Raw genomic sequence first — 60,948 nt, 5'->3', positions numbered from 1 at the left:
GTTTTTACAACTCTGTCTATCTATCTATCTATCTATCTATCTGTCTGTCTGTCTGTCTGTCTGTCTGTCTGTCTGTCTGTCTGTCTATCTATCTATCTATCTATATATATATATATATATATATATATATATATATATATATATATATATATATATATATCTGTCTATCTATCTATCTATCTATCTATCTATCTATCTGTCTATCTGTCTATCTATCTATCTATCTATCTATCTATCTATCTATCTATCACAAAAATGATAAGAAGTATACTGTAATGATTTGTGGTGTCGTTTCTCAATAATGAATCCCTGTCTCTAAATTTTGACTTTGTGAAACCTTTGTAGAAAGGAATACAACACCATTTAGGTCCAACCTGAAAGGAAAGAGTTAACAACGTCTGCACAGAGTGAGAGAGAGTGAGAGAAAAAGTGAGTTGGGGAGAGCGAGAGAGCTAGGTGACCTTGTTACCGGTCGGGTTGAGTTGGACAGGCTGGTAGGAGGTTCGTGTCTATGGGGAAGGACAGACAGATGCTCGCTCTTTTTCCCTGGGTGAGACATCTCGCCCGGCATAGGCAGCAGACAATCTGGCCCAAGCAGCTGTAACCCTAATGATCACTGGTGGCGCAGCACCTGACCAGCTTAACGCTCGCCCAGCCAGTCTCCTCTTTGACCTACAGCAGCTCCAAACTCTGTTAAAAAAAAAAAAAGAACACACACACACACACACAAACAGATGAGAGAGCTGTGGAAAGTGACAGCAGCTTAAACTAAGGCCTTCTGCTCCATGGCAGGAGGAGAGAGAAAAAGAAAGAAAGAGACAGTTGGTCCCCCAATCCTCTTTATGATATGCTGCATATTTAAGTGCTTCCACAATCCTCTTCACCAGGATAAAAATTAAAAAGAGAGAGCATTGAGACGCTCCAGCAGTGATCTTGCATCTGTGCAGAAAACATGCAAGAATTTGTTAAAGCACACTCACAGGAAAGAAACATGGTACTAACCATGAATATACCATTCCTTATTGCGCAAGTATGCACGTTTGTATATTTAGTACACATTTAGAACACATCTTTGACAAAGATAGGTACAGTGGTATTTTCTAATTAATGCATGACTGGTGTGACATTGGGTCACTCAATCTCTCACCATAACAACAAGGTTCTCTTATAATAAAATTGTTTTCTTAGCTTTTTTAACATTTCAAAATATATATTTTATTCTTTTATTATTGACTTATAATCCAGTTTGGCTTTTATTATTAAATAAGTGGAGAGAGGAATCAGGTCTGGACTAAGCCTTGTCAGCTTTACCTGGCAGTTAATGGGTCAGCTTAGTTTTTCATCAATGTTCACCTTGTCATAGATCCCAGAGAATCCCTTGACCCCTTGATGTGTAATGCTTTTTATCCTAATGTTATCTACTATAAATGAACATAGTGTATATAATATAGTTATAAATAAAGTTCTAAATTAAAAAAAAAAAAAAAAACAGAATTAGCCACACATACATATAACATTTACAGTGTGGATGGCATGACAGAAGTTGCTCAGAAGAAACTGAAGCTCAAGTCGGTTGCTATTTCAAAAGGGGGTGCTAGTTACCTTCGATCAGCTTGGCTTTTGGTAGAGAGACACAGAGGACACCGAGGAGTAGCTCTCATAGAGAAAATAAAAAGTATTTGCCATATCTTTCTGAATGATCTTCATTCTCCAATGTCTTTTTACAATTTTACAGCAAAAAACTTACAAATTTTGTACACTGAAAAGCTGAACCATTAATCATGCACTTGTTTTACAGCTTGGATTAATTCATCGCTTTGCTTGTTTATTTCCTTTTACATGTAATCTATTTTAGTTTCTGTACATTAGTACGTGACTGTCTCCATGTTTTTATACTCATGATATTCAAGCATAATAGACAAGCAGAGTTTATATATATATAATATATATATATATGTATTGTATATTGTACATGAATCAATGGTAGGTATTTCTTTTTCTATTAATATTTATTCCTCATTGCAATTTTCCACACATTACATAAAAATGTGAATCAAGAACAGGCTGCCCAAGTTAACATCTTGACTCCTGTTCTGCGTTCACATCTGCTCTAGATAGCACATGTGACAAAGACATAACGCAGTCATTCAGTTAGTCACTCATCCTTCCAGCACAGCAGCAGCACACGGTTTTCTTGGGCTTTATTTACCCCGAGACAGGCCAGCCTCTATCAGCCATACCAAACAGCACTGTGTATTGTTGTCGGCCAATGTCAATCTGTCCCCTATGACAACAGTGGTGTTTACATAATATCCTTCCCTTTTTGCAGATTGTGCAGGCTATTGGAACATATGGGCACCTACTCAAAAATTGAAATCTTTAACATTAAGCTTAGCATGTTTCAAACATGGGTATGGGAAGAGTGGGTGGAAAAATATCTGTGAAAAAAATGTAGTTAAAAGAGCTTCGGTGTTACATGTGTGCTTAGTTGTTAAAAAAAAAAAAATAGATTTTAAGATTGTTCAGTAGAGAGGCACTCAACTCGAGGGCCTCAATTTAAATGGTAATAACACTGAGCCAGATGCAATTATCTCTTGCTTATTCTCAATTATTCACAGGCCAAGCTGTATTATTCATTACCTTGATAGCTCTTTATGGTTAAAGCACCAACATACATAAATTGGCACATGAGGATTGTATAGTCAGGAGCACAGCCATCACATCTACATTAAGCGGAACGATGCAAACAAAAAGGATTTGATCATGTAAATGATAGATGAGTGACACTCTACTACCTAGCTATATCAATGTAAACACTGTATATAGCAACTGTGTGTGTATGTGTGTCTGAGAGGGGGAGAGAGAGAGAGAGAGAGAGAGAGAGAGAGAGGATCCAGTTCAACTGACTGTGAGGATAACAGGCTCCAGTTTAACTGGCATGCTTTTCATCAGCAGCACCCTCAGCCCACATCCCACGTCACTCACCCGTCCTGCACATTACCAAATTAGTCTCAGTATCAGCTGTTATCTGGCCCTGCAAAGGCTGCCAGGCCTGGGCTGCTCTCTCCTCCTTCAACTCCATCCGCCATCCGCTCTATGATGAAGAGTCCCAGGCAAGCACAGGACCCTTGCTTGAGCCTCCACAGACTACGGTTCTGATTTTTAAGGCCTTTCTTCCTTTTAAGGCCCTGAGCTTTCCTATGACACACACACACACACACACACACACACACACATATATATATATATATATATATATATATATATATATATATATATATATATATATATATATATATATATATATACTGTATACTACATATAATTATATGCATAGAGAGCCAAAAAAAGTTTCAGTTCTGTGTTTTGATGTGAAACAAGAACATGCATGGGAAAAAAAAACCTGTCAGTATTCTTTTTTTTGCCTCATCCTCAACTGATAACAGATGTGTCCGCTTGACCCTGAGAGCATTAAGCGATGGGACTGAATACAGTTTTAGCTCTGGCAGCCGCCTGAGCACACAGCACAGGCGGAAGAGGAGAGAGAAGCAGGCCCATGAGCGCGAGAAGCAAAGGAGCATGACTCATGCATAGCCTTCGAGTGACGTCGCGACTAAGCAACTTCTCCAACTTCGCTGAACGTGTGGTTCATACTTCTGAAGTTAGTTCATAATTGAGTAGCAGAGCATGATTTTGGGGGGTTAATGGGAGCACAGCAGGCCTCGTTCACCCTCCACAGGACAGAGAGCAGAGCCAGGGCGCAAGGCAAGCGCCCAGCACGGGCATGGAGGAGACAGCAGGATGAAGCCAAAGAGTGCAGCCCACAAGCTGTGCCAACCTGAACCGAGTGCTGACATCCAAACATAAATAACGTCTCCTTGGCACTGTGAGTCCACGAGCGCTCACTTATGCTTGCCAAGGTTTTCTCTCTTTTTTTCCTCTTCTCCATACAGTGTACCTTCCCTCCTCCAAAGTCCTTCGCATAAACGTACAGAAAATGCTACATCTCAGTCAGCATGCTGTGGGAGGGAGCACGAAAGATGACAAATAATTTAATAATAAGCACTCTTGAATCTCCAACAGCAGCTTGTGTAGCCTAGCACGTTTTTACTGAGAGCTCGTCTAAGGAGAATTCACATTTGTAGAAAGTTTGAAGCAGTTTTTCTCCATTTGTCTGGTTTTTATCACACGTCTCCAAATGCCACTGCCTCTCATTAGTAACACAATGGTTAATCCCGATAAGGCAAAGAAGAGCAATAAATTTATAAACGCCCTGTCAGCATTTGTCAGGTATTAATGCTCCTGTTTTGCCCAATTATTCATGGGAATGGACATTAAAACTCGCTTCCCAACTGTTTAGGAGAAGAAAATGATTCATGTTGAATTTTTCAGAGAATTGTTGTTAAATTATTAAAACTCACCTTTATCATATTCCATAAATTTACTGTTTTATGTTGTTTTGTTCATATTACAACATATTTTATATTTTATTTGTTTATAACTAGAAAAAAATATCAAAGTATCAAGACAACATCTATGATACAGGTGTCAACTAGTCGTTTTACCTTTTGAACATTTACTTTTTAATGTTCAATAAAAACTTCAATACTTTTATAATGCACCAACATCAAAACCTTATGTGAGCCATAAGGAATGATTTTAGCATCATCAAACAAAAGCGATAATAAAATTATACAAATTATTCCAAAAATCCCTCTTGTGTGACCAAAACATCATTGACTCTGAAAGACCTCTGAAGCTGTTGTATTTGGCAACAAGGTTCAGATCATTTAAATCCTGTAAGTTGCAAGGTGTGACCTCTGTGGATTGGAATTGTTTGTTCAGCACATCCCACAGAAACTCGATCAGATTGAGATACTGTAGAAATGGGAAAGTCTCTCAGAGCCTTATGCTTGCCCATTTTTTCTGCTTCACACACAACAACTTCAAGAACAAAATGTTCACTTGCTGCCCATGTGAACAGTAAATAATGATGTTAATAAACCATGTTTGTTTCACTCCTTGGATGTTGATGGTTTGATCCCCACCTCCGTCCTGTGAGTGTAGAATTTGCATGTTCTTGCTTTGAGGGTTTTCTCTGTGTACACTGGATTCGTCCAAAGGCATGTGTTATAGAATGATTGGCATGTCTGAATCATCCATAAATTAGCGTGTTTGTGTATATACTGTACATACTATTCTGTATAAACTGGATATACTAATCTGATGGATTTGTACAGTGACACAGTTTTTGTAGTTTTGTACACCACAATGTATTTGAAATAAACAGTGGTGGAAGTGTAGACTTTCAGCTTTAATTCATGGGGTTGAACAAAAGTATTGCATAAATAATTTAAAAATAATTGGACAATTGACTGATAGTCAGTTGGTTGAAAGGTCTGGAGTTGATTCCATGTCAGGTTATGAATTTGCATTTGGTTCATTGGTTCATTCCAAAGAGGTGTCGGTGCAAGTGAAGGAGACCATCATTAGGCTGAAAAACAAAACCTGACAGATATCAGAAACAACAGAAGTGGCCAAATCAACAATCTGGAATGTTCATAAGTATATGAAATTTACTGGTGATTTCAACACCAAAAGGCTTGTAAAGTGGATGCTTACAGAATTAATTTCTTTAAAGTATAGAAGAAGAAGCCTTTCATTTGTCACGTTACATACATTACAGCGCAGTGATATTCTTTCTTCCGATATCCCAACTTTAGAGGTTGGGGTCAGAGCACAGGGACAGCCATGATACAGTGGCGCTGGAGCAGTGAGGGTTAAGGGCCTTCCTCAAGGCCCCAACACTGGAAGCTTGGCTGTGCTGGGGGGGCTTGAATGTTGATTCCCTGATCAACAACCCAGAGCCTTAACCGCTTGCTCCACAGCTGCCCACTGCGTTGTTGCTGAAGACAAACCCAATCATAACATCTCACCAAGTCAAGAAGACTCTTGAGGATTAAGCATCCCAAAACATACCAAGAAAGTAACCCAAGAGCTTCTAAAGGCAGAGAAAGGATTTAAATGGCCGAGTCAGTCACCTGACCTTAAGCCAACTGAGCATGCTTTTCGCTGAAGACAAAACTGAAGGCAGAAAGACCCACAGACAAGTAGCATGTGGATGCGGTTGTAATAGACGTGTTTAGAAATACAAATTCATAAAAGACCCACCATTATTTAATAATTATAAAAAAAAGTAAAAAAAAAAAAAAAAAAAAGAAAATACATATATATTAAAAAAATACATATATATTAAAAAAATACATATATATTTGGAATTAACTACTTTCATCTACCATCTCAACAATGTTTTGAAACACAGAATTTAGAAACCTAAGCTATGATTAAAGAGTTTGTGCCTGTTGGTGTGTATTTTGGTTGTATGATTAAGCAACCAATGTTAATTAATGCAATTAATGTAATGTATGACTGTTGCATTTAAACATTCAAGTCAAGTCAAGACAAACCAGGCCCTTTTTGTCCATGCAGCCAAATACTTAAAAGAAAGTAACTAGATTAATGGCCTGATCTGGCAAAAAGGATGCTGTTTCTTAAGTTTCATTCACGCTGATGATGGAGCCTTTAACCTGGGACAACGGGCAGAGAAAAAAGAAAGAGACAGAATCTCCTATTGCCATAGCAACACTGCACTTTCTCTGCCAAGAAGTTGACCCACTCCTTCTTGGAGGCAGCTAAAGTGTGCCAAACAGGCTCCTCCACCATCACCACCATCTCTCTCTTACAGCTTCTGCTTTCATTACGGCCCTATTTTACTCTAATACCCCAGGATCAATGTAGCAGATGGGGTGCACAAATTTTTGATGTGGACACAACGGTATAATTCTCTTTTTTTTTTTTACTTAAATAAAAAGAAAAAGATGACACAGCGATAATATGTGTTCTGCAGCTTCTTCACATTTGTTTAGATCTGTTTGGTGAGAAGCCAAGCTTTTCAGGAATGATGAATTTCACATAAATGGCATAGAGTTTTTGCCCTGCCATGCACCCCTTGCACTCTTTTCGCTATCCTTAAAAGCAGGCTGATATCCCAGCTAACATTTCTAATGCAGCGCAGAAAGCTTTTGTCCTGAGCTATCTAACCTGCCACTGCTAGGACAGCATGCCACAGGAAGTGATGCGTTAAAGGAACAAGCTCCTATCTTGTTAGCTAATGCAATAGCCGGCAGCCACAGACTTACCATTAGCACCGGTGGGAATTTGTCAGTTGATAAACCGTGACAGATGGAGTGACCCTCTCTTTCACGGATGGAGACGGTGGATGTAAATAGGCACAGTCTGGCTCAGCTTACACAAATGCCCTCCATGAGACAACCATTATGTGATCCAAGTTGTGTCCTCATTCTGTAACCAGATATAAGATAGAACAACACGTACAATAAAATTACATCAAGTTTAACAAAATCATGTGACAAAATGCCAGGTATTCATTTACTATCAATATTTACACAAGACTTTTCACAAATGATAAATAATAACACTAACAGTATTATTTCACATTTGTTAATTGCACTATTGCTGCCAGATGTCTTTGCTGAAGCCGTTTTTAGCAACGACACTACAATGCCACTTTTTATATACTTGCTGTATTTAATATTAATTTCTTCTCCATCTGCATCTTTCACATTGCAAGATATCATGTAAGTAATATAATTTTATTTCTCTTATACCACAGCAAGTACACACATCGTGCTTTCTAACAGTGTTGTTGAACATCCGTGAAACTAATTTGTTCCTGTTACTAATTTGATTCCTGTGATTACCTTTCATTTTCTCATGTCTCTTTTTCCTTTGTCCTGAAGTTGGACAAATTTACTGAACAAAGCACAAAGCCGTATGACTTTGACTATGTCACGTCTTAAAACCTGCCATTGCAAAGCTCTGAAACTAGTGACTCCTCCCAAATGCTAAATAGACAATTCCTAAACAAAGTTCTTTTTAAAGACAAGTTTTAGGTGGTTTTATTCTCTTAAATTAAGGAATGTCTGCTTGTGTGAATTATCTGTTACTATAGAAACAATTATACAATATATTATATAGTAATATATACCTTTGCCTTGCAGCTAGCATTACTGTCAGAGCCATACTGAAAAAAGAGTCCAATCAATATTCAGCTGGGCTTATTATATTCTTATACATTTCAATATATTTAAAAAGTAAATTACTTCAGTATATACATGTAGTTCAGTATTAATTAGTATCGGTTGGGAAAATTAAGTGAAAATTTTGAGTAATAACATCAACAAAAGCTAATTAGAGTGTTGGAAATTGGCAAACCTGGCATCCAGTGAATGTAACCAATAAGATGAATGAAATGAACAATAGTAAGTTTTCTATTTGAAATTCTCTTCATCACAACACACTCGTCTCACTCTACATACATCTACACCACTTTTCTGCTGATAACCCTAATATGTGTAGCTACTTTTTCATTAACATTGACCTCATCATTGAAGCTCTGCCAGCCCTCGGCTGGTTTATTTGCACTAATACCAGTGACCGGAATGACAGCAGCATGCTGATCAAAATGTGATACTCTCATTTTCATTCTCCATCTCTCTTCTTTAAATGCTTCTTTTCTTTAGATGTCATGTGCTAATTGCTAATCAGTATTACGTACAGCCCAAGTGTAACTCATCCATGCTTGTGTCAGACTTAATGAGCTTCCTTTTGTCATTTAGTGCTACATCTATCAGTGCTTTTAATGGATGTTTACAAAACTATCGCTGGACTAAAGGACGAGTTCCAGTTGTATCCATCCTAAATATCCCTCTGAGACAATCAGTAATGCCATAATGGAGGTGTAAAATGTACACACATTTCAGTTGGTTCCTGGCTTTAGATTTATGTATTAAAGCATCATCTAGAGAGCAGATTTAGTCATCCTGTTTGGTGCTCAAGAGCAAAATGGCATTTTGTAGTATGGTATGGCCAGCATGGCCAGAACCGTGGCAGGTGTACTTCCTGTGAGTTTGTTTTTTTAATTAGAAACAAATTAGGTTAGAGTGTTTTTTGGGGGCTGTGCACTAAGGGCCAATGCTCTCTGCACCTCCAGGCACTCACACGAATTCTACCCACCGCCATGCTGTCAGCCTAATGGAGAAACCCACCAGCACGGCTGCTCGGCCTGAGAAATAAAAGGGGAAAAAAGGAGCTGCACCTGGATAAATTCATACAACTATTTTTTCATAATTAAAGTTAGCTCTATTTGTTTGCGGATACAAAGAGATGGATTGAATGAAAGACAGCCTGCATTCATACAAAAGAAGGTGGGCCCTATTGGTTTGGATGTTCTTCCTCCTTTTTTTGTGCAGGCCTAATTGAACGCTGATGGATTTACATTAATTTCCTGCCCACACCTGCTTCCTTTATTTTGTTTCAAGATAGCACAGCGGAGCGGAGCGGCTCCACGCCATTATGACTAATGGACGCTTCGAACATGCAGGCTTCTGAGGGATGGGGAGATCGTCACCATAGAGAATGCTACCCCACTACACACACACACACACACTCACACACACACACACTTGTCTCAGTAGCCAGCAGTAGCCCAGCAACACTTGGGAATTTCAGCCATGTGGCAATGTTTTCTACCTGGAGCAGAAACGTGGCAGTGAAATGTCCTGCTGGCTGTTTCACTAAGGTGTTGGTGTATATGACATTGCAACTTGTCATAGAAGTCACACAGGTTTGGATGTTAATCACATGAGGACTTTCTGGAACATTGATAGTGCGCATTAATAGGACTATTAAACAGTATCATTATTTGTAGTTATGTAAACTTTCTAGATAGATAGATAGATAGATAGATAGATAGATAGATAGATAGATAGATAGATAGATAGATAGATAGATAGATAGATAGATAGATAGATAGATAGATAGATAGATAAGCTTGAATTGGTTCGAGTATTTTATTAAAGCTCTACAGTAGGATCTTAAGTCCTCAGAATAAATTCCCCTCATTACAGACACCACACATATTTACACAGACACACAGTGCAGAGACATCAGCAAAACAAAGTGCAGAAATATCACATCACACCATTAGCTGATGCTTTCACATTCACACTAAGTATGTGTGTGTGTGTGTGTGTGTGTGTGTGGCAGATGAGGTTATGGTTTTAGAGTAAAGGAATATTCCCAAATGCAAAAACATTAATATGTGCACAGTTAAGCAGAAAATCTAAGCAAAGCATTTAGTGTATTTCTGCAATTGTTTGCATCTTTAATAGGGATAGTCTCAAGGCTACGTTTGAAGAAGACTAAAGACAGCATTCGAGTTTTAGCCCACGGTTACGGATCAAACCAGTTTATACATGTCAGCCCTGATTTTTGGCATTAAAAATATCTTGTAAGCATATGGCATAAATAATGACTCCTTAATTCCAGTGGGCTGCAATAATGTGGGAGGTGTGAGGGGCTACTTTATTAGGTCAGGGCAGCTCCCAGCAGTTGGAGTTTAATTGCAGACACTGAAGGAGAATGAGACCTATCATTGATGATCATAATTGTATTTGGTCTCTGTGGGATCATTCACCCCCTCCACACTTGCCACATGTTTGTATTTAAAGTGGTTGGTGTTCATGTCAAACACCACAGAGGTTACCTTTTGGGATTAAGATACTTGGCTCATTAATTATCTCCTCATTTTTTTGTGCTGATAGGATTAACTGAACATAAATGGGACAATCTGCATGTGTATAGTGTCTACAGTACGTGCCTATGAAAGCTTGATAAACAGAAGAAAACAGTAACAATGAATTATAATAACAGTACATGAATAAACATACATTAATACCTGCATTAATACTTAAATATGAACTAATGATGAGTTAAGGAGAGCTATAAAGAGCTAACCTTAAGTCTTATGAATCCATACACGAATAATAGGCACTTTAAATAGATGCTATTTCATGAGAGTTATGCTAATGTATTAATTAACACTATGTAGATAAGACTAAAGCACTGTCTAGAACACTGGTTTTAAATGTTCATTTATTTCATGATTGTTTGTGTACTTTTACTGTAAAGATATATAGATCTTTAGATAGATAGATAGATAGATAGATAGATAGATAGATAGATAGATAGATAGATAGATAGATAGATAAAATAACAGCATAACATGTTGAAATTCACCATCATATTCTACCTAATACCATAGTAGCACTCGTATATCATAGCAACACAATCCATCTTTACAATTGTGTGAACTCTTCACTCATCCTGGCATAATCGTACCTCCTTGAGCTTTTTAGGTATGGACCAGTGGTTAAGATTAACAGGCTATGGAAGAGACAAACCAACGGCAGTGGAATCGGCACAGGAGGCAAATAATCCTGTCTTTCTAAATCATTCACTAGGCCAAATACTGGAACAAAGAGCGCTACTGTGTAGCTTGTGAATTACGCTGTGGACATTACTCACTACAGACTGCTTACTGTTAGTGTGTGTTAAACATACGCTTCGTGTGAAAAATATTTAATCAGATGAATCATCCTTGCAAGATCAATGCGTAGATACAGTTCACCGTTAAAGCATGCACGATAACAGCTTTACATCACCAATCCCAAATGTTTGGATATTATGTAGTGGGTGAAATATCTATGCACATCAAAAACCACTTCCTAAGATCCACATACCTTTAATACCTACAAGCTCCAACATTTCACTGCTGATTCCCTGAGGCTCGGCACCATCCAGGTTTTCATGTCTCTCAGCGTGCCACAGGGGAGGTGTGACCTCACAGCAGCAGGACCAGCTTTTCTCCACAGGTCCCTAGGCTGACCTCTGACCCCTGCAGCTACGTCCCTGCGGCGAGAGAAGCGGCGAGGAGTCACGGAAAAGGCAGGTGGCAGCAGCGGCTGTGTCTTTAACCAGATGGCAGGCTGAGATTAGTCATGTCTGCCCTGCATGTTGGGAAGACGAGTGTACCCAAATCAAATCTGTCACTTCTCTTAATGCTAAGCATGCTGCTGGGCAAGCTGAGTGATTCAGATGGACTGATTAGAAATTATTTGCTTTTAATTTCATTTCCTTACGCGTGACGTTTTCGCAATTTGGGAGTTAACCACTGTATTGTGCAAACAAAAAAAATTATATTATTCATGTAATGATGCAAAAAGTACCTATCTCTGATTTTCACTACAAGATGAAATGTTTCACAAGACCAATAATAAAACATTTTCTTACATGTTTGACAAACTAGTAACAATGTGAGCATGTCCATGATTCCGGATGATCGGACATGTAAATATCTCAGCACAACTGGTCTAGGTTATTTGATATCCTCAATGTGTTCATCCATATTTAATCAAAACCCTGCTATGAAGCAATAACTGTATGCTGTGGCAGCCTTCATTCTCCTCTAATGCAGCTGCTGCTTCCGAAAAGCGTTGGGATGATGGGGAGACAGACAAAAGCGGGCGGCCGTGGGTGCAGATGTTGCTGCTGGAAGTCTCATGGCGCAGGTCGCTCAGGCCCCGTGGCTATGCGCAGGCCCCAGCTGGGGCACGGAAACCAAGCACAATCATCTGCTCATCTCCAGAGGCCCTGCACAGGTACCCACTCCACCGTCAGGCAAGAGGAGATGGAGGGATGAAAGGCAGAGCAGAGGCTGCTCCACAGATGTCACCTGCTGGGGTTCAGTGGCCCTAGCCAGCAAATGTCATGTTTGGCAGCTGGTCCGCTGCTTTCTCCCCCACCAGTTGTTGGCAGCGAGGCTCCTAAAGGAAAGATGCGAAAGATGCCTGCACCAGGGGCGCCCTAATGGGACGACATTAAAGAGAATTGCTGGCTCCTGTCTGTCATAGTACATTAACCTTGTCGTGCTTCCTGCTCCCTCCAGGGTGCTCTCTCTCACTTTCTCTCTCGTCCACCGGCTGTAAAGTGTGTCTCACATGCCCTAGCAATCTGTCCACACCCGGCAGCCTATCGGCCCTCTGGCTATGAGGTCAAAAAAGTTTACTGCTATTATGCATTTCTTTCATGTACACGGCTAAATCCCTAATACTGAATTATTACATGCAATATTCATTTGTTCAGTAAACTAAAAACAAACACCATTCATCTATTTGCTGGTAAACACTAGTGCGTTGTTATTTTTAGTTTGTGTGCTGACCAAATTTTTGTGTATATGTGTGCAATTTGTTTATTAATGCTGTTAATACTTCTCACAAATAATAACAATAATAAAGCACAGAAGTATTTTATCTGTAACAAATAACTCAGTTGTACGTAGCTAATAATTATGGGGGGAATAATGATGATGAAGAACCCTTTAGTCACACAAGCTTCTATTTTACATAGTGTTTAAATCTACTCCAGCTGTGAGACTGTTAAAATGCACACACATTCGTTTTTGCACATGTGTAACTGAAACGATTAAAATCGCAAAATTATTTACATAATCGTCAGTAATTACAATGCCGAGAGAACAACAGCAGCATTATCAGTTTTGTCCTGAACATTTTCCAGAATCTTATCGTTCTTCTGATGCTTATAATGATGATCTACACAGAAATATATAAAACTGTGAGAATTCCTTTTCACTGCACAGAGCTGGTGTGAAGCCGGTTATCTAGATAAAGCTTATGAGCACAGGGTTTTTATTCTCCTGCGGTATGTAACAATTTGTTAAAAACAGATGTGGCAGAGATTTTTTTTTTTTTCAAAGAAACTTATTTTATAGTGTTTATAATGGGAAACCTGTGCCGAAGGGGAAAATGTGCTCTTTGTTTGTGGCTTATGAACTGTGCTCCATTTCGCCTATATTCCTCAAATACCTTATGCACATTTTCTCTTTAATACAGTTCACTATTTGCATTAGCCTTATATTTGACCCCTTGCATACGTAATTGGATTTTGGTGTATGAATTTATTAGATGGTCAGTAAAATTTCAGCATCAGATCTAATTCATTCATTCATTCATTCATTCATTCATTCATCTTCTACCGCTTATCAGAACTACCTCGGGTCACGGGGAGCCTGTGCCTATCTCAGGTGTCATTGGGCATCAAGGCAGGATACACCCTGGACGGAGTCATCAGATCTAATAACAGAGGAAGATTTGTGCTTATTTCTGACAGTCAGTTGAATCGTTCTTTACTAAAAACATATATAAACTCCTTAACCCTGCATTCTCAAGTCATTGGTGTCACATGATGATTGTGTTCAGTGATTTTAAGTTCTAATAGAGATGATAGTAGTCACAATTGATATGGTACAAGTCATAATATTGGCTCCAAATGCTACTGAACGGGGCCTAAATTCAGGTTGGAATAAAGCTGTGAGTGTTGAGGATAAAGGAGACAGCAGGTAACCTGTCTGTCTGAAGAACTCTTGAATAATCCTGCGTTAATACCTGAATTAATACTTAATTAAATATGAACTAACGATGAGTTAAGGCATAAACTAATCATGAACTAATGAAGAGTTAACCTTAATGAATGAATTCATGCGTGAATAACGATCACCATAAGTACATGTTAGTACATGTGTGTTAGTTAAGGAATTAATTAACACATAAAGGTAAACATGCTTTATAAAAAAATCATTTTGAAGAGCAATGGCCCAAAGCATGAGCCCAAGAGAAAAGACACAATGACATCTAAGACTAAAACATCAGGAAATAATCTTAATCTTAATCTTTATTATCTAAGTTTTAAATGTTAATCATTAAAAGTGTCTGTTAAATGAATAACTGTGACTGTGCTTATTTCTCCCGTGTGGGTAAAGGAGCCGAGCCCCTTCTACAGTTGAGATGAAATTATCATGTTTATTATTAGTGCATCTTTCTCTGTTTGATAACAAGGATCAGTGTAAATTATAAAAGTAATCTAATCCAGCGTCATCCAGTGATGTCTGTGTACACAACCACATGTCAAATTGTCAATGTGATGCACATTTAATCAATATTTTTTCTTATAGAGCATGTTTGATTGTGCTTATCCCTATGTGTTAATTAACTAACAATCTTGTACTAACATGTACTTAATGTGTTTGTTATTCACACATGAATTCAAAAAACTGACATCGTATTTAAGGTTAGCTCTGAATTCGTTCGTGACTCATCATTAGTTATGATTATGACTGGATTGTTTATCGCATCAGCAAGCTTAATCACACCTCTTCATAATGTGTTCATTCTAACTCAACCACTGAGGATTTGGTTTGACTTCCTAACACTCTGACCTTCTGATATAACCTTTTGCCTTTTGACCATTTTGACTTTATTACCAAATTGCTCTCATCTTCTCTTGGTAACAGTTCAGGCTCTGGTTCAGCATAGTGAGCAGTCAAGTGGAATTGGGGCTAGAGACGATTGTGTCTGCTGGTATCTAAGGCTAATTGGCCTAGCATGGCTACTTTAGTGAATGCTAATTGCTCTGACACAAGAACATTGGCCCTGTGCTTCTAATGTCACTCAATCTCCAGGAGTGCCTGACAGCATTCCTTTCCAAATTTGTTCATAATTGGCTACCCACGGTGAACTGACACACACTATTAAATCTGAATCTCACCATGCAATCTTTTCTCAGGGCCGGATCTCGAAAAGCATAGCATAAATCAGAGGCAGAAATTCTACTAATCTTGAGAAAGCAATTCAAAATACTACAAATGGTACCAGGGACAGTGCCAAAAGGGATATTTTAGTTCCTTGCAGATGTGTGTTAAAGAACTGTTGTATTTAGACTCCTAAATCCTAACACATATAAAATTTTATATTAACAGACTAAGGGACACCAAATGCCCTATCAGTACATACAACAGACAACAGAGCATTGCTCTCCAGTCTAATAAACAGGTCTGAGGTGTGCGTCGACTGGACGCCTCAGGCAAAGCGTGAACAGGCCTCCCTGATGCTTTCTGCTTTCATCTTTATTATCAGCTCAGCCCTGGGCCCTCGCTTTCCTGACGTCTACCCAGAGGTGGGCTGCTGTCCCCCCGCTGGCTCTGCGTTCCGACCGGGCCTTGTCCTGCTGTTTCCTCTTCCTCTACCACCTCCCAGGGTGTGAAGCTCAGTGTGCTGCCACAGACAGAATGCGCTGCCAGGCCTGAAAACTCGCACCGTTTGATCACTGTGGAGGGAGGGAGGGGAACGAGAGCCCTCCTAGGGGTCCACACATGTTCAGAAGATGCTGAGAAGACGTGGGTGCGATAGACGGGCTATAGATAGTCGTGCTTTGACAACTCTCGACAGCTTGGAGTGTGCCATGTGTGTGCAAGAGTTTTTTTTTTGTTCTTTCTTTTCTTTTCTTTCATCATCAACTTTTTACGACGCACACTCTACTGTGGTTGCCTCATTTGCCTTTAGCTGTGCCACAATCTCAATGTCAAAATATTGTTGTAATATGTATGTTGAAATACGATTCAACAAACTTAGGTTTCCAGCATATTGAACTTTAATATGTAATAGCTTGTTTGTTGCTGCAGCTTGGATTGCAAGGTATTACATGTTGGATGTAAATTTTTTATTATATGGTACGCGTGAGAGTGATGAAAGCTTGTATTGCATGATGCTTTCTGTCAGAATTAAATCTGACCCACATACACCTCTATATGAACGGGAGCTAGAAGTCCATTTTCTCAAAGTCTAATTATTGTCTGTACATGTCTTCTGTTCCAAAATGCTTCATGACGTAAAAATCGTTTGGCTGCATATGACTGAGTTTCCAGATTAACAAATTCATTGGTAAATTTCCCAAATATATTTTCTTGATATACAGAGCGCTAATAAATAACAAAAAATCAACAAAACCCTAATATCTGAATTTAATAAAATAGTAACATTGTTGATCTACATTTATAAATTTCTGGATCCACATGGTTTTTTTGTGTTCAGGCTCTGACACATAAAGAAATTTTCCCTTTATGCATCTATTTAATTTGTACCTTTAGTCTAGATGAATTTCAGCCATATCAAAGCCATATCCACATCTAAGATAATGAATTAAAATGATCGATCATTCAGGACTGTGAATTCGACAATGCTGTGACATAAAATGTATTAACACTTGTTATATATTTGCCACTCATCCCACACATGTGCTTAACGAGAGCCATACATTACATCAACCATGACCAAAAGAGACAGAGAACAAATGGTTTCCAGCTTAAACAGCCATTTAAAAACTTTCACATTCAAAGAACTTGTCATGGATAAGTGTGTGTGTGTCTCATGGCCTATTAAGTTACTGTAACATAAATCTTTAGGCTATGTGCTGTGGGTCTGCATTGCCTGGAATGTTGGTTCTCAAGAGGGAGAGATAGAGGAGATAGTTGTGGCGCCTCTGGAGACGGCCTGCAGACCAAACGGCCCATCCTTATCTCTGGGCACAACAATGAGGTTTTGTGAAGTGTGTTAGGGCAGGACTGTGGAGAGCAGAGGCCTAGACAGGAGTAAAAGGACTGCGCACCTCAGAGCCCACCTTGGCTTCCGTCCCTGTGATTCAGCGTGCTAAATGACTCTTGTTATTGTTAGCTAGATGAGGCCGGGGGGGGGCAGAGGGAGAAGGGCATCCAAAAACAGAGGGTCCAGGTGAGCAGGGATTTAAATTCACAATCAGGATCTGCTGTAAATAAAACACTAGTTCTTGGCAGCACAGCAACAAAGTATATACAGTACATGCCTTTCTGGCTACAGGATCTTTTGGCTGTTACTGAATGGGTTTCAAATTTGTTCGATTCTTAAGTTTTCTTTTTCTGTTTGTTTCAATTTGGCACATAAAAGCCAAATTAGGGAAACGAAAGCAGTTTGTTAAATTTGTTAGTGTTACGTTTTTCCCACAGTCAGTTCAAAGATCTAAACGTAGCTGTAAGTGAAACATTGTTAACATACCTGCCAACACTGGAAAATGCTGTTGCAGCTAAGGAACCATATATGGCTTGTTATGATGGTAAAATTTATAAACTTGTAATTCTTTTAATGATTCGCTGTTGCATTTAATGAAGCATTAAGTGCAATGGCAAATAGCTTTGAGTGCCTGGGTTTATTCTAGTGGATGAGAAAAGGGCAGTGCTGTTTTTAGGTTCACCATGAATCTTTTGGTAGAGCTTTTATGGCGGTCATCTTTGGTGGGCTGAAAGTGGTGCCCTGATGCACTCCTCCTTAGGGAGTTAGTACATGCTGACACACACACACATACACACTTAAACCTCTCTCTCTGCAATATTTAAAGCACATTCCACATAAAACAAATATATTTTCCAACTGCATCAATATTCCGAGCAGGTTTATTTTATACTAATTTCTTTTCTGTTTATTATTCTCTGTGTTGTTGTCAAAAAGAAATTGAAGCCGAAACAACAGCTTCATAAGACTAATTCAAAATCAGTTGCAATCCTAGGATCATAAATTGAGAATTGATTTGGCAATTTCTTGTTCACTAATGAATGCGCATTACACTTTTTTTTTTATAATGCTAATAATTAGCCTTACGTTTTAACTTGGTTTCTAAATTCTTCAACTTGTCTCAAGATTTTGAATGTTAATTAATATTTAATAGCTAAAGCACCATCATCATCTAATTAAGATTTGCTCTATTCTGTTCATAATTCAACAGAATATATTAACTCCTTGAGAACTATTAAATCATTATTTTTTTCTGGTGTGGATACTGAGTCCGCTTTGCATACAGATGTCAATTAAACCAAGCAAGTGTCTAGAGTCCAATAAAGCAACTGTTAGGGCCAAGAGCTCTCAAAGGGTGTACTTCATGCAAGCCCACAAGACCAACTCTGAGTAAATGAAAGGCCATTGCTATGATTAACTATAACTCTTATAAATTAAATTCATAGACATAACATTGAACATTCAATACAGTGTGTGTGTGTGTGTGTGTGTGTGTGTGTGTGTGTGTGTGTATGTACGAGCAGGAAAGCAAACTAATATTCTACTGCACCTCTTTGCATCACGTGATTATGCTCTATTCTCTGCTATTGTGTTGTATAAATAGTGTGAGTAGTGTGTTCAGAATGAAAATACCAATAATGTTTATGTAACTTCATGCACTCAGCGATTGAATTTTTGCTTATGTACATTAGCGGGACAGGGGTGGGGTTATCAGGTGCTGATGTTTTCAATTTTTTTTTTAAATTAGCCTATATTTTGCTCTCGCATTATGTATATTTCACATCATCAAGTGGTAAAAGGTTTAGTTTAGTGCTCCATTTGAGACACTAGATTCCATATCGCATAAGGCAATTGCATAGTGTACAGTACAGTATATCATCTGGGATACAATACAAGCTATTTGACAATTTTACAAGAGATTTGGGTTCTGTAATTTAACCATTACTTTAGGCCTTCATGATCTTCTCTTGGAATGATTTTAAAGACACAGTCAATCTTACGTAGTCTGAGAATACATGTAGAAAATGATAGAATCATTTATAGTGTTAAAAGCAGTAGTCCAACAGTTCCATGGCTGCTTCACATGGCTTCTACAGTTAGAGACTGTGGGCAAGCTGAGGGCTCTACAGATGAATGTTGAAACAGATGATGGCTGGTGCCAGCTATGTAAACAGCACAGAGCTCTGGGCCTGGTGCAGATACAACCCTGCCCACAGAGTCACAGAGTCTAGACTCCAGATGTGTTCGTACAGACACACACATACACATATATAGCCACGGTCCAAGTCATCTCAGACTGAGATGAAGAAACTTTAGTGGACAATTCAAATCTGTTTTAAAGCCCTTGAGGGATAAAGAAGTGAAGCTGATGGTTCTGAAATTCTTCTGACAGATCGAGACTGTGCTAACGTGCAATTTCTACCAGTTGTGAACTAAAAAATGCTAAAGAATAACTCCTCAATTGATGTTAATTGTGCACTACAGAATCCTTAATTGTTGTTTTGATGCTCATCAGATCAAGTCAATTATATGTCATTACATGGCTGTTCTTATTACCAAAGAAAGCAACAAACACAGCGAAGCTGCATTTGTAAAGCTGACTTCTTTACAAATGCATGGATAAGATCAGCTTTTGGTCTGCATTCAGCATTCAGATGGCCCGCTCTTTCTCCGAAGCCTATGAGAACAGTGTCATGCCAGCTATTCTTGTAGGTTTGTTAATTGTTTGTCACCCACCAGGTGCCATCTGTCAGGCTCCCTTTGTCCCAGAGCCATGTGTGGAGGCACTGCCACGTGCTCCCACGTCACTGACCCCATCATACCACCTCTCACGGCTCTCTCTCTCTCCATCATACTTGTTCCTTCAAGCCTCTGGGAAAGAACGGCCCTGTTTTATTGATACTTCTGAGCCTCTCATGTCACGTCTCTTTGTGGGAGCCACCTCAGGATGTAATTCTGCTATGTAATTTCTGTCAGGTCTTGGAAGGCACCATCAGTTTGGATTTTATTTTATTTTTTTAATTTTCAGTGCTTAAAGCCTGAGGTCATGTATCACCTTGCTTATCAGTATCATTATTAGAAATCATTTAAATACTCGTCCTTGACGATATGTTGCAGTGTAACAAAAGAGTACGGCACAAGCACAGGATGATTCTCTGTGGCCTCTATCTCCAGTGGGCAAGTGGGTCACCTTCATCTGGGTGTGGGGAGAGGGCTATCTGTCTCAGTATTGTGACAAATGAGAAGGAGCTCTCAGGGATGGTGCATTAGGGAGCCGTATAGGCTGAGCTGTGCGAGCGCTGCACCAGCGGAACGGGCAGCCAAGGAGTCGCGGGAAATTCTGGGTCACCTTCATTCCAGCCGTGAGCTGAAATGCATGTTACAATGAATAGGGAAAGTAATCAGACAGAGACAGCAAGTTTTATGCAAGCAAAATATCAGATAGATCCTCCAGTGTGTGTTGTAGGCAACTTTTCAACATTAAAACAAGCCCAACATAATTATGTTTAAAGTTAAATTAGCCATATAGTCCAAGTATAGCTCTAGAGTAGTGTAATGTAGAGTAGAGAGGCAGAGTGTATAGTAGTGTGGAGTGTTGTAAAATAGAGTAGTATGAGTAGTGTTTTGTAGAGTAGAGAGGAGTCGAGTAACGTATTGCAGAAAGGAGTAGTGTAGAGTAGTGCAGTGTCTTGTAGAGGAGAGAGGCATAGAGTAGTGTAGGGTAGTGTACTGCAGAGTAGACAAGCGTGGACAAGAGTATTATAGAGTATTGTAAAATAGAGGAGTAGTGTAGACTAGTGTATTGTAGAGTAGAGAGGCACTGAGTAGTGTACTTTAGAGTATTGTAAACTAGAGTAGTATGAATAGTATATTGTAGAGAGGAGTAGAGTAATGTATTGTAGAAAGGAAGAGAGTAGAGTCATGTAGAGTAGTGTATTGGAGAGTGGAGAGGTATAGAGTAGCGTGTTGCAGGGTGGCGAGGAGTAGCTTAACGTATTGTAGAAAGGAGTAGAGCAGAGTAGTGAATTGTAGATTAGAGAGGCGTAAAGTAATGTAGAGTAATGTATTGTAAAGAAGATAGGTGTAGAGCACTGTAGAAAAAAGTACAGTAGTATATTGTAAAATTCAGAGGCATAGAGTATAGTAGTGTGGAGTATTGTAAAATAGAATAGTATGAGTAGAGTAGAGTAGTGCAGAGTAGATTATTGTATAATAGTGTAGCGTAGTGAGGCGTAGAGTAGAGTAGAGTAGAGTAGATTATTGTATAATAGTGTAGCGTAGTGAGGCGTAGAGTAGAGTAGAGTAGATTATTGTATAATAGTGTAGCGTAGTGAGGCGTAGAGTAGATTATTGTATAATATTGTAGCGTAGTGAGGCGTAGAGTAGAGTAGAGTAGAGTAGATTATTGTATAATAGTGTAGCGTAGTGAGGCGTAGAGTAGAGTAGAGTAGAGTAGATTATTGTATAATAGTGTAGCGTAGTGAGGCGTAGAGTAGAGTAGAGTAGATTATTGTATAATAGTGTAGAGTAGTGAGGCGTAGAGTAGAGTAGAGTAGAGTAGATTATTGTATAATAGTGTAGCGTAGTGAGGCGTAGAGTAGAGTAGATTATTGTATAATATTGTAGCGTAGTGAGGCGTAGAGTAGAGTAGATTATTGCATAATAGTGTAGCGTAGTGAGGCGTAGAGTAGAGTAGAGTAGAGTAGATTATTGTATAATAGTGTAGCGTAGTGAGGCGTAGAGTAGAGTAGATTATTGTATAATATTGTAGCGTAGTGAGGCGTAGAGTAGAGTAGAGTAGAGTAGATTATTGTATAATAGTGTAGCGTAGTGAGGCGTAGAGTAGAGTAGATTATTGTATAATATTGTAGCGTAGTGAGGCGTAGAGTAGAGTAGAGTAGATTATTGTATAATAGTGTAGCGTAGTGAGGCGTAGAGTAGAGTAGATTATTGTATAATATTGTAGCGTAGTGAGGCGTAGAGTAGAGTAGAGTAGAGTAGATTATTGTATAATAGTGTAGCGTAGTGAGGCGTAGATTAGAGTAATGACAATGACAATTTATTTATATAGCACAGTTACTTACAACTTCTGTCGACCAATGTGCTTTCCATTAGGTAATACAAAACAGAAAAACATAAAACAAAACAAACAGAAAAATCATACAGATAACCCATCAACCATATGCTTTTGAAAATAAAAATGTCTTTAGCCAGGACTTAAAAATATTAAGAGAAGAGGCTTTTCTAATGGACAGTGGCAAGGTGTTCCAGAGCCTGGGGGCAGCAATACAAAAAGCACGATCTCCCCTGCACTTAAGCCTCGACTTTGGGGTAAACAATAGAGTAGAGTATTGTATAATAGTGTAGCGTAGTGAGGCATAGAGTAGAGTAGAGTAAATTATTGTATAATAGTGTAGCGTAGTGAGGCATAGAGTAGAGTAGAGTAGAGTAGAGTAGAGTAGTATACAACAGTAGATTATTGTATAATAGTGTAGCGTAGTGAGGTGTAGAGTAGAGTAGAGTAGAGTAGTATACAACAGTAGATTATTGTATAATAGTGTAGCGTAGTGAGGTGTAGAGTAGAGTAGAGTACAGTAGTATACAACAGTAGATTATTGTATAATAGTGTAGAGTAGTGAGGTGTAGAGTAGAGTAGAGTAGTACAACAGTACAGTAGTATACAACAGTAGATTATTGTATAATAGTGTAGCGTAGTGAGGTGTAGAGTAGAGTAGAGTAGAGTAGTATACAACAGTAGATTATTGTATAATAGTGTAGCGTAGTGAGGTGTAGAGTAGAGTAGAGTACAGTAGTATACAACAGTAGATTATTGTATAATAGTGTAGAGTAGTGAGGTGTAGAGTAGAGTAGAGTACAGTAGTATACAACAGTAGATTATTGTATAATAGTGTAGCGTAGTGAGGTGTAGAGTAGAATAGATTATTGTATAATAGTGTAGCATAGTGAGGCGTAGAGTAGAGTAGAGTAGAGTACAGTAGTATACAACAGTAGATTATTGTATAATAGTGTAGAGTAGTGAGGTGTAGAGTAGAGTAGAGTACAGTAGTATACAACAGTAGATTATTGTATAATAGTGTAGCGTAGTGAGGCGTAGAGTAGAGTAGAGTACAGTAGTATACAACAGTAGATTATTGTATAATAGTGTAGCGTAGTGAGGCGTAGAGTAGAGTAGAGTACAGTAGTATACAACAGTAGATTATTGTATAATAGTGTAGCGTAGTGAGGCGTAGAGTAGAGTAGAGTACAGTAGTATACAACAGTAGATTATTTTATAATAGTGTAGCGTAGTGAGGCGTAGAGTAGAGTAGAGTACAGTAGTATACAACAGTAGATTATTGTATAATAGTGTAGAGTAGTGAGGTGTAGAGTAGAGTAGAGTACAGTAGTATACAACAGTAGATTATTGTATAATAGTGTAGCGTAGTGAGGTGTAGAGTAGAATAGATTATTGTATAATAGTGTAGCATAGTGAGGCGTAGAGTAGAGTAGAGTACAGTAGTATACAACAGTAGATTATTGTATAATAGTGTAGAGTAGTGAGGTGTAGAGTAGAGTAGAGTACAGTAGTATACAACAGTAGATTATTGTATAATAGTGTAGAGTAGTGAGGTGTAGAGTAGAGTAGAGTAGAGTAGAGTAGAGTAGAGTAGAGTAGAGTAGAGTAGAGTAGTATACAACAGTAGATTATTATATAATAGTGTAGCGTAGTGGGGTGTAGAGTAGAGTAGAGTACAGTAGTGTAGATCACTTTATTAATCCCCAAGGGGAAATTTGGTATCACAATAGCTACAGCACAAAAGCAATAAGGACAACTAAGACTTAACACAAGTGCACAATATACTCATAAATACAAATAATAACGAATAAATGTACATATGAAAAGATCTCAAGTTATTTACAGACTGAAACTAGGGTTTCTCTAAAGATTAACTGTACAAAAAAAATTATAGATCTGTTATTGGTGTGTATAAAAAATAAATGTACAGTGGTCATAAATAAGTCATAACTACAGTGGAAGTGCATGCAGAAGATGTGCAGCGACATGCATTTGTGTACAGTAATTGGGTATACAAAATCAGTAGCTATGTCCATTGTCTCTACTGTCCAGAAGCATTGTCTCATTGCAGAGTCGCATGGTGGTGGACAAGAATGTCTTCCTGCACCTTTGTCTACAGTGACTTCCTGAAGTTTTTTTAGTTTTTATAGAAAACATGATTATATTAAGAAGTCAATCATCATGTAGAATAGAAGCCTTTATTTTTGTTACATATACATTACAACGCAGTGAAATTGTTTCTTCACATAACCCAACTCAAGGGCCCAATAATAGCAGCACTGGTGCTTGAATCCTAATCCTCCATGCAACACCCCAAAGCCTTAACTGCTTGAGCCACCACTGCTCATTAAACATCTGGTTCCAAAGGGGCTTGAACCCAGGACCTTCTGCGTGTAAAACAGACGTGATAACAACTACACTATGGGGCCTCTATTCCACTTAGGCACAAGCAGCTGTTATTACTTTTATTATCTGTTATTGCTTGATTCTGGTCCGTGTTATGGTGGATCTGCTGTCTATCACAAAAACATTAGCCAAAAGCAAGATAGGAATTCAAGCTAGTTGAGATGCCATTTACAGATTCGTACACTCCTTCACAGTTAGGAACATGAAGAATAACTGAAATAACCTGGAATAACCCCCACACACACAAGGCTCAAAGGAGCTGTGAGATGGCAACACTACTTGCTGCACTACCATGCTGGCCACTAAAAATACCATTAATACATGAAACAGATACACATTTTTACACAGATCCCCATTAAGCATGTGTGAAAATATATGCCATTTGCTAAAAAACTTTTATGAAGTTGTCTCATATGCCAGTAAATTAAACACTCCCACAAGCATTTCTATTTATTTTAAAGACTAAGATATTTGATGAGCTGAAAATCACTTGGCATCGGAAACAGGCAATATATTTCCTCATTGGTATCATTTGCTTATTGACTAGAAACCATGGCCTCCATAACCGCTGGAATTTCCAAGCTGCATATTCCTCCGTCGAACCCCAAGAAGGTGCGTCGGCGGCACACACTCTGGCCGAAGTTGACGCTTTTTTAACTGCACTGTAGTGAATGTTGCTGGAAGTGTTCAGTCTCCCTGGAGTGCTGTATTATGATATATAGCCTGTGTGCCATGAGTCATTTTGCTTTCCTCCTTCTATCTGCCTAAATAAGAAACACATTAGCTTTGGGAAGAAGGGATCACACAACATTGGAACAGTTAGAGGTGGAAAAGCAAGGAAACGCTGCGGGGGTTATATAGCACGATGTAGGATGCTGATTGTAGTGATTGTGAACTTAAATAAGGAAATACAAATGGATGAATAATTCACTTCCAGAGATTCTATATGAGAAGGTTCTGTAACATTGATTCCATGGTACTCTTTGCTTTCGTTTACATTCATCAACCTAACCAGCTTGTAATTGGTTTTAATTGCTTGGACAAAGAGAATCCTTCTCTAAAACATCACAAAGGTTCTTGAGTTTGTGGGATCAGACATCTCTCTTGTCAGAATGCAACACGTTGTTAAATTTCCCTCATTTTAACTTGGCAATGATGAATGATTTTCAGAATGCTTTCATTTTCCCCAACAGTCAGTTCAACTCTCCTGTAAGATCTGGTACAGATGCTGGCAGATCTGGACAGAACTGATTATCAACTCCAGATCTGCTATCCAGCGTTCCAGTAACACTCCTTTACAAAAACAGTGTTTGAGTGTGCCAGGGAATGTAGGCCAATAGGCACCAGAAATTAATACCAGCTCCGGGGCCCTATAAGGGTCCAAATTTTTTGCATTAGGCTCCAGCTAGACGCTCCTTACGCTGCTTCTCGGCACTGACTGGAAATGATGCTGATGGTTTTGGTCTCTCCATACTTGGACCGAAACAATGGAGTCAGAACCCATTCAGAACGTGTCTCTGAGGTTGTGTGTCTTTTCAGAGTCTTTGGTACCATCTGAAAGCTCTTAAGATAATCCACTGCCCCATGTTTGCAGTGAGCTTTGAACAATAATATTTACTTGTAGTGGGATCTTGATAGTTCAACATATAATTATCTCAAGCTTCTTTTCCCAGTACTCAAACCTTTTTTTTTTCTTTGGGAATTATTAACATATGTCCAGAGTTGGATGAGAGCAGCACTTTTGGATGTTGAGGTCTACAAGAGTCAATAACTATTAGTAAAATCCATCCCATAGTTTAAAAAATAAATCCATCACATAATTTATTATAATGAACCTCTAATACAGTTCAGGCAATATTCCACAACAAAGGTTAAAAAAAAAAATCAGTAGAGGCAGGATTGACACGCATCACTTTCTCAAGATACATCTATAAAGAATCCATGATGGGATGGATTCGAATGGAAAATTCTGAATAATAACAATAATAATGCAGGATTGGCTCTAAAATATGTTGCAGCTGTCTTCTGTCTGCTACTGCACATCCATGTAAAAGGACGATCCATTTTCACATTGGTAATTACTTTTACACCACAGAAAACTGTTCCAGTTGATTTATGGTGATATAGCACTAGGCTCGTGATAAATAGTGAGATTCACACATTAATAAGCAATAATAATGAGAGCCTTTGATACTGCCAAATGAATTTATTATATCATGTTCCATCATCTTTTGGCTTGTATTTTGTTCTTTGGCTTGTATGTTCTAAGGTATGTACATTTAAATAGCACTGTTGTACCAGTTCTAGGATCTGATTTCATGTCCAGTCATGTTTCATACAAGGATTGAGACATTACCAAATATTTGCTTACCACATGTTGCAAGGTTTGGTACGTAGAGCCATTTTCAGTAAGAATCTGAAGAATCTCCAAGAATGTTCTCTTTATCCTTTAAGCCTGCGTAACGCACAACTTTAAAAAAAAATAAAAATAAAACAGAACAGGAAGTTCCTGGAATTCATGCCATCAGAACAAATTCTGTAAATACGTCATCATTTTAGTTTCTCTTTATTTAGCCATACCACATTTATGACATTAATGAGCTCTAGTAATGGTGCAAAATTTGCTTTAGCCCCCCCCAAACCTCCACCCTCATTATTTAGTAGTATATTATCGTAAAATACCCACTAGACTTAAAATGTGACAGCTTTAATATGCCTTACAAGAGCGTCAACCAGGCTCACGTTGCAACAGCAATAATAAGGCTGGCAGGTCTATAGCTCAGATGACCAACTAGTAGGTCAAACTTTAACACTGTTGCTACAGATGTGAACAGGGGATCTAGCATGTACCAGGACTGAGTATGATTAAACATAGAAAAAAAATCACTCAATGGGTTTATTTCTTTTCTGAGGCTAATAAAGTCCTGAAGGTGTTTGACATGCAGGCCATAGCACGATGTTGGTGACAGGCAGAGCTAAACAGACTGGTGTCTGTAGCAGAGCTGTGCAATAGATCCCTGCTACTGTGGGTGGGCTTGTATGGAGTCATATGAGAGGAGGCGCTGCTATCCCTAGGCTCGACGTGTTTGGATAAGGTCGCTCAAACATGTGGAGGAATCAGCATGAGGCATCACACCTGGAGGAAAAGACAACTAAATCCAGCTCCAGTACCACGGGCCTGACTCCATCGAGTCTAGCCAGCATCTGGAATGGATATCAGCAAAAACACGGCCTCCAACCTCATTCTGCTCCCCCCTACTCTGGTAATCTGTAAATTTATGAGAGCAAAGAGAGTAGGTGGGGCGGTGGTGGTGGTGCTGGTTCTGGTGAGGGGATAAAAAGGAGATCACATGGTGAAACTTGTCAATGAAAACCACATATCCTTCTGCTGGATAGAATCATGCTCGAGTTTGTAAGCAAATCAGAATTTTGTTTGTTATGCCCAAATCGCAGCAAATCATTTTTCCATCAATTTCACAAACAAGATCACACATGTCAGAGTTTCTATAGCCAAAGACTGCATGTCTGTCCCTCTATCCCCTCTCTACCCCCTCTGTTTTGTATGGTCACATACATTATGGAGGATAAGAAGCAGCTGCTAAACTAGATCTTTTAATCCCTTTGCCATATCAAACAAATTGAAGTGTGTGTAGAACGTATGAGCTGCATAAAATATTTGACTTGTTGGCTAGTACATCTGTTACATAGACGTTACTGTGGAGAGCTTAAAAATATCATTAAGGCAGACAGTAAAGAAATACTGTACAGGCACATAAGGAAAAGAAGAAAGCAAGCAAAATGTACTTTATTATTCTGAAAACATATCAGCCAAGATGAAGCTAATTCTATAGTCAACTGCATAAGACTACACTTGGAAAAGTTTGATGTGTAATTTGTGTAGATTGACCTGTGGTGCTTATCAGCATATAACTGCCCTAATAAAGAAGCCTGAATATACTCGTAAGTAGACTTTTTTTTAACTATTAGCAAAAATGAGTAGTCATGCAACCCCCAGTGTCTGTAATGTAGCTAGTACAGAAGGTTTAGTGTTGCTACTGCCAAGAAGGGAATTTACATAGGATTCCTTGCAACCCAAATAACCAAACAATGTGGGAGCTTTTAATTTAGTGACAGATCTAATAACATATTCAAACCCAATGCACCGCTTTATGGGAAAATGCCACTTCCCTTGTTTGTCTCATGTGGTAACATTCTCAAACATGACACAGATTGCTTGCGGATAGATCACTGACACTTCTGACACATTTCAGCATTCCTGTCTAGTGTCTTTGATTCTGCAATAAACAACATCAATTAGCAATGTTAAAAATTCTTTAAACCATTATCTTTTTTTTTGACTTGTTTACTTTCTGCAGCCAGTAATTGAGACGCTGTAGTCGTACAAGTCTAGTTTAATATAGTAGAAATATTAAACATTTGTCATTCGTAATTATTCAGATCTTATCCACATTTACATGAAGGGAAATAAGAACACATATTCAGCTTCATAATTACCTGACAACCTCTAACAGATTTGGATAAACCATTGTGGTGACTGCTGCATTCACCTAGCAGTCACCACAGTGGTTTATCCAAATGATAATGTTGTCAAAGAAAAAAAAGAAAAAAAAAATGCAGACATATTAATGATCATAAAAGATCATCTTAACGTCCCACAGTTTATTTCACAGTGCTAAATTCATTCGGTCATTTCGTCTGATCTCAGCAGGACTGTGATATCCTTACGCTGCTGTTAACAAATGTGCATTTTTTTTGTGCAAGAGCTCACTCCAACATCTCAAACTTGCACACAGTGTTCTCCTTCATGCAGATTACTAACACCTTTTGCAGTTTAAAAGACATCGCTGCATGAAGATCATTTCCTGCCTAGCAAAAAAAAACAACTTTAAAAATAGAATAGTCGAACTGTGACATAAGGAAAGTCAGCAAGTGGTGTTTAAAGTCAATGCTGTACTTTTTCCCTCCACTTGATGGTGCAGCAGATGAGATTGTATGCAACTCGGAAACTGGCTGTTCACGTGCAGAATACATTCATTACGTTGAGGATTAGGAGAGTGCTGTAGAGCTGTAAGATATTTCTGAAATCTGTTAGTAAATCAATCATTTTCTTTTACATAATCTGAACTAAGCTCCACAATACATCTGCATACATGCTTGAATAAACCTACCAACATATGATTCTGTCTGTGGATAAATCATGAGCTGATCATTTCAGTGAAATGTGTAAATGCTGTGAGAGTAAACATATGAAGACTTATCTCCAGATGAGTCCAGATACTTACCTGCAATCCTCCAGCCCTGAGATCAAGCCTCCCACCAAGAGTATATTTCTGCCTCAAGCACAGTGTTACTGGGATTATCTCCAGATCCGTTGTGGCCCTGACCAGGATAAATAACCCAGTGCTTTAGGGGTTTCCTCTGGGTACTGCGGTTTCCTCCCCACTTTCTAAAAACATGCATTGTATGCTGATTGGCATGTCCAAAAAAATGTCTGTAGTGTGTGAAGGGGTGTGTTTGATTGCTGTGGGTTGATACCCTGTCCAGAATGTTACCAAGGTTGTGTTTTGAGTCTACTGGAATAGACTCCACGCTCCCTGAGACCCTGTGTAGGATAAGCGGAACAGAAAATTAATGGATGGATGTGATATTCATAAAATTCATAAAAATGTATCACTGCAAACCCTAATAGCTGTTTCAGACTCACTAGAACTTAATGTGGTGAACACAGAAAAACATGATACTAACATTGAAATTTCCCTGTTCGGTTATAATAAACATAAACATAAACAAACTTTGAATGCCGCTCATGGAATTATATTAGTAGACTGGATCTGTGTATGAATTTATGCCAACCTAGCTTTTTTTTATAATAATAAATAGCATTTGTTTGCCTTTTTTTTATTTTGTTCTTGGTTTGTAATTAATGAACTAAAAAGTTTAATTGTGAGCAAAGAAATGATCCTTTCTACAGAGATGCTCCTCCTCTTATAAGATTGCCCAGACATTTCTTGACCTGCTTGGGTAAAAATCAGCTGACTAGACAGACTGTACTGTCTCTGCACTGCCTCATGTTTCTGATTCCTTTCCTACATATTGTTTAGGTACGCTCGGGCTTTGTCTCATTTCTCAAATCTGTTCATGTACACATGCTTGAACACAGATTATGGCCAGTACCCACAACCACAGAAATATTGCGCTTGTTGATCTTTAGAATTTCAATCTGTCATTTTGAGAATAAACAGCAGGGAATCTGTATTTTCAATCCCAGAGTCACTTGGTTCCCACAGCTTTTGTGAACCCTGTGAAGCCTGTTATTAGTGTGTCACATGGCCAGACAGCCGCGACCCTTCACGACCCGAATACGGTACCTCATTATCATTTTATTCAGCAGCATATTACGCTGTATTATACAGTAGATACATAGTATATAATCTTTGCAAAAAAACAGCATTTGGTATTTAAAAAAACATATGTTACAAATGCAGATGAGCTAAATCAAACTTTCAGTACATTATCAGTTCATTTATTACTGTTTGCACTCATTAATTTTGGTATCGTTTTGCTTTTCTTTGTTTGTTCTTTATGTCATTCTTTCGGTAGCGTAATAAATATGACCAATGTCTATTAAGCAGGCATAAGATATCTCCAAATATACAGTATTTGCATGCACAAAGCTTATTTAATGGAACTACATCAAGTAGGAAGGTACCATCAGTTCCAGTTCAATGCAAAAATTTGAATAAATAAATCAATTAATTCATTCATTAATAATTAAATAAAGTGTACCAATTACACTAAATAATAAAATAACAACAAGTAACAAGCATATTCATTTTAACAAACATTTTTAGGCTTTTTTTTTTTTTTTTATTAAATTTTCTTCTTTTTCTTTCTTTCTATATATAATGTATTTTTCTACACACTTAACAAAGTGCACATAGAAACAAAGAAACTAGCTACATCCAATTATTTGATTACAACTATGTCCTAATGCCACAGTCATGTTTTGACCCTCCACTGCGACATACAAAAACTAGCAAGTGTGTTCTCTCCTTCCTGCATTCTCACACCTGTGCCCTCTCCGTTATGTTATTATCAGATCCCCACACCTGCTCCTCAGGTGAAGCACAACTGAAGCATAAACAAAGAGGTATTAATATCTATGACAGCATCTCTCACAGACTTGATGTGCAGCTGTCGCCTCAGCTGAAAAACACAGTGCTCTGACCTGTTCAAGGTCAAGTGCTAGCAGTTCATTAATACAAGGAGGTGCTAGTTAGTACGGGACTTTCACGAGTTATACATTACATCGCTCGCTCTCTACTGTGGACATCAAATTTACAAAGGAAGGTCTTTGTTGAGAGAAAAAAAAACATTTGGATCTATTTCGATTGATGATATTAGATAGAAATAAAAGACGATATAAAGCCTAATAAATACCGTCATTTGGTTTTATCTCTGGATCGTGTAAATCTTTTCTTGCCTCCAGCGTCTGCCTGGGATCCTGTCAATGGGAAAGAAAAGCAGTCATCCTGAATGGCACATTAATTTCCCCCTGCGTGATGTTGCCACTACTGGAGGAAGAGTCTCCCTGGCAGTGTCATGCCAGTAAACATGTTTACCTTGGAGCTTGCGACTAATGGACTGTTTACAAACAGGCGAGTGAGAGGGTGTTTGCCCTGCACTAATCAACACTCCATCCCCTGCCTCTAATAAGACCCGGGAGTCGTCTAACCGTGTCCTGTACCTGACTAACCTGCATTTTAACCATGTTCTGGTTATTTACATAACACTTTCACCTCAAGATAACGCTAACAAACAACAAACTGACAGGTGATGGTTCAGTTTCTACATAGCTTTCATTTCTACTGCCAGCAGCAAGAACAGTATGACCCACAACATCTGAAGTGAGATTTTCGCTATTGTATTCAAATTAGCTATGACAGTAAAACTGTGAATAATTTCTTGGATCAAAAAAAAATACATTCATTTTACTTACTTACAACAACAGACATGGCTAAGTATCAAAGAAATACTGTGAAATATTAGCACATGAAATAGTTATGGACACTTAAACTGCAACCACAATGAGCAAAAATAGTTTGGCATGTGAATGTAGCTCTCAATCTAATTGTACCTTTTCTCAATATGAATACCTCAGCTAACTAGTAATACATCTAATTAACATTAGCAAAAGAGTGCTATAAGTGTCGGTAACATGCTCACCTATTCACATAGTATTGTTTTGATAAATGGTCAATTGAAATGTGATCAGTATCAAATAATACATTCACATTGTCTATGAATTACATCATCAATGTTAATATCAGTTACTGTAAATAGATTTTTCCCTCAACAAAGTAAATTCTTATAAAGTCCTTTGCTGTTTTTTTGTTCTCAGAACCTATTCTAGACACTTCTTCCAAGTCTCACAGCATTGAAAAATCTTTCCAATGCAAGCACAAGATGGAAAAATGTTCCTTTTTTTGTGAAAACAGTCCATGTTCCATGAGGTATAACATTTCTCAGTGCCATTTGCATTTTTGATTCCCAAAATGAAAGAAAAAACATGGTTTCATCTTGAATAATAAATGTTTAAGAAGTAGCAAAGACTGTTGGTGTTTTCAGTGAGTGTGCAAAGCTAGAATAGATTAGTTTTCTTAGCTAAGCTGCAAACAAATCATGTGTGAAGCCTAGCATGTGATATAAATTAATAACCCAGCTATAGTTCATACCATTTCTCATTGATAGTAAAAGTACTTGCGTTAGGAAAATATATACATACACTATAGCACCTTTACTGGAGAGTTAAAAATTGGATTTCTTCCTGATCCCAGCAGATTCTCAGTTTCTGAAAGACTCAAACCAAGCTTATCTGGCACTAGCAACCATGTCATGATCAGATCCCACTGAGATACCTGCTGTAATATGATTGGCTTTTTGGATAAATGCATGAATGAGTGTATGTACGTGTGTTCCTAATAAATTGGCCAGTGTACTCCTGAGGTCATATGCTGGAGAGAGAGTTTATGTGTGGATCTGCTTTCCATGTGTGAGCCAGCAGAATTGTGAAAAGCTTTTAAAGCTATGATTGAATTGGATTAAATGTCTTCAGGATCAATAGAGGCCAATTACAAAATTGGCTCCATTGCTTGTCTCTGGTACTTCATGGAAGGGACATTGATGTGTTCTTTCTGCTCCTGCAATAATGTGGGACATGCAGGACAGTTTATTATTTCCAATACGAAATCCAGCCCTTACAGGACTGTGACCACAAATGCTGTGGATAATCCTGATATTTGAACTGAATCCATAAAACAATGGCAAGCAACTGCTTTTGGAGATATTAATTGAAACCATTGATCATCTCTGGTTGTGTGGTGTTTATCTGCTTCGCAAGGTCTGAATAATTTGTTGTTTGTGATGTCTAGTGCTCATGAGGCCATTACAAAGCTAGAGAAATGAATGGTTATTGCATTTTTATCTCATAACTGAGATCTTCCTATGTGCTCTGAAGATTCAGTATTAGACACCAGAACATATGAGCTCAGGTAAGGTAAACCGGGACCAGGTTATGTCTGGAGAGATATACAGTGCACTTGTTCAACCACTACTTCAAGTTCTGCTAAACTTTATGAAAATAACTCCTTACATGTATGACATTTGGCAGACACCATTATCCAACTTCTATTTTTATACAAATGAGCAATTGAGGGTTAAGGGCCTTGCTCAGGAGCCCAACAGTGGCAGCTTGGTGGACCTGGGATTCAAACACATGACTTTCCGAGCAGTAGACTGACGCCTTACCACATCATCAGTTATTACCAAAGTGTCTAAGAATTAAGGTGTATTGAAAAGTTAAATAATTTTTTAACACTAATAATCATGTACTGTACTTCTTGCTCACCTTGAATTGCTTGAAAGTTGTTCAAACTTACATTGTATTTGAGAAGAAACCTTAGGATTCAGGACAGTACAGGAAGGATTTGCTAAATCTCCTCATATGTGCTCATGATCCAGTATCATGAGCCTGAAAACATTCTACAGGGAATATTCTTCAACCCAGGAGGCATGTTTGCACAGCAGGAAGCCTTGCTGACTAACAGATTCAGAGTTCCTGGTTCAATCTTCAGCTCAGGATATGATCTGTGCAGAGTTTGGCATATACTCCCTGTGTGCAATTTGGTTTCCTCTTGGTTCTCCAAATTCCTCTCAGCTCCCCAAAACAAGCCAAAAGGTGGATAGGTTGAATTGGTTGTACGTTCGAATTAATGTGTGTGCTTTTGCTTGCAATGGACTGACATACAGAATATGTTCTTGTTGCTGAGTATCACTGGAATCCACCAGGTACCTCACCAAGATAAAGCAAATACTGAAGATGAATGAATGAATACATTTATTCCTTAACCTTCCATGCTGAGTGTAATCTGCAGTAATATTATGTGGTATAATAAGGGAGGCCAAAAATACCCAGAGCACATAGTTTTCAGGTTTACAGAAGGTTTCCCAATTTTCCAAGCTTTTAAAATATGCCATATCTTGAACCCTTCGAGCTCTTTCACACTGCAGTTTAGACTGACACAGAGCAGGTTCATATCAGAATCAGAATCAGATGAAAAATTTAAAAATTGGTAATGTGAAAGCTGTCATGTGGACCAGGAAGCATACTGCGGTACCAAACCCGAGACTACTTGTAGGAGGTGGTGTGAGTTTGGTTGCACTGGAACTGTGCTGAGATTTCTGTAAATGTGAAAGCAACACATACTCAGATCTGCACTTAATAAAATAATCTGTGAAAATACAATAATCTGTGCATATGTCTTAGATGACAACATTATTGGTTTGCAAAACACACAAGTACAGTACCATGAGATGCAGGAGAACGTTGTAGGACACAGAATAAATGAGGTACCTTACTATTCATCATAGCAAACAAAATAATAAAAGTTAAAACATAAATAAATAAATAAATAAATAAATAAATAAAATGGTGAGACACGTTGCGTTTTCCATGCATCTTTGTGATGATGTAAGATGAACACGAATGCACCAGAGATCGATAGAATCAAATGACCAATGCTGAGGGGGCACCAGGAACGTTCACACTCAGATGCGGACCACAAGAAATGTGCCCAGAGTGAAAATCACCTTATAGTGTCACCCCTTGTCATGACAGTTCTTCTAATCCTGCAAAACTCTTATGGCCATGACCAATTCCCACAAACTGGAAACTGGGTTGGTGAAGGAGATAAGGTTTTACAGAACAGGATCCTGACTGCTTGTGTGTGTGTGTGTGTGTGTGTGTGTGTGTGTGTGTGTGTGTGTGTGTGTACAAGACAGCTAAGAAGAGGTCACAGAGTTACTGGTAATCTGGGCAACATCTGTTTACCATCATTTGTGTAGACCCCATTTAGAGCAGCAGCCGCTGAGAAGACCAAGAGCCTGAGGACTGATGGACACTCCTTCTGTTCCCAGGCTTTTAAGAAGAGAAAATGTCTCTGTGTGTGTGTGTGTGTGTGTGTGTGTGTGTGTGTGTGTGTCAGAGAGAGAGAGAAAGAGAAAGATGCTTACATTTGCTTTTAGATCAAGGCTGCACTTACCTGAAGCAAGTCTGAGAGCACTTTAAACATGGCCAAGATGTAGTGAAATGTACAAAGATTAGGCTTAGTTTATTTGTATTCTTTTGTTCACCTAAAAATTGGGTGGTCTGCCACCAAAGATGCCATGTTCTAAGCTGCTTAACACATATATCTAAATAGCTGAAATTCTAATCTATCACATGTTCATACTTTGTTCTCAAATCCAAATGAGTTCAATGCATAACAGAAACAAAAGAATTGGTTATGCTGTTCCAATAATTATGAAAGAAACGGTATGTACATAAAGTGTTTTAAACCTGCAAATATTTGAATGAGTCAGAGTGTTTCTTGTACCTATGGTTCACTATTAGAGCTTGCTTAAGTTCAAATTGAGGGCAATAGGAACTTTATGAAAGCTAAGTGGGGAACTGATCCCACTGCTGTATGTCTGGAAATGTAAAGAAACCAGAACATATATATCAAATGGTGACATAATGTAAAATGTACGGAGCTTTTATAAAGATTAATATTTGATGATTGTTTTATAAATGATGGGGTTCTTCCTCACCAACCCATACTGAGAAACTGCTGCTATAAGATTTCAAGACTTCCAGTCTTCTTATACATTTACTGTATCATTCCATTACTCGTTCTTTTTATTTACTCTGTATGCAGTGTCTTGGTTTTATATTATATTGCATTTTAATATTTTTGAAAAAAAAAATTATGACCTGCTATTTCTCTGTACATTTTATAGCCCCTGGATTTTTATGCTTAAAAGTGGTTGTTTGTGTTTAAAAGCAGTGCATAACTATTCAGAATCTGGCAACCTTGGTGCTAAAATATTTAAATACACAGCAGTTAACAGCAGATTAAGGGATGCATTTTACAATTCTCAAATGAATACAATAAAGCCGTTTTATAGACTTTTATTACATGATGATTATTTTTTTAACCATTTTGCTATCTTAAAAAAATCTATTAAATTTATAGCACAAGAACTTAAGGTTCCCACCCTGGCACTAACACCAAGATTCGCTTGATTTGATTTTAGGACAAAGACAAGTAGAGACCATGAAGTGTGCAAGTATACATACTGTATCTGTATACAAGAATCAACAATACTAGCTAAATAAAAATAAAAAAGGGGTCTCTAAACTGTTTTTGTGTGTGTATATATATATATATATATATATATATATATATATATATATATATATATATATATATATATATATATATAGTAATTGTAACTGTAACATTACAGAAAAGTAAATTTACAGATGAATCTAATCCAGCTAAGTTTTGTGTGTTATTTAGACCACTGACATTTCAAAAGTAGCTGCTCTCATTGGTTGATTTAACTGAAATCTTATTTATTGTCACTATTCCATTTGTTCTTTTTTCCATTGAACAGTCAAAGTAATTATATTAGCAGAATGATATGTGCATTTTGGATGCTTGGCCATTAACATACTGTCTAATTATAGGAACCAGATCCTCTGGTAAAGGCAGTCCCTACTGATCGAAGAGAAACCGGTTCAAATCAGAGAAGCGGAACACCTCTGGCTATGCTGCGGTGCTCAGAGCCATGCAAATGTACTCGGCACAAAGCAGCACAGGCAGATAGAGAGAGGAAACATCCCACAGAGTGAATCAATAGGCAGGCTTTGGCTAATGGAGGCCCTGTACTAGCAGCTGTGGCCTGCCCACTAGAGAGACTCTCTCTCTCTCTCTCTCTCTCTCTCTCTCTCTCTCTCTCTCTCAATCTCTCTCTTCGTTTCCCCTCCCTGCACCTGCCAAAATGTACAGGCCCAGTGTGCTGGTCAATGGGCAGTTCCCCTTACAGCTCAATTCACACAATTATCACTGCACACACTGCTGGCGTCCCAGTGGCACACAGCCACTGCCAAGATGGAAGAGAGCCTCCTGAATCTTCACTCCCAACTGGGCATACAGTACACATGCACGCATACACACACGCATACACACACTCACACATACGGACGCATACACACACTCACATGCACGAAAGCATACACACACATGCACGCATACACACACACACACACACACACACACGTATACACACAGGCATACAACCACTCACACGCAAGCATACACAGACTCACACACACACACTCACACACACTCCTAAGCATGCACTCACAGACACACACCCAAACAGGACACCTGCACATTTGGTATGTTTCAATTGCAGTTTCACTGCATGACAAACAGCACGTGCCAAAGGCGTGACCTTTTTCTTACTCTGTTTGTTTTCTGCCCTAGTGTGTGGAAAATGTACGATTTATATTGTATTGCATAAAATGGCGCCTTTGGTTTACTTGAATCACGAAACCTAAGCAGACAAAAAGAGACAAATAAGTCTGCTCCCAGAATTCAGGATTGGGTTTAACACACTATAAAGAAAACAGGATATGCGTTCTTTTTCTGTACTCCTGACAGCAATGACAGCCTTTTACTGAAAAACAGCAGCTTGCCACATGCCTTTTTATTCCAAAACAGACCAAATATGTGTGGGCTGAAAATGAACCACTGTAAAGCCTGTAAATGCTGTGCTGAATGCTGAAATGTTCACTCATATATGAACAAAGGATTTTCTCAGTGACAGCCATGGAAATGTGATGTTATGCAGGTCTGTCTAATTTCTGCAAGCTACTTACTTATAATATTTTGATTCGCTTGCAAAATCTCACAAGATGCGATTTGCGCAAACTAGAATTCTTCATTCTTCTTCAGATATACATTAAGCAAAGCTACTATATTTTCAGAAATGATTAAACTACTCAAGTGGCAATTTTTTTCTTGGTATGTTCCTTATAATGTGTTAAAATATGACAACAGCTCAAATTTGTCGCACATGCTTTGAGACCTAATTGTTGTGCCAAAACAAAAAGGAACAAAAAACTTTGACCTTGATCTACAAACTAATTAGACGTTCACAAGCGCTCATTTGGATTCATGAGGCTACAGTACAACACCGATGTGTATTCGAGTCTATAATGAGAACTGGCCCCAGTTAAAACGACATTAATATTTTAATATGAAAACCAGTATTCAAACGAGGCCTTAATATCAGGGGTATTTGCATACTTAACACTGTCGCAAATGTGAAATTGCCCCAAGGCAGATGTGGCTCTAGTGTAAAGCAGCTTGGTAACTCATTCTCCTCTTACAAAGGCTTGGAAATTTATCCAGGCTGGTCTAAGATCTGTGTCACTAGCCTTCAATGAACCCTGAGTCAATTAAGTTCTGTGCAAACATTGATAATTCATGACTGGGATACACAATATGGCCTGAGGTATTCCATTTAAGTGATGCATTTCTCTTACATTCCACTGCACAGTTTAATCATAACGGCCACTCAATGATACAGTTATTATACAATATTATATAAAAAAAAAAAATTTTAATACAATACACTACATGGTAGTTTAAATAGGCTTGAAGACATTTTGATAAATAGTTATGGTTGACATTTATTCCTACTAAGAGTATTGTTCTATTCAAAAGTTGTTTTTTTTTTGTGCTGAATTTGTTGTTTTAATGGTTTTTAAAGTCTTCATAATAATGTTAAAAATTGTGTAGAAACCCTGGTATATATTTATGTTTAACTAAATGTCATTGATGTCAGAAATGAGAAGCAATATTATGTGGATTAGTGTAACACTGTTGTGTATCAGATCTCTAAATCTTTGTCCAAACTCTCCACAGATTATAACCATATGCTAAACATGGAGAGTGATCCCATGACTGTAGGCTTGTAAGACTCATAGACAGGGTTGGTACCAACTCCAAGACAAATATATAGTGTTTCTCAATATTTTTTTAAATATAAGCGCAATTCTTATTTCATTTATAACTATTCATCCTTTCTTTTTTCTAGAATATTGAACTAGATATCCATTTCTTGTTTAAACGAAATAAGAAATGATTTAAATTAAATATATATAAATTTGTATAATAAATAATTAATTGTTGAAGCAATTTAATGTAAGTACAAGACACTCTATCAATAGTATGCATATTATGACTTCTAAACTTAAAGAGACTCGTAAATAAATGCTGTAAATCTAAAATGTCTTTAGAAATGTTGCTATTAATCAGTAAACAGAAAAAATTAAATAAATCCTAATAAATCCTACATTGTCCTAACACAATGTATCAGTAATCTCATTAATTTTTTGTACATTTTGTGCAAGAGAAAATTTGATTTATAAGAAAAAAATTGTTACCTACTTTAACTGACATGCAAATTTAAAATTTAATTTCAGCCGAAAACGTAATGTTTGGCATTTGATTTTTTTCTTCATAAACCCTTAATGCACAAATAAAAGCATGTTTATGACCACATTAGTATTCAAAATATTTAAGGCTCCTAAAACTTTACACAGTATCACAGTACCATGCATATATAAGTAAACATCTTCATACATAATGATACAAGTGATTATTAGATGATACACCAGCTGTTGCAGCCGTTTTTTCTTGAAGCAATAATATTACACACTATTTCATTATACATCAACATGAACATACCGCAATCGAGCCATTCCACACCTGAATGAAAGAGAAATCTTACACTATCTCGACAGATTAGCCATGCATACAGCGCACACATATTACGAATGTACTGTACCTTATAGAAGATCATGCTTAGAGAGCCCATGAATGGAAAGGGGTGCTGAGTTACAAGGCATGAACCACTTTCACGATACAACAATTAATGAATTTGTTAACGTATACACAAAATACTGAATAGTTTAATGCACCACATGCAATAGTCATTGAGATAGATTGCAGCACAAACTCCTACTGTATATTTATAATATGGCTCTTTATATTACTATTATCTATACATGAGATACTACAAAATACTACCAACACATCACACAGGAAAATTGATGATATAATCAATATAAAGTGATATAAGAATCAAAGTTTTGAATCATATAAGATATATGAATCAAAGATATAAAGAATCAAAATTTTATAAACACTGACAGGACAAATGAACATTCATCATGCTATTATAGGTATAAGCAAATGTGATTTGTGTGTCTAGGAGGGAAACTTATTTATTGTCATATCTAATTCAGAAGCCTTAGCTACTAAGCTCCTGTTACTTGTGTGTGCATGTTAAAGATATCTGCAGGTTCCCCTGACGTTTTACAGTGACCGGCGTCTTAACAGATCCTCGTCCGATAACCAGATCGCCTTAATTAATAATTCATACCCTTTCCTCGCTATGAGTAATGATTCAGGGACAGTTGCAAAGCCTTTTTCAACACATTCAGTGTAAAACATGTCGTTTGCATGTGACATTTCCTATAGCTTTTTTTATATACTTGCGTATGAGAACGTTTTCAGGGAAATTCTCTTTGAGAACACATGCTAAAAGCAAACATTTAGCAAGGACGGCAGTGTGAATGAGAGAGGGAGAATGGAGAGGAGGGAGGGACAGATAATATGTTCTGTTTCCCACTCTAGCCACCTGCTCAGTAGATGCATTGGCAGCGGTAGAATTGTAATTGTCTTCCACGCACAAAACAAAAAATCTCCTGGTGCGTTTGCAAAATAACATTCCTCCTCGTATTCCAACCACATGACAAATGCTCGGCAATTTCAGACTAGCCGCAAGCTGCTTGCTCCTTATCTTTGTCCGCTTCGTATGGAATTTACTATGCGGTGTGCTTCTATCTAGCCTTAAAACAAAGAAACTGTGTGGAAAGAGTAAGCATTGACTTCATAAACTATCTAAGTCTTGGGTTCTGACATTGCTAATCCAAGGCACTTAGCTTCACCTCTGTCTTGCAATTCTCACTTAGCATTAAAGTAGCTTCGTATGATGATTCTTAGCATCTGGCTTAGCAACACAAAAGAGTGATAAAACAGCAGCTGTGGGTGGTGAGGATTTTATATTCTTGACTGAATGAGGTGTGAGTAAATCATCTTCATAATACAACTTCTTAGTCAATCACTAGAACAATAGGAAGTTCTTTAGCAACAAAAGGAAGCACATGAGCTTCATTTTTTTCAGGAAAGCTGCTGTTTTCCTCAGACCTGGACTGGCGTATTATTCATGAGCTAGCTGGCCCTATTGTGTGTGGCTAACTAGCTCCCATATATCACTTCAAGCTGCACATGTGGGGATGCCATTGAAGGGACAGGTGCGGTGATGCATCTCTTTCTCTTTCTTTTTCCCCTCTCATGTCCTCCCTCCTTCGTTCCGCATTGTTCTGATGGGGAGCCGGCAAGCATACGCAGGTACCAAGGCTAATAGCATCCCACGGCTATTCAAGGTCCCTAAATGGAGTCTAAGCTCTGTAGCTTGGGAGTGCTGTTTGCGAATCGAGGCTAATGTCGCCGGTGCTCACAATGTGGTCTCTGAACTACAAAGGACAGGTGTGTAAGCACACTAAATTGTAAACCCACCACCCCATCCGCCCACCCCCCCAACTCCCTCCCAACCACCTACCTCGCCTCGCTTCCGAGTGGCAGGCACTGTCCATTAGGCGCAATTTAGCAGGATGATCGCAGTGCTTGAAAGGGCCAGATCAAACAGTTTGGAGAATCCCAGGTGTCCGCTGTAGATTCAGACCCCTGCAATAACCGCAGTGCCACTTAGAGCTAATGTATTCTGTGGGGGAAATTAAGATGCTGTTTTTGTTCTGCTTGTGCAAGGGTGCATTATTTAAGTTTGCTTTCTGCCTAGTATTGAAAGCATGTTCATGATTGTAAGAGGTGTTCCTCTACATCATGCTGCTTCAAACCTCGACATCCATACAGTATATGTGGTTAAGGTCAACATTGGACTGTCATGCCACAAATACAGCATAGCACACAGGGTTTGTTTCCACCTCAGGTCTATAAGAATCTAATGCAAATCCAATGTTATGGGCACACCAATCTTTTACAAAATAGAAGTGCCTTCTTCATCCCTAGTGAAAAGATCTGTGTATTTTGCCACTGAACATGACCTCTGCATACTGATGCAATGGAATATCCGATTAAATGCCCAGGCTTCAAAAAGCCCAAACTTTCTTCCTTTTTCCCTTTCAAACTTCTTCTTGACCTTTCCACTGTCTCTTAATTGCATTTTATGTGACAGTAGGACAGGTCCTGGGTTGATATGATTTCATAGCCTTTCTGTGTATCTAGGACAAGGCCCAGAGAGGACAGGCCAGGAGCAAAGGACACCATGTCCCATGTTCCATGTTGGTGATTTATGACCAAACGAAGTGCCCTCATGCTGACCTCTTATTTGTGTCACCTGTGCAGGGACAGGCTCAGTTGAAAATGACAAAGCTCCTGTCCTGAGGTCATGACCTGGCTCAAAGCTATATATTCTGGAGCTTGTCACTGATCTGGACAGCATCACTGAACAATAATTTCATAAAAATTCAAACCATTTTCCCCCCTTAATTGGGCATACTAGGTTATAAATGTCTCATATGGCAATTTTTGAAATGGGTTGTTACCTGGAAGAGCTTAGCATGTGCAAACCATATACAGTATGTTGCTTTTAAATATAAAAATAAGTACTACAGCTACATATTATTTTTGACATTTTCAGGGCCATTTGACGAGAATCTATGCGCCCAACCTAGTGTAAAGAATAGAGGTCATTTGTCATACTTATGACTGTAATACCAATACTGGATGATCTTCTAGTGAGATGCTTGCAATTTGATTTGTGTACCAGGCTTTCAGATGAAGGTAGATGAACAGTGACATTTAATATGTGGTTGCAATTTTCCTGCTGACCTGTTTTTATGCTGAAGTGTGCTATTGTTCTTTACATTTGCATTTGACCCTTATTGTGTCTGTTTCAGGTGTCCCTGGTTTATGTTCCTCTCAGATAATTCAAAATACGCTTTAATGGTTTAATATTCCCAGTGGTAAGGGAAACCACAATGCATGGTGTTGTATGGTGAAAAATTGACAGAAAATGAGATTTTCTGCCAAGAAATACTTTTTAATATCTGTAAAATCACAAACATACTTTACAATAATTATTCAAAATGTTTTTCTTTATAATAATAATAACTATTTTTATATAGCGCCTTTAAAGTAGCTTCTCAAGAAGCAAATGAGAATACAACACGCACAAAGTAAAACAAGTAATACATACATATAAATACCCACACACGCAAATAAAGTAGTCAAGAAAAGGCTACCCTAAAAAATTCGTTTTTAAAAGAGATTTAAAAGTACTAAGTTCTGTGCGTCTCTTATGTGAGGAGGGAGTGCATTTCAAAGTCTAGGCGCGTACGACGAAAAAGCCTTTAACTTTTAATCTCAACCTTGGTTATTTCCCTGCATAGATCATGGCAATTTAATATGAGTACAGATCCTCTGAGGTAAGCTACACTAGTACAACTAACATGCTGATACAACTAACATACTATATTGCCAAGTATGTGGACATCTGACCATCACACCCAAATTTGTGCCACGTTGTCACAATAGTTTGGAACACACTCTTGTCTAGAATGTATTTGTATGCTGTTGCCAGTTAATATAGTACAGTATCCACCTTGGTGCCAGAACAGAAAAGAGTCTTGATGCATGTCTTCCTTGTACCCTGATAAATGGTGGCCAGCCTCTCAGTAAACCAGTGGTGAAGAATCGGGGTGTAATGCAGTGTGGGCTGTGATAAGTGCTTTAATGTTAAGTGTTTGATAGTCTGTTTTTGGTTTTGTAGGCAAGCATCAGTGTTTTAAATCTGCTAAAGAAAGCCAATGAGGGAGAATAGCAGAGTGGTGGTGTGGAAGAACTTCTGAATTTGCTAAGGTAAGTGTGAAAGAAGTTGAATGGTCTGCACAGAGCCATAACTCTGAACACTCAACCCCACTGAAAACTGTTGGGATGAACTTTGGCTGAATGAAGAAATCCTCACAGCCACAATCCAATATCTAGTGGAAAGCCTTCCCAGAAGAGTGAAGCTTATTATAACAAAAAAAGGGGACTAGATCTATAATGTAGATTTTTGTTCAACAAGCATATATGGGTGTGTTCGATCCAGTGTACACAAACCTAGCACCATATAGTGTATATTCAGTTTGTGATCAGATTCTGAGTTAATGATGTGTGTATAGATGTACTAGTGAGTTAAAACTTTATATAGGGGGAAAGAAAGACATGTTTGGTATTATTTATTAAAAATGTTTTTATTCCAATTAAGCTATTTTAAGCATGTGTAGATTCGGGTGATTAGTTTGGACGAGTGTGTGGTCTTAAAGCTGAATCAACCACTAAAATTTTAAAGTCAGCAGTATACTGATTAATTTTATTTCAGACTTAAGGCAATAAAATATTTCTAAATAAAATACTACTGAGTACTGATTGGAAATGTCCCAAATGTCAGTTTCCATTCCATCAGTATAATTGAACACCAGTTCACTGGTAAAAAAAAAAAAAAAAAAAGGACTAACAGACATGTGAATGAGAACATAATTAAGTTGAAGAAAACCTGTACTTTCCAGACCTATATAGAGCATAAGCTAAATGTTACCATGTGAAGGGTTTTTCCAGGCAAATAAATGCAATGAAAATACAAAGCAAAGCCTACTGTAGTTCTACAGAATACAGATGAAGAAGTTCTCCACAGAATTATGTTTTGCTAATTCATTATCTGATTCTTAAATGTGTTAAATGAAATGTCTTGAATACTAAAACAGTTTTCTGCATAACTTGGCCTGTAGAATGAACTGTTAGGAGAGTTTTTTATTTACGTTTACTGCCAATTTAAGGACTCTTTAAGATCAAAATCCTCCAGTTGAAATGTTTCAAATTCAGTGTACAAGCTCTGCTAAGACCTAAAAATTATACTGACCTTGAATACAGCTATGAGCTGTATCACAAACGAACCTTCATCATCACACCCTGATGGAAGACAAACAAAGAGACCTTAACTTTCACAGGTGAGTAATACTACTGACTCATTCATTTTAAAAACATTCATTGCTTAGCAACTGAACAGCAGATAGAGTTAGCATGGCAGTTTGGAGCAGATGGCTCGGTAAATACCTTGCCATGTGTTCCTGGGGAGGAACTAGAATGCATCACGACAACACTAAGACAAAGAGAAGAGGGCAAACATGTACATACACATCATCACTTCTCCCTTTTTGTCCGTATCGAATATCAACATGCGTCTGAGTCGGTTTGTTCACATTTGGATAGATTGTTTTGCTCCAGATTGGTTTTTATTGGCTTGTGTGTCATGTAACGTTTGGATGAAATGTATTTTTGAGATGCTAGGAAACAGCACTTTGTCACAAGAATAGCCTTGGTGCAAGGCCACATGTTTGTATGTTGTGTGGGTCACTTGTTTCCAAGGAGGCTTGGCAGATTTCTTTTCTTTTTTTTTTCTTTTTCCAATTAGTACTAAGAAACAGCTCCAAACACGGAGGTAAACATCACTCTGTCTCTAAGAAGAGATCACTTCTGTTTTTAATTACAGTATGTCACTTTTAATAATCATGTTAGGTTTAATATAAAGTAAATCATGTGCTTTTCATAAAATGTTGAAGAAAATGGTAGTCAGACGCTAACTTAACTGGGATCTACATGTGTCATGGTGAATGCACATTACACAAACTATATATCAGATGGCTACTCGGTAAACAAGCATTTCTGGTGTCCCTCTGAGCTCTCTCTCTCTCTCTCTCTCTCTCTCTCTCTCTCTCTCTTTCTCTCTCTGCAGATGTGAGTGGAGACAGGACCAGCTGGACCTGTGACTCAGAGCTCTCTCCAACGCGCACACAGCTCCTACGCCAGCATTCATCCTCACACCAGTCTGCAACTGAGGACACTCGAACACACACATATCCGGACTATGGCAGCTTCAAAAAAAAAAAAAAAAAGTTAGCAGAATGTCTGTCAGAGGGTCACGGTAGTCAGCAAAACGGCCACCGTCATATGGTCTAATTATCGGCACAAGCCATCTGTAGTCCATATGTGCTGAACGCATCCTCTGAACACACGTTTTTGGAAGAACACACTCATCTGAGGTAAATCTGAGCTCGTCTGTTGAGAACATGCTTCAGAGGCTCATGCTGAAATCGTCATATGTTTTAACCTAGCACTGCAGGAAGAAAGTTTGTATTTGTGACAGTTCCAGCAGCTGTAGGGAGGATTGTGCAGTAGGCAGCTCTTCATGCAGCCCCGTAGCTCACATGTTAATGTTAATGCTCGTCATTTGACAGTTACAGCCCATATGCCTCTCCCCCATGGTCTTCTCTACTTAGGCACACTGAGTATTGTGCGTTATTAAGCCTGACTTGTCACCAAATTATATATACAAAGTTTACATGCATTCAGCAACACTCCAGCTGTTACAGATTTGTAGCAGAGAAGATATCCCTAAGCACTCTGCTGTGTATTTGTACATGCCAAGCACTGTCCTGCTGTCATAATGCCAGTGTGTATGCGAGACACAGACAGATGGAAAGCCAATAAGAAAAGCAGGAGAAGCGACTCATGACCAGTATTCTGTCTGGACAAAATAGCACATCTCACTGACTCTATTCAACATCATTTCAGCATATCAGTGCATTACTATATATTATTTTGTTCATACAGTTAATGTATTGTTTCTTTAAAAAAAATATGAAGCTGGCTGTAATTGGTGTGTGGGCATCATTACCCAAAAAAACCATGAATAAAGAGGCTGTAATGAGAAAAGGCCTGGGTACTCAGTAGAGCTTGATCAATGCCATTAAACAATGTGCACATTTCCCATCCTCCATTAGAGTAAGAGGTCCAAATGGATTTTTTTGTGTGTATGTGTGCCTGTGTGTGTGAGTGTGAGACACTGAACCATGCCTCCATTACCATGTGAGAAAGGATAGCCTAATGCCATTAGCAAATCTCATTCTTTATGCTCTTTTGCATCTTTTGTATGCTTTTCATGCAATATAGTTTGACAAACTGAGTATTAAGGCTGGGTTCGGGTACAGTGTTGCCAACGATATTGCTGTGTTCAATCAGGTACGATTCGAATTCTGAATTGTTAGGTGAATAATTTAAGTATTTTTATTTATAAATAGTGGAATGCAGAAGGATGGATTAATTGAAAGCCCTTGTTACAAAGACTGTATGCAAATAACCTTCATTTAAAAAAAATATATAAAAAAAAACTTTTGTTCTTCATTGTGTCGCTGTGTAGAGAAGGTCATCCTTGAACATCACTAGAACTGAACATCAGTCCCAGTGAACATGTGTTCGGAGTAATTTATTAAGGACTAACGTGCTAGAAACTATGAGGCAGCAAGGCGTTTGCAGTGAAAAATTGTTATGATCAGCTAGTGTAATCACAGAAATCTGAATTTGCATCCTGGGTTTTAATTTATCAAATCCATCTTCCGTACAAGCTTTTTAGGCTTCTCCATCTGCTTGCTAAACAAATGGAAGAGAAGATTTGGAGGCTGTTAGATAATTATTTCTGTGGCAATTACTTGGATGTTAATGACCACTCTATTGATTATTATTACCCCATCGAAGGTCATAGCTGTATGAATGTAATCAAAAGGGGATTGGATATGATGCATCTGCTTGAGCAGAATGTTGTAAACGCCTGGGAGCTCACTAATTTAGCCCCTGACCTAAGGGTGTTTGAGCGGCACAGAGAATCAGCTTTACGAGTGTGTGCGCTGCTCATGGTAACTCATCTTTGACTCGATTCTTAATATCCGTGGCAGCTTGCGAAACAGATTTAGCTAGCAGGAGCTCACTCTCTCTGTTTCTCGACCAGGGATATTTCTCCTAAACAAGTTCACAATTTTCTTCACAACTCAACAGTATGCTTGGGCGTTCGCTAATTTCGCTATTGTGTGATTTGGCCTGCTTATCTGTGAAGTTTGATATTTTGGATGATACTTGCTTGAACATGTGAAAATGTCACAGCTTTCCTCAGCTGCGTAAGACTACCGACCTGTGATGCTGCCACTAATGATAAATTAGATTTGAGTGTGACTGTAGATAGACTATTTGCCATTACTTAATCAACATCAATTCTATAAGATCTAAGTATCAAACATTTCTGTGTTCTGTAGAGCAGAGGCAAAGAGGCATGGCACATAGCTGAATATTCACCAGACTCATTTCCATCTACATAATGGTTTGTGCTCAGTAATGTGATGTCAAAGGCTTACCCAGAGTTAATGATACAGTTGATTGATAGGATTGGGTAATAACTTACGACTTCAGAGCACACACTCCAAAATGCAGTACTGTCTTTGATTGTGCTTTGTGCAAAACCAAAAGCTCTTCATTAGATTTGGGCAGTTTTCAATTAACATTCAAGCTAACATACTACATGTGATCTTCTGCTATGCACAAAAACATAACATTAATATGTTATCAGCACAGAGTGTCACTGTAGCTACAGTATAGCCGGTGAAAGGAATTCAACGATACATAATAATATTCCTTTACCACTGCAGGGTAAAATGCTAATATTTCCCGAATAATGCGACATGAAAAAAAAAACCCGAATCTAACAAGAAAGAAGTCTAGTTGACATGAATCTCCAAGAAAATAGTTTTTGGTAATTTACAATATTTTGTTTGCCTGCTCACATCATGCTTGGTGAGCGGATGTTACAGCCACACACGCGCACGGTATGTGATCGATTTATGTTTCACTCATCGATTAACATCTGCAAACATGCTAGGATCTTATGTGCAGCATGTAAACGAAACCTGTCTGAAATGTTGGAGGCATATTCTTACAAAGTATATATTGTGTCTGTATGTACTGTGAATGTCGATTTTGGAATCAAACACAATAACACGACTCCACTCAGTATTTTTTAGCATTTCAGAGTTACACATGTATGGTTTTGATTTGATTTTGATAAGTGTGTTTTGTCAGTAAAAAGTCTTTTTTATTCCATATAGAATAGTATGAAATAATATATGTGCAGAAAGTATTTCTGGCTCCGAGGCAATTCGCATACTTATATTAATGCACTAATTCTAGGACATAATTCTTTCTAGAGTAAGAATGGTGATGTTTTCTATAAGAACATTATGGAAAGCTATTCAGCAATTTTTCAGTGCTTTTTTATTAGAGCTAGTGGTAGCCCAGTGGTTAAGGCCTTGGACTACTGATTTGGAAGGTTGTAAGTTTGACATGAATGGCATAAATGTAAATGGACATTTCTGCTGTCCAGTAGGACTTTGGTGTGTTACAGTTTCTTGTTAAATGACAAGCTGCATTTTTTTTTGGTCTTATGAAAAGAAAGAGGCTGGTAAAGTATGACCGTTTATAGCTGCTATAACATAAGAACTTACAGGATAACAGGAAACACTATACCTTTTTTTTTTCTACAAATTTTCTGTACAATATCACAAATACCTTCAATATAAACGCATAAAAATCTATTCTTTAATAATTTTAGCATTTGCAAAAAAAGAAGGAAAAAATATTGTATGTGCTATTATAAGAAAAGTAATCAACTTCATCCTGTTTTTAATCATTTACCAGTATATAACAGCAAGTGTTTTATTCATTTATTCATTACCTGCTGCATTTCTTAAACATATTATGCCACATATAATTAACTCTTTAAACTCTCTGCAAATTTACATTTAGTGCCTGTACTTAATGAATTATTCATAGTTGTTCAATAATATGTTTTAACCAGAATAATTTTTATTTGACAAAATGAAATTTTGACACTTCAACTCCTTCCAGTAAAAGATCCCAGTAGGATGATTATTAAAATGTTTACAGATTTTTTTTAATATTCTTGAATTTTTAACATGATAAACTGAATTGAATTTTAAAGTAACATTATCCACAGGCAGTGATATCCCTACAGTGCAATTCATATAAAATGCTTTAAACACGATTCTTTGCCCCACAGCAGCTTTGGATTTTTAGATCCCTGATGAACAAGCATGATGGTATTGGGGCAGAGAAATTAAATTAAATTGGTACATAGAAGCCTTTATCACCACTAAATAAAAGTTGGATAAAATGGGTATACGGTACAGCGGAAACCTTTTTTGAACATATCCCAACTGCAGATTTTGGGGTCAGCGCACAGGGGCAGCCATGATACAACACCCCTGAAGCAGGGAGGGTTAAGGACCTTACTCAATTGCCCAACAGCGGCAGCTTGGCAGTGGTGGGGCTTGAACCCCAACATTCTGATGAACAGCCCAGAGCTTTAACTACTTGAGCCACCACTGCCCATTTGTGAAAGAGATAAGGAAAAGCTGCCTGAGACAACATCAGAATGAAACCTTGTGAGGAACCAGACTATTCTTACGTGTCACATCAGGTAGTGTGATTATATCCCACTGTTCCTCTACAGCTATCTCTTTCCCAGAACTTCCAGAGAACCAGTATTGGACCCTTGAGGAACATTCTTAAGCTTCATGGTTGCATTGTATTCTTAAACAATTGTAAGTCATAAAGTTCCCAGCCCTGCCCCAACTCTGGCCTACATACAGTACGGTGTTAGAGCATGCTTAACACTAATGTGCAGGGCAGAGCTTCTCCAGAAACAAGGTTACAGGCCAGTGATATATAAAAAGTGAACTAGGACATCTTATTGTAGTATGTAAACAAAATGGCTACACAGCCCAAATGCTGTAAATGATGATTAAATCCTTTGCATAAGCTGGACACCCAAAATAATTAATACTAAAGGATATTAATCAGTTATCTAGCAAAAAAGAGGTCTGTAAATTACAAACCAAGTTAAAATAAAGTAACATTTTTCTGGTGAATCTATAACAAGAAATTATTAATACTTTGTGACTGAAATGGGAAAGCATGATTACTTGAAAGTTTAGCCTTTTCATTTTTTATTATTATTATTATTATTATTATTATTATTATTATTATTATTATTATTATTATTATTATTATTATTATTTTGAATGGTCAGACAGAATAAGCTCCCATTCCTGAGAATGGCCACAATTTGTTATGTTAATGCAAATTTGTTAATGTGTGGTTGTTCATGTATTAATTAATATGTAGAGGAAAACGTAATAAATCATGCTCTATAAGATGGAAAGCAATTAAGGCTCTGGGTTGTTGACTGGTGGGTTTGGGTTCAAGTCCCAGCAGTGCCAAACTGCCATTGTTTGGCCCTCAGTAAGGCCCTTAACCCTCTCTGCTCTAGAGGTGCTCTATCATCTCTGACCCCAACTTCCAGTTGTGTATGTTTGGTGTGTGTATATATAACATTTCAATGTGCCGTAATGTTTATGTGACAAAATAAAGGCACCCATTCTATTTATCTATAATGAGCATGCCAGAGGTGATGGTTCCTGAGATCATATGAGGAAAAACCCTTGAGAGGAACCAAACTCATAAGGAACCCAACCTGGTGACACCAGACTGTAAATAACGTAAATAATGTCCTTTCTACAATGGTTTATAGTTGAGTGGAATTGTGCAACCAGGAACTCCTGAGGAACTAATAGGTCAGCGTAATTTATTTACTAAGGAATTCATAAGACACACAACATAGTAAAGGTAAGCTCTTCGATTACTATTGAGTGGACATACGCCTATTAGGCCCACTCATGTTTTCACGCATTCACTTTTGTTCCCGCAATGCCTCTTTGCATAGCGTCTGCTTTGCTCTGCCCTCTGGAGCTCTGTCACAATTTCATCAGTGCCAGCTCGATGCCGCTCAGCAATACTCCCTCATAGGTTAATCCCCATATCGCACTTCACCACCAGCTCACTAAGCCGCTTAAAGGGACACATTATAGCTATGACAATGACCTGCTAATGGTTTTAAATTTCTCTGAAGCATCCCAAGTTATCTTTGTCGCTTTTATCTCCTAATGAGATCTGTCCTGTGGCAGAGAAGGAGATTCCTGTGGCCAAGGACGCTGATGTTTCACCCACTTAGGCAGAATAAATACACCCCCACCTCCATCCCAAAAAGCATAGGGGACAAAATAAACCTTGATCCGCTGCCTGCACTGTTTTCTTAGCTGAAGGAGGAGGGTGGGGGTGGTTTAGTGAAGGTCCTCAGCTTTGTGTAGCGCTAAGAAGCAAAACTAATGTGTGCCATATGATGTCATTGCAAAAGGGCATTTCTGGGCTCTGCTCTGTGAGAGATGGTTTTGCTTATCCCTAGGGTCTCATAATTGATTGTCTACTGAGCATCTCTCGACCAACTGCTAATGATTTAATTTTTAAATGAATAACTTCATAATAATTTTCAAGTTTCGGGGCTAAACATCTGTGATGGGCTGGCATCTGACTCAGGGTGTATTTCTGCTTTGTGCCCATGAATCATTTTCTTTGAAAAGTCCTTTGTCCTGAAGGTGGAAAACTTGCTAAACCCTGATCCGGAAGACTCTTTCAATGTTAAATACACATCTCCTCACATAAGCTAGAATACAATAGTGCTTTTCACACTTATAGTTAACAGTTATCCCTGGATCGTTCTAAACCCTGGGAAAATATAATCCTGGGATAACACATTTCACTCTGCTCATACTTTACCTGGGGTTTACAATAACTTCTGACTATTCATAAACAAAGGCTTCACACTGTACATTCCTAAACCCTGGGTAAACATACTTATATGCAGAGTCAACAGCCATAATGAGATAAATACTGTACTCGCCTAGTTTAAATAACGGCTTGTATCTCATCACTAAGAAAAAAAATGTTGCCACGTAAAATCTTCCTGGACTGCTTTAAGCCTCCTGAGCTGCATCAAGTTGCATGAGAAAGAAAGAAAGTAAAACATTTTTAACTACTGTTTATAAAGCATGCCTGGTTTCTGCGTTTGTACAAAGCACATGATGTGAGGCATGCTCTGTTCAGGTTCCGATTGGTTATCTGTTGCTAAGCATCAAGTCGTAGCATTCTAACAACGCATAGTTTTACGTTTAAGTATTTGGCACCAGACTGAGGGATAACACTGTAAACATGATGCTAAGCCTGCTTCAGAGAAGGGTTTCATAACCCTGTGTAAAAAGCTGTGCTAACCCTTGCAAGTGTGAAACGTTCCTGTACCTGGGGTTAAAAGCAGGGTTTAGTGCAACAATAATCCAGGGTTAAGCACTGTGTAAAAGCCTCTAATTTCGCTGGTTTTTATTTTGTTAAAAATTCAGCAGATTTTTATTTATGTTTTTGTTTTTTTTTTAGATTATGTGTATCATCAGCCATACAAATCCGTGTGAATGAGCTGTTACATACAGAAACGATAATATATTAGAACAAGTACATTTATACATACTACTGTATACACACTACATCTGGAACACCTTCTGACCAATCAGATTAGATTGATTTATTTAAGGTTATTCAGTCAGGTATGATTTTCTTCAGACTTGCATCCAAACCTCTTCTTCTTCCTGTAAAGTGGCCGGTAGTAAGAAGGTACTGTAGGTATGGTAGCCCGAAATTGACACAAAGGAACCAATGAGAGCACTTTTCACCTTGTGGCCTGCTCTGATTTCAGCACTCACAACTACATTCTGACACTAATAGAAAAGATTTAAACGGCTAATAAACAAATGCTCCACAAACTATCTCACAGTCATGTTTTGGAAACAGACCCTGCCAATTCTAATATCATTCAATCTCCAGACCAACTGTTTCCACCCCTAAAGTATCAATGTCTGACACGCTAATCCAATAACTGCAGGCTCTATTACTTTCAATTAGCTGTGACAGCTCGGGGCTTAATCTATACTGGGCACGTGCACACACACTCTGTCTGTGAGGCCAAGCCAAGCTGAGATGATTTTTTTGGCACTTTTTTCAGTTTGAGGTGAAACAGTCGCAGCTTTTGTGACCAGACTCACTCCTTCGTCGCCACGGTTACGGCTGTGCAGCAGTCTTCCTGTGCTAATGGTGCTCAGCATGGCAGCCACTTTTAACTCAAACAGAAAGGAAGACAGAGCCGTCACTACGTCATGGCTGTTTAGAGAGCTGAAGAGTCTTCAGATCCCTGGTACTTTCTACATCTGGGGCTTTGAGTTCATAGCTGAATGTTTAATAAACTACAGTAAAAGAATATTATTGTATTCAGGTGCTAATAGATAGAGATGGATATTTTGAGAAAGACATGTTTTAGAAGTGAAACTAAAGAATTGTTTGTGAGCACATCCTCAAATGATTGTAATGTATGCATGACGTCTTATGCGTAGAGGTTCTCATAGATATTGTAGACCATTTAACTGAAAAATATTTTCTCTGGACTACTCAGTACAGATTTATTACATGACTTAAATGTGTACAATAATATTTTATCTATTTATATAAGCAAAACCGTTCTTTAGTTCTATTCAACCAGTAGAATACATGAGGTCCAGGTGACAGGGTTTATAGTCTGATTTATTTATTGTATTAGTAAAGTTTAGAATAAACTCTAATTAATTAATTCAAGTTGCCAGTCAAAAAGGCTCTCAACTCTCGATATAACTTTGATAATAATAAATCAGCACGTCCTACGTGATCCCGTCCTCAGCCCAAAACCCTGAAGGATATCTATCCTCATCATTATATTATCAGTTAAGGTTTCAAAAGATTCTCTAGATAACAATCCAAACATAAATTTTAAATCCGTTCCCTAGTAGTTTCATAGAATCCTGTCCAAGCAGCAGATTTCATCTTCATGTTATTAGTTCTTTTAGTTATTGTCGCTCAAAAGACAAGAAGATATAACACCCAGAACAAGTAAATTAACCCAACTTCCAGTTATTATATTTTAACTGGAGTGACACCACTTAAACTTCTGTGAGTACTTTACAACACTAAAATTTTATTAGATTTTTGTGATCCATTAATGAAATGATCTTTAAGATCAAGTCAGCTCAGTGTTCGTAGCTCAGGCCTTCTGACAATATCACTGATACAAAACTATCTGTAAGTCATTTCATGTGTTAGCTGAAGCATTACAAACCTCTTTAAAAGACACCCTGGTATATGTAATTGCCAACTAATTAATCTACTCATATACAGTATGTGCACTAGCACACATGTCTAAATGTCTAATTAGTCGAAATCAGATATGCTCATGGTGGGATTTAACAAACATGTGATAACTGTGTTTTTCAGCAGCTTTCAGGATTTTACATCGATCGATGTCACAAGACCATTTACAATCTAATTAAAGTGTCATTTGGATTACTATAGAATATATATATATATATATATATATATATATATATATATATATATATATATATATATATATATATATATATATATATATATTGTGCATATACATACAACACCTATAATAATAATAATAATAATAATCATAATAATAATAATAATAATAATAATAATAATAATAAATCAATTTGCATAATAATAATCATAATAATAATCATAATACTAAAGCCATTTGCTATACTGCTTCCTAAACATGGTGCCACACCATCACAGGGCTCAAGCACACACACACGCATTTCCAGTCAACACAATGTGCATACGATTGGTTGTACTTTATTTTTTTTCAGTTGTGGGAGTCAACAATCTTTTAAAAATCATGCCTAATCCACTGAATTTAACACAGATGAACTTTAATCAAGCTGTAGAATCACGTTAAGGTTGATTGGTGGAAATAATAGCACAGAGTCTTATGTAAGTGTGATGTCACATTTTCGTGATTAATAATATACAAAAATCTGTGTTTCAGATTAAAGTAATGCAACGAAATAAGGAACAACTCTCTGAATGCACACAGTATATTTTAGATAATTGTATTATTCACTAATTCCCAGTGTATAATCTTCCTGTTTCATTGAAATGATGAATATATGCGTTTAAAATTTTTAAAAATGTCTAAAAATGTTTAAAGCCTCTTTTGTGGCAAATGGTAATCAAAAATGTGCACACAATCCTTACATCGTGAAACTAATAAGTGCTTAACTGGAAAGGAAAGGAAAGGAAAGGAAAGGAAAGGAAAGGAAAGGAAAGGAAAGGAAAGGAAAGGAAAGGAAAGGAAAGGAAAGGAAAGGAAAGGAAAGGAAAGGAAAGGAAAGGAAAGGAAAGGAAAGGAAAGGGAAAACAAAGTTAAGGGAAGTTCTTGCTCCCTTTTATTTGGGTAGGTGTCAAATTAAATGGTTCATATTTGTAAAAATTGCCAGAGTAAAATATTTGCTTTGGAGTATTTGGATTATTGCTGATAAATATTAGGCTGGTAGCTGAAGTGGTCAGTAAGTTGGCCATAAACAGACCATTACTAAAACTTAAAATCTGCTCGTTCCAACCCAGTTGCCATATCAGAACTCAGTCATTAATTTTTCTTGATATTGGATTTTAAGCTTATTCTGTACCCTAGAGGCAGCAACACTATATATCTCACTTTGTCTCTCTGATATTATGAAAATAATCATTTTCACGTTCCTTCAGTATAAAATGTTAACAAAAGTAAAACAGCATGAATGTAGTAGACTCTTAATAGTTTTGTTTAGCAAGATTTTAAATAATTATTACACATATTATCAAAAAAATAAATAAATAAATAAAAATAAAGAAAATGCTGTAAATGTGATCCTGAGCCATGTTTCTGAGAGAAGACCTCCTGTGGTTGCTAGTGGATTTTTTAATATACAGTACAGATTTAATTATTCTTATTACATGTTTAAGCTAAAATTTGAGCACAGACAATACAGCAATGTATTTAATGTTTTTTTTTAAACATTTAAAAAAAACATACTTTACTTTAAATAATTTCATCTCATTGGTCATATTTAATTTCAAAATTTCAATACTGATTTAAACCAGTGTAGTGAGTGTGTAGTGGCTGTTACGATCCTTTTTTTTTTTTTTGAAATAGAAAATGCTGTAAAGATAAATAAAGTTAATAAAGAAGGCTGTAGCTGCATGCGCAGGATATGAAATGCTGATGATGTAGGTGCTGTTATCCCTGACCTTCTTCAAAGTACATGAGCATCACTCTTGAGTCCTGTGTGTGCAAGCTCCACTCAAGGCTAATGTCTCAGGGACTGGAAAACAACTGATAGTCTAAACATCAGCTATTTTATTTCATTGCCCCCAAGGTCTGAGATCAGAGGGGGTGAAATACATGCAGAAAGAGATGAATTGTATGTATAATAACGGAGTCTTTTTTTTTTATCTGCGTGATGTATTTACAAAAGCAGAGAAGACGGCTTGTTTTATTAAACCGGCATGACAATGTGTTATGAGCTATTATTAAAAACATAATTAAAAATGTCAATAAACATAATGTTATTAAAGCGATGCTGAACCCGATGACATCTCTTGAATTTCAATAAGGATTAATGGTTGCATAAATCATGTCAAATGCGAGCTGCATATTCATATATATATTTTTTTTCTGCCTGTGGAACACTAACAGCCACATGTGTGGGAGCTAAAGGAACGGCGCACCATTAAGAGGTCCTGACTCACCTTGTTTTAAGAGCAAGGTCTAATTGCTGCCATCTTTTACAGCAGCCAGTACGCAGCATCTGGCATTTGCTTAGGTCTGCAGGGACTGTCATTATCTCGAGATGAAGCGTGGCCTCCGGCACCTTCGCACTCGCCACGTTCCAATCACCTTTGCACGACCCAAGAGAAAACAGCCAGGAAAATGTGTGTGCAGGATAAATATGCATGCGGATGTTTGTGTACGAGTGTATGTCTGCGTATGCACGATCTGAGGTAAAGCTTTCACTTTGAAATATTCTCCTCCGGCTCTCAACCTACCGTTTGACATTCTAAAAAACAGGCCCATTATTTAGTGTGAGGTCTCGCTAGAGGAAGAGCGAGTGAAAAATGAAAGCATTTAAGCTGCACTTTGTTACAGCACACCTAAGGGACCAGTCATTTATGCAGAAACAAATAATAGAGCTCATCTTAATTAGCTCTTAAATCCATACTGACCTCTCCTGAGAAGCATTGCAAACGTTTAGCGCTAGGGAAAAGCGTGACACCGAGCTGCACGTTTTGTAATAAAAAAAAAAACTAAAAAAAAAACATGTTGACAAACTCCTTGGCTTGGTATTTTGACTGGCTGTTAATGAAAGCAACAGATGAACCAGTTCATGCAAAGAGGACACAATGTCACAGACACTAGCTCCGAGAAATCCATTTATTTTCTACTCATGGACAGCAACCTGCGTATATTTATGCTGATAATTTCAGATTTTCTTCTTCAGAAATTATTTACATTTTAAAAACAATCATTATTCAGAATTATGAATTAAGGCCGACAGGGTTCAGCACCATGCAAGGTCATTTATTATGAATGAATAATGCAACTTAAAGCCTGTGGTGTTGTGGGGGGTGGAGCTGGATTCTCTGACTGTAGTGTCAGAAAGAAGGATGTTGTCTAAGCTACTGGACAACATCTTCCACCCGCTCCATAATGTCCTGGACGGATACAGGAGTGCGTTCAGTCACAGACTCATTCAACCGAGGTGCTTCACAGAGCCAAACAGGAAATCCTTCCTACCTGTCCATCAGACTTTATAATTCCTCTGTACAACAACATATCTCACTCTTTACTGTATACTTATTTAAATCCTAGTTTTATTTATAGTTTTTGTATATATTAACTTAGTGTATATAAGTCTCTATTTTTGTATTCTTATTTCGGTGACTTGGAGCTGCGGTAACGAACCCAATTTCCTCCTGGGGTTAAATAAAGTACTCTGATTCTGAATATTATTATTATACTTATTTATTTTTTTTTTTTTACCAATTAACCTTTGTGTCAAATAACATACTTGATTCACAGATCAATTAGCAGATGCATGGTGTAACAAGTACCCATGTAGATAGGGAGTAAATCCATAAAGTCTTTCACAGGCTTTCATATTTATATCGCTTCTGCCAGAGATGTGAGCAAATATTCATCTCCAAAGGCATCCCTGTAATTCTCTATATTAGACAAGGTCTTTACATGTCACAATGGAGAGAAATCAAGTCATTGTATAGGTTTCAGATTGTTCTGATTACTTATACAAGGCTTGAGATTTGATTTGAGAAGGTGAAGGTGTTCCAGTTATCTACAGTTCGCCCACGGTGTTCAGCTCAAAGCCTCAGCTGAGTACATAAACGCTGTGTTTGACCATGCCTCACCTCCACACACCGTCCCTTTTCTTCACAAGCCTCACTCAGCTAACAAGCCTTCTGTTGCACCAACCCCCTCCCGAGTGATAGCTTTTCTTATTCTAGCATAGACTATAAAAAGGCTGCTGTAGAGATAGGAATAAAAATATGAAAGAAAAAAAAAAATACCTCGGAGGAGAAATGTTAGGTCTGAAAAACTACAGAAAATACATTAACTGCAGATGTACGAGGCTTTGTTAATAGACCAGCATATTTACAGACAAAAAATGCATGCAATGTATAATAACAATAATAATAATAATAATAATAATAATAATAATAATAATAATAATAATAATAATAATAATAATAGAAATAAGAAGTAGCATTATTAATGATATAGTATATTAATATATATAAACACCATCACACAAAA

General features: G+C 37.8%; 1 long non-coding RNA gene across 1 annotated transcript; it reads right to left on the bottom strand.

The window, feature by feature from the left end:
* Positions 1-381: 381 nt before the first annotated feature.
* On the bottom strand, positions 382-12,004 carry LOC132852845 (uncharacterized). Its single transcript, XR_009649135.1, has 3 exons — positions 11,664-12,004; positions 7,200-7,362; positions 382-690 (listed from the first exon to the last, which is right to left on the bottom strand). It is a non-coding gene; the product is annotated as an uncharacterized LOC132852845 (long non-coding RNA).
* Positions 12,005-60,948: the final 48,944 nt, after the last annotated feature.

The sequence above is a fragment of the Tachysurus vachellii genome, chromosome 10 (assembly GCF_030014155.1).
Source record: "Tachysurus vachellii isolate PV-2020 chromosome 10, HZAU_Pvac_v1, whole genome shotgun sequence".
Lineage (NCBI taxonomy): Eukaryota > Metazoa > Chordata > Actinopteri > Siluriformes > Bagridae > Tachysurus > Tachysurus vachellii.
Note: the sequence above shows the minus strand (reverse complement) of the source record. Positions and strands in the feature narration are given on the sequence as shown.